Consider the following 69,788-nt stretch of genomic DNA (forward strand, 5'->3'; position numbering starts at 1 on the left):
ACACTGTCCTCAGTCAGTGTGCCTCATCGTGGTGCAGGGGTGAATTCAGGGCAATATGGAGTACGTCCACAATCCCTGAGGCTAATTGGTGCACGTGAAGCCCTTGGGCTAATCACCCATAGGTGGATTACAACTGATTATGAAAACCTCAACGAGAAAGTCTCCAACTGCCGGAGTAACCTGCAGAAAGAGACGTGTAAACCAAATAGATGACAACTCTGGAAGGGGACAGCCCATGACGTCCGAAAGACTGAATCTTCTGTCCCCCAAATACCGCACCAAGATTGCAATGTAGAATGTCAGAACCCTCTTTCAAACTGGAAAAATCCACCAAGTAGCAGCAGAAATGAAGAGATTAAAGATTGAAATAGTTGGATTTAGTGAAACAAGATGGCTTGGAAGCGGCAAAACTTCCCTGCAAAGTGGAGAAACCATCATATATTCAGGCTTCCCTGAGGAGCACCCAACACACGAGAGGGGAGTGGGAATCATCATGTCAAAGTCGAGCACACGCAGTCTGAATTTGCACACTTCAGTGCAAATTAATTAATACAATGAATTCCAGGGCGGCATGGTGGTGTAGTGGTTAGCCCTGTTGCCTCACAGCAAGAAGGTCCGGGTTCGAGCCCCATGGCCGGCGAGGGCCTTTCTGTGCGGAGTTTGCATGTTCTCCCTGTGTCCGCGTGGGTTTCCTCCGGGTGCTCCGGTTTCCCCCACAGTCCAAAGACATGCAGGTTAGGTTAACTGGTGACTCTAAATTGACCGTAGGTGTGAATGTGAGTGTGAATGGTTGTCTGTGTCTATGTGTCAGCCCTGCGATAACCTGGCGACTTGTCCAGGGTGTACCCCGCCTTTCGCCCATAGTCAGCTGGGATAGGCTCCAACTTGCCTGCGACCCTGTAGAACAGGATAAAGCAGCTAGAGATAATGAGATGAGATGAGACAATGAATTCCATAAAGCAAGAATGAAAACTGAGGTCAACAGATTTCAAATGTAGGCCTGTTTATTAACATTGAGTGCCTGAGGAACAAGTTATAATAACTTAAAATAAAAATAAAAAGAGAGCCATCTTTCTTAAGTAAACTTTTGCTTCTTTTACTTTTCCCATCTACAACATATCAGACATAAAAAAAAGGTTGATCAATGGCTCAGCAACATCAAAATATTGCACTTTTGTAAAAGAATGTACATAAGCATTATAAATTATAACTAGAGCCAACAATTCCCCTGTGGGAAATTGTGAGAGTGATGCAGTGGCTGTAGCAGTCGCTATTGCAGGAGCTGAGCTGTACTGTGTGAATGTGTGACTTGCCCTGAGGCTACAAGCCTGTCTCTCTTTGAGAGTGAGCAGGCCCTCCTTCCTGTGTGTGTGTGTGTGTGTGTGTGTGTGAGAGAGAGAGAGAGAGAGAGAGAGAGAGCAGCCCCTCCCCCACCCGCGCGCTGCGAGCACAGACAGAGTATCACACAGAAAGCGCACTTTTTCCTCAGAGTGCTCCCTCCAAACAACGGGCATTTACACAAAAACGGAAGGAGATATTCACAAAATTCTTTCACATTGAGCGCACAAAATTCTTTCACATGTAATTTTTTTTGTCTGTAGTGTACTTTGTCGGTACTTCAACAGAGAAAGGCTATCTGTCACAAAGAAAACAAAGGGACGTCTCTTCCTTTTGCAAAGGGGCGGCAGAAATTAAACGGGGGCGGGAATCACAGAAAGGGGGGCGGCCCGCACCTCTAAAACCCCTTGTGGAGAACCCTGTGTTACACTTCCAAGATACTGATTTAGAAATCAGATACCTACGCGGAGAGGTTGACAGGCTGACCACCAGCAACGCCGAGCTGGCAGCCGATATCAATGATTTATATAGGGAGTGTGGGCTCTTGAAAAACTCCCTTGATGATTGCGTCAAAAGGCTAGAGAAAGCCAAAAAGGCTGCCAAGAGGGCTGCCAAGGAGCAGACCCCCCAAGAAGGGCGCGAGGGGCGTGAAAGACCCCCAGCAATGCGCCGAAGCTCAGAGCGGGAAGAGGCATCTGAACCGGACACTGTGGATTACCTGGTCGAGAACCAGACATCCCACCAAACTCCATCAACTTGCTACACGACTCCTTTGTCGTTTAGCCAGGGTGGAGCCATACTGCGCTCATCCCAAGCCCAGGCCCATAGCACACCCAGGTCAGTGCACTACAGCATCCCTGATCCATCTTCGGATGAATCAGACTACGAATCTAGTGCGAAACGGGAGCAATACCAGAGTAGCTCAGATAGTGAGTACTCAGGAGAGCCAAGGAGGCTGCACAAGGACGTGCACCAAGCCCTTTGCATACAGCAAATTGACCTACTTGCCAAAGATGTTGAGCAATTCAATCCTGACAATAAAAGAACAAATGTAAATGATTATTTGCGAGAAATTGACCGATGCCTGATGGACCTGCCGAAAGCCACAACGCGAGAGAAACTTAAACTGATCTGGAAGACCTCCAGTAGCAGTGTTCGTGCCTTTTTAGAGACACTACCCCCAAACGTTTGCGATAGCTATTCGAAACTTCGCAATTACATGAGGGAAGAATATGCGCCATACACGGATGAAACCTCCGCGACATTGTGTGCAATACAAATTAAACAGAAACGGTCTGAGGCGCCTCGTGAATATTATAGACGGCTACGTACTGCCTATTTCCAGGGTAGTAGCGCACCAAGCTTGGAAGAAGATAGAGGTTTCAAATCCCTCTTCTTACATAACCTCCACCCAAGCGCACGGACTCAAGTCACACTGGCGTGTTGACAAGGTTTCTACTCGATGAGGGAAATTAGGCAACTAGCCCAAATGACCTGAGAGACCATTGTCAAAACCACAGACAGAAACGATGATGAACCCAGGGTCCTTAGTCTCCAGGTTGAAGACAGGCCCCCGCTAGCCTTAGAAGGAGGTGAAGCTCCAAAAGGGGGACCCACCTGGAGAAATCCCGGTCCGAACCGCCCCTTGCCGAGCCATCTCCAGGGTGAGTGGAAGAATCGGCAAGGGAAGGCCAGGAGAGACCGAGGGCAAGGCCACAGTGACCATGGCAACCGCTCATCATATGAATAGCGTCATAAGGAACAAGGCGGTTGGCAGCAAGATAGTCATCCCCGCTCTGGCCAGAGATGGCAGGAGCGCTCCGATCGTAGCTCTACACGTAGGGGTAGAGGTGACCGACACAGTGACTCAGACCAACCTGGTAAGTTCCGCTCAGAGCTGGATTCTTTGAAAGCCCAGTTGGCTGAGGTTAAAAGACTGTTACAGAAGAGGTCAGACCCCTCAACAGATAAAACAAAAGAGCCCAAGAAAGATGACAAAGGCCACCCACAGGCATGACTAGGCCAGGAACCACAAGTATATCTCATGAAATGGGGAGGAGATCCCTGTGAAACAGCAGGCGATGGTCTGGATGTAGGGCCCCCCCTGGTGGTGAAGGCAAACACACAAAACACACCTCTGATGCAGTTCTTAGGCGATCTAGTTAGAAAGGGCAATGCTAAGTGCATTTACACCCCTGTGGTGGTCGAGGGTACAATCACCCTCCAAGCCCTTCTAGATACTGGATCGGTGATCACGTTCATGTGTGCTAAAGTCTTCGCCACCATCTCTCAGACACGGCTCTCACAAGGTGACCCAATCCCAACCAAGCCCTGCAACATAAACTTGGTCAGCTTCACGCAAAACAAAGCCCCAGTAACACAAATGGCATGGTTGGAACTCACATTCCAAGGCATGTCAATCATACATCCCACTTACATCTGCACTGCGGGTACGGAAAAACTACTGATTGGCCAAGACCTACTCAACAGGTTGGCGCCACTCACTGATTGTCGTCACAGTCAATTGTGGGCCCAAATCATGACCCCACAGTCGTTGGATCCCACAAAGCATGCACAAGCCTGTTGCAATGAGACTAGTGCAGACACCGACCAACCAAGCGCCACGTAGACCAAATTTCCGACGAACTTCAGTTCATGTCTTTGCCCGCCGAGTCTGGTGTCGAAACACCCGACATCGCGAGTCCCCCTAGTGGCCACAATTCTTTGGAAAACCACGCCTCTTTCCTTTGTTCCTTGAGTAACTCAACCTCAGCTATGTACTGCCCTATCCTATCAGGTGAAGTGCGAGTCAATGGGACCACAGTCCTCAATGCTGCTATGACGCTCTGGTCTGAGAAGTCAGCCATCAGCCAGACTTTGACACGCTGTGTCAAAGCCATTCCTGCCCTGTATTCATGCAGAAAAGCCACCGACCTCTCTGCCGAACAACCTCAAACCTCTGTTAAGGCTGTTGGCGTCTGTGCCGTGACCATGACAATCGGAACAAGAGAGTTCCTCCATTTCTTGAGCGTGGTCCCTCAACTCTCCAATTCACTCTTCATTGGGGCAGACATTCTGGTCAGGCTAGGAGCTCAGATAGACATGGTAAACCAGGTAATCTGGACTCAAGCCAACATCAAAAACCACCCACTCCTTGCTGACCCCGAACGCATGCGCTCTGGACAAACCATCCCTCAGGCATGCCAGGTAGCTAGTGAGTTTGACGCTGTTATTACTGCTAGGACGGCCGGTTTTCCCCTTAAGTTGGTCATTCGAAGAGGTCAAGAGCTTCCAACTTCAGAGGCTTTCTTCCAACCTCTGCCTCTATTTCTGGAACTTAACCTAACAGTTTGTGGCACTCCTCTGCTTGAACTGAACCATCGTTCATCTTACATTCTGGGGCAAAACTTGACCAACACTCCTCTCACCGTGCCTGCTCGCTGCCCCCTAGGTCTGCTGATAGACAGATCATTCCATGACTTTGAACTAACAATTCCAGTCATAGGCTAACTGCCTCTTTCTTTGGTCGGACTAGAAGACAGTAGAAACACTTTCTTCACCATCCCCAATAACATGATTCGTATCAAGCAACACGACATGCTGTGCGATGACCGAGTCTTCATGGCCAAAGTTGACACAGCAGAGGACATGATGGTATATGCCCTCTCCGCCGGGTGAAAACACCCCTGTGTCAGATGCTGTAGATTCTTCATTAGGCGAACCATACCCAGGTTTCGAACTGGAGGTCCAACAACAGCTTACTAAGGCTGATAGCCTAACCTTGGACGCTCAGAAACAACAACTCCGCCAATTGTTTTATGATTTCAAAGACATTTGGACACGGGATTCTAATGACTGCGGAGTCACAGACCTCCACACCGTACGAATCCCCACTGACCCGGATGCACCACCAACGTTTGTGCGCCAGTACAAAATTCCTTTAGCAGCTTATGACTCTATCCAAGAGATCATAGACACCTTGCTGGAGAAGCAGATCATTCGAGAATGTAATTCCACATACAATTCTCCCTTGTGGCCCGTGCTGAAGCCTAACAGAAAATGGCGCCTCACCATTGACTACAGGCAGCTGAATAAGCAAGTCCCATTGTCAAGGTGGCCAATGATCCATTTAGACCAGGAGCTTGCCAAGGTGAGAGACGCTAAGTTTTTCTCCACCGCTGACGTGGCCAGTGGATTCTGGACGATGAAAGTCGATCCTAAAGACCAGTATAAACTAGCGTTCTCCTTTGCAAATCGGCAATTTACCTGGAACCGGTGCCCTTTTGGGTACTCCAACTCACCAGCTGAATTCAACATATTCTTACACAAGGCCATGAATGATGCTGCTGCTCGTGGAAACTTGATTTATGTTGATGACATCCTGATCAGATCGCAAACGTTCGAAGCTCATGTAATTGAAATTTGACATGTCCTTACTCAGCTTGCTAATGCTAGAGCCAAGCTCTCCATTACCAAGGGCCAGTGGTGTCGCACAAAAGTTGAATACGTTGGCCTGCTCGTGGGGCCTGATGGTATCAAACCCTAGTCAGGGAGAGTCCAAGCCATCCAAGACATTAAAGCCCCCACCAATGTGTCAGAGCTTAGGAGCTTTCTAGGCATCTGCAATTACTCTAGGCAGTTTATTGAGGACTACGCAGAAATTGAGAGACCACTCACAGAGCTTCTCCAAAAGGATAAAGAATTTCAGTGGGACAGTCCTCAAGAACATGAGGAGCTTAAATTCTCAAACTGCGAGAAAGCCCTGCTAACTACTGTTTGGGCCGTTGAACATTTCCGTAGCTACATTGGTGGTCAGAAAGTTGTGCTAGAAACATGTCACCAACCTGTCTCTTTCTTAAACAGTCAGAGGCTAAGAGAAGGAAGGGTGTCCAATAGTCGCATCGTGGCATGGATGATGGCATTACAGGCCTACGACACTGAGGTGAAGTACGCCCAGAACCATAAAATGGCATTGGGCCAAGGCTTAGCTGACTGCCAGCATTGCGATTGTGAGCAGGAGGCAGGAGAGAATCCTGCCCTCGTAACTACACCTTCCCTTCCGTCAGACCACCACTATTATGACGATAACTCTTGTAAAGACCTTCCCATGGTCTACGTAGATGGTTGTTACTTCCATCATGAGAATGAACTGTGAGCCGGCATTGGTATTGTTTGGACAACAGGCCCTCTGAAAGGACAATACCAGTACCAAATCGGAGCCAGGACAAGCCAATACACAGAGATAGCAGCAGTGCTCATCGCTTTACAACAAGCTAGCAAAGTGAGCATTGAGCAGCTAGTCATCTGCTCTGACTCCAATTATGCCCGTCACAGCTTCATTTCTCACTTCCCCACATGGAAAATGAATGACATAAAAAATGCTAGAGGAAAAGTAGTTAAACACTCTGAACTTTTCCTGGCATGTGACAAACTGGTGGCAGGCCAGGGAATGACCGTGTACTGGAAGAAGGTGAAAGGGCACTCCCAAGTCCCTGGACCTGATAAGGTTGGTAACGATGAGGCTGACCGCCTCGCCCAGGCAGGAGCTGTGGACGGCACCCCCTGGGAGTTCCAAGAGGGATGGCTCCCTGAGAAACCGTGTCATGTCGTGAACGCCATTACCTGCCGACAGGCTAGAGAAGGGCGTGAAGACCCTGGACCCTAGTCGTTGACTGTCCATTTAGGTAGACAACCAGACGACGCAGATCTGGTAACTATGCAGGATAGGGACCCAACTATCAGCCAGATTCGCAACTTTGTCACAGACCCAAGGGCATCCCCTATATCAGAAGAGGTGCTACAACAATCAAAGGACCTAAAACACCTCCATAACCAGCACTGCCTGAAGCTTGAGAAAGGGCTCCTGGTGTATGTGCCTTGTGGCCAAGGACCACCCCGCTGGGTTGTTCCTATGGACCATAGGGGAGTTATGCTGCAGTATGCTCATGACAGTCCATGTGGAGGCCATAGAAGCGCTAGGGTCACCTACAAGACCCTTCAGCCAATAGTCTATTGGCCTTTCATGATCAAAGACATAACCGAGTATGTCAAGGGATGCTTGGTCTGTTGTCAATTTCACCCATCCAAACCGCTGAATAGAGCTCCACTGCAAAGTCGAGGAATTACCTTCCCCTGGTCCAACCTCCAAATGGACTGGATCGGTCCAGTCCCAAAATCTTCCCGGGGTAACAAATACCTCCTTACCGTCACATTAGTATAGTTCACTAATCAGGGGTGGGTTTCCCAAAAGCCTCTTAACGTGAAGAGCATCTTAACTAGGAAAGAGACTGTTCATTGTGCTGCTTGCTCTACCATTTACAGATTATCTTTGTGCTGCAATGCTTTTGGAAAACTCAGGCCAGGTTTGTAATAGGTGGCAATATTAGTCAACTTTAGAGCTCCATTTCTGGTTAAAATGATGCCTCAGGCAATGCTGTGGAGCTCATACTGTGTTTCAGCAGATCACTTTACTTGGTTAGAATCAAAAAAATTTTGGGAAGACTTTATAAATTTAAGATATTGTGAAAGTGCAGTACATTTTGTTTAAAATATTAAATCTTTATTCATAGCAATTTTTGCTTTAGTTTTATACAGACAAAAATGAATTGTTCTGCATTGATTCAAAATTAAAATTGTCTTTTCAATCAATTTTTATATATTTTTTTCAAAATATACTGAATCACTTTGAATCAAATCATGAAGCAATATCGTGAATCAAAATGAATTGTGACTGGAGTTTATCGTTACACCCCTGATAACAACAACAACAATAATAATAATATTTCTTGACTTGGCAAATTCATGTGTTACATATAGACAGGTGTGCTATAATGCACTTGTGTTTCTTAAATACACGTGAATAATTGAAGCTCAGTCCACAATGTGAGCAGCAACATGGCTTTTCTCCACAACGAACGCAATGATGCCTTTGGAGATTAGTCTCTTGTGTAAAACTCATTCCACACTCGGTGCAGTCATAGGGGTTCTTCTTATGTGAATACGCTGATGTTGTACAAGATTTCCCCATACAGTAAAACTCTTCCCGCAGTCCGAACAGCAACATGGCTTCTCTCCTGTGTGAATGCGCTGATGTTTCATACAGGTTGCACTACTGATAAAACTCTTCCCGCACTTTGAGCAGTAATACGGTTTCTCTCCTGTGTGAATGCGCTGGTGTTTTACAAGATTTCCACTAACAGTAAAACTCTTCCCACAGTCTGAGCAGTGATATGGCTTGTCTCCTGTATGAATACGCTGGTGTGTCTTGAGGCTTCCTGTATCCCGAAAGCTTTTTCCACACTGTGAGCAGTGATACGGCTTCTCTCCTGTGTGAATGCGCTGGTGTGTTTTGAGAGCTCCTCTGTCCCTAAAGCTTTTTCCACACTGTGAGCAGAGATATGGCTTTTCTCCTGAATGAACACGCCAATGCCTTTGGAGATTATCGTCTCGCTGAAAACTCATTCCACACTCTGAGCAGTAATAGGGCTTCTCTCCTGTGTGGATGCGTTGGTGTTTCACAAATGTTCCGCTGTCAGTAAAACTCTTTCCACAGTCTGAACAGTAATAGGGCTTCTCTCCTGTGTGGATGCGCTGGTGTTTTACAAGATTTCCACTAACAGTAAAAGTCTTCCCGCAATCTGAGCAGTGATATGGCTTCTCTCCTGTATGAATACGCTGGTGTGTTTTGAGGCTTCCTGCATCCCGAAAGCTTTTTCCACACTGAGAGCAGTGATACGGCTTCTCTCCTGTGTGAATGCGCTGGTGTCTTTTAAGAGCTCCTTTAACCCTAAAGCTTCTTCCACACTGTGAGCAGTGATACAGCTTCTCTTCTGTGTGAATGCGCTGGTGTGCTTTAAGAGTTCGTCCATTCCTAAAGCTTATTCCACACTGTGAGCAGAGATACATCTTTTCTCCTGAATGAACACGCCAATGCCTTCGGAGATTCGCTTCCTGTGTAAAACTCATTTCGCACTCAGTGCAGTAATAGGGCTTCTCTCCTGTGTGAATACGCTGGTGTTTCACGAAGATTCCACTATCAGTAAAACTCTTCCCACAGTCTGAACAGTGATAGGGCTTCTCTCCTGTGTGGATGCGCTGGTGTTTTACAAGATTTCCTCTCTCAGCAAAACTCTTCCCACAGTCTGAGCAGTGATACGGCTTCTCTCCTGTATGAATACGCTGGTGTGTTTTGAGGCTTCCTGCATCCCTAAAGCTTTTTCCACACTGTGAGCAGTGATACGGCTTCTCTCCTGTGTGAATGCGCTGATGTATTTTGAGAGTTCGTCTTTCCCTAAAGCTTTTTCCACATTGTGAGCAGAGATACGGCTTTTCTCCTGAATGAACACGCTGATGTCTTTGGAGATTACCCTCTTGCGTAAAACTCATTCCACACTCTGTGCAGTAATAGGGCTTTTCTCCTGTGTGGATGCGCTGGTGTTTTACAAGCTTTCCACGATCAGTAAAACTCTTCCCGCAGTCTGAACAGCAATATGGCTTCTCTCCTGTGTGGATGCGCTGATGTGTTTTGAGGTTCCCTGTATCCCTAAAGCTTTTTCCACACTGTGAGCAGTGATGTGGCTTTTCTCCTGAATGAATACGCTGATGTCTTCGGCAATTAGCTTCGTGCGTAAATCTCATTCCACACTCTGTGCAGTAATAAGGCTTCTCTCCTGTGTGAATGCGCTGATGTATTTGGAGAGCACTTCTATGTTTACAACTTTTCCCACACTCTGAGCAGTGGTAAATTGTTTTTTGTCTTTGTTTGCAAGTGTAGGGAATACCAGATGAAGTTGGCTGACCACTGGAGCTTCTTGTAGGTATCGAATTCTCATGGTCAATCTCTTCTGAATTCATCATAGTGGGTTCTCTTGGCATGTTTGCAGAATTACAAACAGAAGATGACTTGCAATTAGACATTTATTCCTTGATCAGAAAAAAAGAAACAATTAGCTTGGTATGCTTTTCATATAAAATTAACTTCACATAAAATTTCATATAAAATTAACTTCACAAGAAAGATGACCATGCGAGACTTAATTTTCATCATAATTCTCTTCAAGAACTTGGTTAGTATAGTTGCATTGAGTTATCTGAACACTTCTTGTTTGCATGAAAATTAAACACAGTGACTTCAAACCGATGATCAGTTAGTCAAAGATTGGAGAGAACATTACTGTAAAACGTTTCATTATTTTTCCCTATTTAGAATATACTGACAGTACACCTCATATCCCTATGCTACCACTAATTATCTACAGTGGTGCTTGAAAGTTTGTGAAACCTTTAGCATTTTCTACATTTCTGCATAAATATGACCTAATAGGCCGTAAGGTGAACCTCAAAAAGTCCTTCCGAAAAGGGATCCCGCTCCGACCTCTCCGAACCGCACACGCTTCAGTTCATAAAAAAGAATGAATTGTGGTAAGATTACAACAAAAAGTTCGCATCACAGAATCGCGCTCATTTCTTAAATCGCAACATTTAATGAAGAACTAGTATCTCCAAAGCGTATGTACATATTCGGCAGGCGTAATAACACTTTGGCTCGCGAGAGGTGCCACGGTTGAAACGTCATCAGACTGGACGAATCGCGTAGCTGGTAGCTCCCAGCTGTGTTTGGTAAACAGAAGCAGCCACTGGAGTACCAGTGCTATCATCCAGCAGTACCGAAGAAGAAGAAAACTCGGCCGAAACTGTTGAAAAAACTAAATCTTTGACACGTAAGACTTGTTATATGCACATATCTTCTGTGAAGCATGAAAAAACAGAATTTCACCAGCATACGGTGGAATACTTACCGAAACAGCCTTCGGCAGTGGCTGGAGTTGAGGGGTGAGTGCAGAGACGTATCCGAAAATTACAAACACTGTCTTGACTTGGATTTTGATAAAATTCCCGAAGACGCGGCTTTCCATCCCACATGTTACCGGAGGTTCATTGACAAGCGCGAAATTGAAAGAGCAAAAAGCCATCTCGTGTGAGAGAAAGAGCGGGGAGATGAGACCCCCAGACCAGCGAGGCTATCCCTGCAACAGTGACTGGCACGACTCCGACAAGGAAACTTCGTTCCAGATCAAGCCTGCCCATCTCGAGCTCTGGCCCCGTCCTTCCTGCCATCTGTATAATATGCAAGAAAACCTGCAAATATGTCGTCAAGGCTGGCAGACGACAAAAAGAAGCTTTGTCAAAGACACAGACTTTAACCGCAGGTAAGCTAAAAGGCATCTCACCCTCATCCCCCACTACACAGTAGGTAGTCTATGCAAATGCATCCTATCCCCCATGCCCCAGCACACACAGAGAGAGAGAGAGAGAGAGTGTAGTTGAATGAGTATCTACACTGCTACTGACTGCACACAATCTCCTTGCATTTGTCTAATTTGAATGTAATGTGTGGATTTATACAGTACATTGATGTACAGATGTATGGATGGCTGTATGAATATGGAAAGATGTCTATTGGTTGTACTTTTGCTGGTGTGTGTGTGAACTATAATGTGTTGTGTATGTGTGTGGGTGTGAGTAAAATAATATTCCAATACATAACTTCCCCATGCCTATAATATTCCAATACCATAAATGACCAAAATGCAGTGTTTGAGTTAAGGACTGCCCCCCCCCCCCCCCCCCCTTCTGTCTTAATGCCTGTTGCAAAGATTTTTGACAAAGTACACTTTGACTTTAATAGGATAGTGTGTATGTTTGTATGGATGTCATAGTATGTCTGTGTGCTTTGATGTTAATATGCCACTGAATACCAGTCCACCAGAAAAAATGAAGTCTGACTGTTTATCTGCCTATCTATCCATCCTTTTTTCTTTTCTTTTGTACAAGGCAAGTTGCAGGAAGCTGCTGAAGTAAAGGATGACCATAGCATTCTCGTTCACGTCAAGGACAAAGACTGTGTGGCTCCGGAGGTGCAGTACCACAAAAGTTGCTACCGACAGTACACAAGGTTTTTGAGTGATCCTGACAGAGCATAGAAAGAACAGTAAGTCATATATTAACTTTACATAAATACACATACAGTACAATGTGTGTTCTATGTATGAGAACACAATCACAACACTTATATCTTCTTCTATATTATTTTCTAAGGATTGAGCCAACGTTTGATCTCAGCTATAAGTTGTTCTGTGAGAGGGTAATCCGTCAAAGGCTGCTGATCAACCAAGAGGTGCTGAGAATGAGCCAACTGAGGAAGACCTTTATTGACCTGGTGCAGTCAAGTGAAGGTGTTGATGCTTCAAGCTACAGGTAATTGCAAGGAAATTTATTATTTGTCACATCCAAGGCAAATTTCATACATGTGTGCGACCACTCAGCTTGCCATCTGCACAGACATGAATTATTTTGCAATAAGGAAGACAGCAGTCTTCTTGATAGTGTGATGCTAGTTATGTGCTTCTCTTGGGAATACTTGGTATTAAATCTGTTGCATAGCAAGTAAACTCCAGCCTGTAATATTTTATTCACTCTCTGTGTTGATTTGTGAAAGTGGCTATATCAGCCACAACATGAAGCCCCCCCTTTGCTGGTACTCATATGACTCTTTATTGTTGTTGATTTGTTGTGTTACAGACAGGATACATTGAAGAGGAGACTCACCTGTGATTTTCCTCAGCTTGTGTTCCAATAGCATGTCATGTGGTTTTTACCTCGATTCTATTCCATTGATATCATTATCATTCATTTTATTATGATGTTTATTTACATATGTATATAAGTTTATGCCAGTCAATGTATACTTGTTATGATTGTTTTTATGTGTTGTATATAGTTGTGAGTGAATAAATGAACAAATGAATACCTGAATGTTCCTTATCATTGATACTTAGAATTATTTCCATTTATTGATAAAAATGACAACATGAAAAGGTCTACCTTATCACCCACTTGCATCATTGTTCTTTGTGCTATAAATAAAGCACTGTTTGGAATCCATTTAGCCCACTTTAGAAATACATGAATGGTTATCACTGATAATTAAATTGTTTCCATTTATTGATCAAAATGACAACATGAAAGGTCACTTGCATCATTGTTCTTCATGCTATAAATAAAGCACTATTTAGAATTCATTTGGCCCACTTTAGAAATACAAGAATGATCATTGATAATTAGAATCATTTCCATTTATTGATCAAAATGACAACATGAAATGTCTACCTTTATCATCCACTTGCATCAATGTTCTTCGTGCTATAAATAAAGCACTGTTAAGAATCAATTTGGCCCACTTTAGAAGGATATTTTGGGAGATTCCTTTATGTTGGTTACATTTGACAGCAACAAGCAGGCTGTCATTTTTCCAGTTTGTTGTCATAAATTGGCTACGCAATTGGTTTAGCGCGGTCACGTGGTGTCTCGTGACGTCAAAATTGCATTCCGCTCTGAGGAAAAGTTCTTCAGAAAATGTCTCGATTTAAAAAACGAGCGCGATTCTGTGACGCGGAAATTTTGCTATAAGTGTAACATAACTTGGTCCTTTTTATCAGCTAAAGAGCATGTGGTTCAGAGACGTCGGAGCGACCTGAAACGAAAACGGGGTTCACCTTATGGTCTATAAACCTAACCAGATTATCATGCAAGTCCTAAAATTAGATAGAGAGACAATTAAACAAAATTATGTGAACTACTATGATCAGCAGTTAATTTGAATGTGAAATTAGTGTCAGGTGTTTTCAATCAATGGGATAACAAATCAGGTGCGAGTGGGCATTACAGTTTGAAAGTTTTGGCGCACACACACGCTCACACAATTCCAGAAAGTTTGGGCCACTGTCTCAAAACGTAAATAAAAACAATGTGATTTGGCAAATCATGGAAATCCTATATTTCATTGAAAACAGGACAAAGACAACATAAATGTTGAAATGAAGAAATTGTTTTCTGAAAAAATATTATATATTTTAAATTTGATGTCAGCAATGCGAAATTCCTCCAAATTCATCCGCTCTTGCCAGGTGTTCATTGGACCATCCTGTTTGTTTGATACAGAGCACCGTTTGCTAATGATGAATGTGAAATTTCCCAACACAAAGTGAGAGTTACGACACCAACTCAATAGGGCACCTACAGGTGAAGTAAAACCAACACCTGATGTCCAGGCCCTACGGGACAGCCCAGAAAGCCAAACAAGACTGAAGGAAAAATTGGATAGTGCATTTCAAGGATTAGAAAATCAATGAAGTGAATAAATTGGATGAACAGATAGTAACAACCATAAGGAGTTGTGTTGAAGTTTGCCCAAAGACCAACCCGATTAAGAAGAAAGAACCATGGGAAGATGTAATGTTGCAACAACAGATTGGAGACTTGCTTAGCTATAAAAACTAGCACTACCTCCTGAACTTGAGAACCCTGATGAATACCCACATCCGAGAGATGACATGGTATAGATCAACAAGGACTTCCCAGATGAACAAAAGGCAAAGAGGCCTCAAGAACTTTAAGAACAATAAAAGTGCCGGGACTGACGAGTGGAAAACTGAAGGGTTGAAGTACAATGAGAGGAAGGTCTTGTTTGGTGCAATCCTTACTCATTGACATTGATTTGGACATGTGTTGTGGTCCCAACCTCATGGCTTCATGCTAACATCACTTGTTTGTTCAAAAAGGGACTGAAGAACATAGATGCAAACTATTGCAGGAAAATCTATAGGAGCAAACACGAGTCAGATTCTTGCAAAAATTATCATTAATTGATTTAAAATTGCACATTAAGATCATATGAGTGAAGTACAGTATGGGTTCTGGCAAAATCGGTCGACATCAGACGGAATATTTATTGTAAAGACTGATCGAGAAATATGGAGGACCTCTAATAGCAGTCTATGTGGATCTGACTGTAGCGTATGGCCACATCCCATGAGATTTTCTTTAAAGAGCCTTAAAACATGAAAGCGTTTTTTTTTTAAAAAAACACTTTTTGTTCACTTTTTGTGGATTGGGCGGCAGTCGAAGGCAGGGGCCTCGACGACCTGATCCCCGGACACACCGGCTAGCTGTTGGGACATGGAATGTCACTTCGCTGGGGGGGAAAGAGCCTGAGCTTGTGCGGGAGGTTAAGAGGTACTGGCTAGAGATAGTTGGGCTCACCTCCACGCACAACTTGGGCTCTGGAACCCAGCTCCTTGAGAGGGGCTGGACTCTCCACTTCTCTGGAGTCGCCCATGGTGAGCAGCGGCGGGCTGGTGTGGGCTTGCTTATAGCTCCCCAGCTCAGCCGCCATGTGTTGGAGTTTACCCCAGTGAACGAGAGGGTCACCTCTCTGCGCCTTCGGATTGGGGAGAGGGCTCCTGCTGTTGTTTGTGCCTACGGGCCGAATAGCAGTATAGAGTATCCAGCCTTTTTGGAGTCCCTGGGAGAGGTACTGAGGGGTGCTCAGACTGGGGACTCCATTGTGCTACTGGGGGATTTCAATGCTCACGTGGGCGACGACAGTGACACCTGGAGGGGCGTGGTTGGGAGGAACGGCCTCCCCGATCTGAACCCGAGTGGTGTTTTGTTATTGGACTTCTGTGCTAGTCACGGTTTGTCCATAACAAACACCATGTTCGAGCATAGGGGTGTCCATAAGTGCACGTGGCACCAGGACACCTTAGGTCGGAGGTCGATGATAGACTTTGTTGTCATTTCATCTGATCTCCGGCCCTATGTCTTGGACACTCGGGTGAAGAGAGGGGCTGAGCTGTCAACTGATCACCACCTGGTGGCTAGTTGGATCCGCTGGCAGAGGAGGAAGCTGGACAGACCTGGCAGGCCCAAACATATGGTGAGGGTCTGCTGGGAACGTCTGGCAGAGCACTCTGTTGGGGGAGGGGTCTTTAACTCCCACCTCCAGGAGAGCTTTTCCCAGCTTCCGAGGGAGGCGGGGGACATTGAGTCTGAGTGGACCATGTTCTCTACCTCCATTGTGGACGCTGCTGTTCGGAGCTGTGGCCGCAAGGTCTCCGGTGCCTGTCGTGGCGGCAATCCCTGAACCCGGTGGTGGACGCCGGAAGTAAGGGATGCCGTCAAGCTGAAGAAGGAGTCCTATCGGGCCATGTTGACCTCCGGGACTCCTGAGGCAGCTGACGGGTATTGGCAGGCCAGGCGTGCCGCAGCTCGGGCAGTTGCAGAGGCAAAAACTTGGAACCGGGAAGAGTTCGGGGAGGCCATGGAGAAGGACTATCGGTCGGCCTCGAAGAAATTCTGGCAAACCGCCCGGCGCCTCAGGAGGGGGAAGCAGTACTCTGCCAACACTGTTTACAGTGCGGGTGGGGAGCTGTTGACCTCGACTGGGGACATTGTCGGGCGGTGGAAGGAATACTCTGAGGATCTCCTCAATCCCACCGTCATGTCTTCCATTGAGGAGACTGAGGCTGATGACTCAGAGGTGGACTCCTCCATTACCCAAGCTGAAGTCACTGAGGTGGTTTGCAAGCTCCTCGGTGGCAAGGCACTGGGGATGGATGAGATCCACCCTGAGTATCTCAAGTCTCTGGATGTTGTGGGGCTGTCTTGGTTGACATGCCTCTGCAATATCGTGTGGCGGTCGGGGACAGTGCCTCTGGAGTGGCAGACTGGGGTGGTGGTCCCTCTTTTTAAGAAAGAGGACCGGAGACTGTGCTCCAATTATAGGGGAATCACACTTCTCAGCCTCCCAGGGAAGGTTTACTCCAGGGTACTGGAGAGGAGAATTCGACCAATAGTTGAACCTCGGATCCAGGAGGAACAATGCGGTTTTCATCCTGGTCGCGGATCACTGGACCAGCTCTATACCCTTCATAGGGTGCTCGAGGGTTCATGGGAGTTTGCCCAACCAGTCCACATGTGCTTTGTGGATCTGGAGAAGGCATTCGACCATGTCCCTTGTGGTATTCTGTGGGGGGTGCTTCGGGAGTATGGGGTCCGGGGCTCTATGCTAAGGGCTGTCCGGTCCCTGTACGAACGGAGCAGGAGTCTGGTTCGCATTGCCGGAAGTAAGTCAGACTTGTTCCCAGTGCATGTTGGACTCCGGCAGGGCTGCCCTTTGTCACCGGTTCTGTTCATAATTTTTATGGACAGAATTTCTAGGCGCAGCCAGGGGCCGGAAGGAATCCTGTTGGGGAACCACAGGATTTCATCTCTGCTTTTTGCAGATGATGTTGTCCTGTTGGCTTCTTCAAACCAGGACCTTCAGCATGCACTGGGGCGGTTTGCAGTCGAGTGTGAAGCGGCTGGGATGAGAATCAGCACCTCCAAGTCCAAGGCCATGGTTCTCGACCAGAAAAGAGTGGCTTGCCCTCTCCAGGTTGGTGGAGAAGTCCTGCCTCAAGTGGAGGAGTTTAAGTATCTCGGGATCTTGTTCACGAGTGAGGGAAGGATGGAGCATGAGATCGACAGGCGGATCGGTGCAGCCTCCGCAGTGATGTGGTCGCTTTACTGGTCCGTCGTGGTGAAGAAGGAGCTGAGCCAAAAGGCGAATCTCTCAATTTACCGGTCGAGCTACGTTCCGACTCTCACCTATGGTCATGAGCTTTGGGTAATGACCAAAAGAACAAGATCGCAGATACAAGCGGCCAAAATGAGTTTCCTTCACAGGGTGGCTGGGCGCTCCCTTAGAGATAGGGTGAGAAGCACAGTCACTCGGAAGGAGCTTGGAGTAGAGCCACTGCTCCTCCACATCAAGAGGAATCAGCTGAGGTGGCTTGGGCATCTTTTTCAGATGCCTCCTGGACACCTCCCTGGGGAGGTGTTCCAGGCATGTCCCCCCGGGAGGAGGCCCCGGGGAAGACCCAGGACACGCTGGAGGGACTATGTCTCTCAGCTGGCCTGGGAATGCCTTGGTGTTCTTCCCGAGGAGCTGGCCGAGGTGTCTGGGGAAAGGGAAGTTTGGGCTTCCATGCTTAGACTGCTGCCTCCACGACCCGGCCCCAGATAAAGCGGAAGAAGACGAGACAAGACGAGACTTTGTTCACCAAATAATTCCATGGGTTATTTCATAGATTTGATGTCTTCTGTATTGATCTACAATGAAGAAAATATTCAAAATAAAGAAAAACCTATGAATGAGTAGGTGCCCAAACTTTTGACCTACAGTCAAAACATTTTTTTTTTTTTTTTTAAAAAGCAGTGATTTCAAAATTGACATTGACTTGTATTACATTGCAGACAGAATGAACCCAAGATATTTCAGGTTTTTTTTTTCTGGTCAACTTCATTTCATTTGTTAATATACATCCATTCCTGCATTTCAGGCCTGCATCAACATTCCAAAAAAAGATGGGATGGGGAAATTTAGGGTTAGTAATGAGGTAAGACAATTAAATAATTATGTGAAATGAAACAGGTGATGTCAACAAGTCACTGTAATCATGATATGATACAAAATCAGTATCCAGGACTGGCCTAGTCTTTGAGGAGCAAAGCTGGGCTGAGGATCTCCAGTTTGTCAACAAATGCATGAAAAAAAGTTATTGAAACATTTAAAAACAAAATGTTCCTCAAAGAAAGATCTGAAGGGATTTTGATATTTCACCCTCTATGGTGTGTAATATCATTAAATGATTCAAGGAATATGGGGAATTTTGATGCATAAAAAGCAAGGGCACAAGCCTAAGCTGAACACCCATGACACCCGATCCCTTGGAAGGCACTGCGTCAAGAAATGTCATTCATCTATAGTTAATATAACCAAACTGGCTCGGGATTCCTTTGGGAAACCTCTCAGCCAGTTTAAGCTCTCAAACTGTATCTGGTTTCATCGCAAATGGCTGCACCCAGGTAAGCCTATTTTTAGCAATATCATAACTTTTTAAATGGACAAATTGTGGTTAGAAATTTTTATTTTTCATTTAAATGTGCCGGGGCACATCAGGGCACTCGCCGTGGTTGACTCTCACAGCTTTTATTTTTTTGGGTTTGATTTGACTTTAAAAAAGACTTGATGTAGTACAAGCACATGCACTGTTGTAGTGGTGCTTTGAGTTCTACGTCCATTCTTGCATTGCTTGTAGAAATGGGGGGCCCTCGAAGAGTGGGACGTATTTAGCTTTCATTAAACTTTTGGAACAGAGAACCAGTGTTTGTGCCACCAGTACTATTGTCTGAATGCTATTAATTCAATAGAAAACAGAACATAAAGGAGTGCAATGTTTAAAACAGGCTAAAGACAATGTTTAAAATAGGCTAAAGATTTTAAGTTACTCAGTACTATCCCTGCTCAAGCTGGGCTTCAGTTCCTGAATGGCTCCTTCTTTTTGTAGATGTAGATTTCAATCCAGTTAATGGTATTCATGATAAAAATGCAGGCTTCTCTTATGAATCACCTTCAATCTGTTTGGAGTTCTGTTTTTCAGAATTATACAGATGGCTCTAACGATCCTCTGTCCAGTAAAACTAGCTTTTTTTTTTATCAGCTAGAGTTTTGATTTAGTAATAGATGGTCTCTCTGTGTTTACACTAGAAACAGTAGCCATTTAATGTGTACTTCAACAGGCAAAGGAGACAAGTCTTTAAAATATAGTTATATGCTCAGATTCTTCTTCAGTTCTGCATTAAACATTTAATGTGAGACCAGAGCTTATAACTGAGCTGTTTTTAAATTTGTATCATCTCAAATGCTTAGGATCTAAGGTTAATTTTTTATGGATCCCAACTCACAAAGGCATAATGGATAGTGAAGTAGTGGATAGGATTGCCAAAGAATCTTAAAAAAAAAAGCCTAAATTAGTGTTAGTTATGGCAGAACAGAGTTAAGAAGTAAGCTAATAGAGGGTATTTTACAATTGTGACAAACAGTGGGAAAGAGATTCTAAAGGTAGACATCTTTTTTCTATACAAACATCAGTTAAGACGACAAATATTCAATCCAGGAACAGATTTCAGCAAGCCATGTTGATTCATCTAAGATTGTAGGCTGAATCATTACCTTTATTGAAAAAGTAAACATCTAGACGTTTTAAGTGAGAAAAGTCGGTTCCCTGAAACTGTATATCATGTATTAATTAGTTGTAAGAATTATAATGAAGAAAGAAGTATACTCATGAATATTCAAAAGCTGGTGTTATCACTTTCTCACTGCCCTCTCTTTTATATTTAATGGATGCTGATGTGACACCCTGCCATCTTAAATTTTGAATATCTTCTGGCACGTATGCCAGAATATAAACAGAATCGGACCCACAAACTGAATGATTATATACTGTAGGTGGCAGTAATGCACCAAAAGGTGCCTAATCTGCCATTAAACCCAAATAAATAGTAGTCTGACTTTCCCAACACATATATTTACTTTAGTGATAAACATTGTATTAGTTTCCACTTATGTTGATGACACACAGTTGTACATTTCTGCAAAACCAGATGAGAGACACCAGCTTAATAGAACTGAGGAATGTGTGAAGGACATTAGACACTGGATGCTTATTAACTTCCTTCTGCTTAACTCTGACAAGACTGAAATACTTGTACTAGGACCACATGCAGCTAGAAGTGAGTTTTCTGATTACACAGTAACTCTGGATGGCCTTTCTGTTTCTTCACATGCAGCAGTAAAAGACCTTGGAGTGATTATTGACTCCAGTCTTTCATTCGAAACTCACATCGTTAACATTACCCGGATAGCTTTCTTTCATCTCAGAAATATTGATAAGATAAGAAATTTAATGTCACTACACGACGCAGAAATACTAGTTCATGCTTTCGTTACCTCCAGGTTGGATTACTGTAATGCCTTACTGTCTGGATGTTCCAATAACTGTATAAACAAGCTCCAGTTAGTTCAAAATGCAGCAGCAAGAGTCCTTACTAGAACTAGAAAATATGACCACATCACCCCTGTCTTATCCACACTGCATTGGCTCCCAATCAAATTCCGTATTGATTATAAAGTACTACTATTGACCTTTAAAGCACTGAATGGTTTCGCACCACAGTACCTGAGCGAACTTCTGGTCCTTTATGACCCACCACGCCTACTTAGATCAAAAGGTGCAGGCTATCTGCTGGTACCTCGTATAGTGAAGGCTACATCAGGGGGCAGAGCTTTTTCTTACAAAGCCCAACAGTTATGGAACAGCCTTCCAAGTAGTATTCGGGGATCACAGTCTCAGCATTTAAGTCTAGGCTGAAAACATATCTGTTTAGTCAAGCCTTTTGTTAATGGTGTTTATGAAGTAAAGGTGTAGATCTGGAGGGTCCTCAGACATACAGCGTTTTGGTAAACTGGGATGTATGGATGCTGTCAGTCCCCACTCGCTTGCTCACTCCAGTTTGTTGTCAGTGTAGTGGCTGGCTGCTTTATGTCCCGGGGCTCCCTCATGCCTGTGTTACCTTCTGGCTCTCTCCTTTTAGTTATGCTGTCATAGTTAGTTTTGCCGGAGTCCCTGCTTGTACTCAGCGCAAAATGTATACTGTACCTACTTATTCAGGTGACATTGGGTATACCTAACAACCTGTGTTTTCTCCCCCCAAATCTGTCCCTCTGAGTTACATGTCAATCCTGAGATCGAGATTCTGACCTCTTCTGCTCCTCGGACCTGCCTAACCCATCCTGATGCCCTACGTCTGGTTGGAGTCTCATCACATCGCTCCTGTGGAGGACGGTCCGATAGGGTCAGTTGAAAGTCACACTTGGACAACGCTCTGGACACTTACAGTAATACTTTTATGGCTGAGGACTACAGTTGCCTTGCTAACTTTAGGACTGCAGTTGTCATGAACAGTTGTGCACTCAAGTTTCCATCAATGAAGAGTTTATATCATCAACGAAACTGACTTCATGTTAAAACTGTTAATGTTATAGTCATGTTGTCTGTTGTTACCCAAATGAGGATGGGTTCCCTTTTGAGTCTGGTTCCTCTCGAGGTTTCTTCATGTTGTCTGAGGGAGTTTTTCCTTGCCACCATCGCCACAGGCTTGCTCATTGGGGATAGATTAGGGATAAAACTGGCTCATGTCTTCGGTCATTCAGATTCTGTAAAGCTGCTTTGGGACAATGTCTATTGTTAAAAGCGCTATACAAACAAACTTGACAAAATAGCTGTCAAAAAAACACTCATATTTAATAAAAGGAGATAAAAATAGAAGGGCAGCACAGTGGTGTAGTGGTTAGCGCTGTCGCCTCACAGCAAGAAGGTCCTGGGTTCGAGCCCAGCGGCTGATGAGGGCCTTTCTGTGTGGAGTTTGCATGTTCTCCCCATGTCTGCGTAGGTTTCCTCCGGGTGCTCCGGTTTCCCCCACAGTCCAAAGGCATGCAGGTTATGCTAATTGGTGGCTCAAAATTGACCGTAGGTGTGAATGGTTGTCTGTGTCTATGTGTCAGCCCTGCGATGACCTGGCGACTTGTCCAGGGTGTACCCTGCTTCTCGCCCATAGTCAGCTGAGATAGGCTCCAGCTTGTCTGCGACCCTGTAGGACAGGTTAAGCAGCAATAGATAATGGACGTGTCGATGGATAAATCGAATTTTGATTTAAAAAATTTGCTTTCAGTTCTCCTTTAATTTTGAGGGCGAGAAAACATCGGAAGTGATGTCATCAATAGCCTCACTTGTGAAGATATGGAAAAGATGTTCCTCAGTTCCCAGAGTAGTTCATATGAAAATTCCCAGTAAAACACTCATGTCTGTATAATAAGAAGCATTATGTTTCGTGTATCATCTCTATTTAATTAATCTGTTTTAGCGTTTTATAAGGATTCAATAATTTTTTCACACCATTTCATCTTCTTGTAATAATGCAGAAAATACATGGTATAAAGATACTAAACTAACAAACTTCACTAATGTTTTCTCTCAGAAAAATCAGCAGACAAGGACAATGCTATACTGCTAAATTAGCTACGGGTTGTTTTACAATCAGGGTACGCAAGCTAAAAATCACATTTAACACTTATTATCTTCAATATCAAAAGGCTTGACTAAATAAACTTGGTTGTTTATTGTAGCCCTGTGATAGCTCTATTTACCATGCAAAAAAAATGTGGTGATAACGTTATTATTGGTGAATGTATGGCAATATATGTCATATTTAGCAAAATTACTCGTGTCATTTAGAAAAAGTGCTTTTTTGACCACAGGTAGCTCCAAAAGGGATGCACTTAAATCATTCTTTATACCATAAAACAAATACTTGGTTCCATATTATTGGAAACATAGTTAAGTTTTAATGTTGAATGCCAGTAAGTTTTCAGACTATTTTGATCAAATTAGTATGTAATTGTGTCAAAAAAATGTCCTCTCCGAGACAGCTAATTTTTCAATATAAAATAACATATCTAAAATGATTTGTAGCTAACGCTTAATATTAGTATTTTTGTGTATTATTTGTTTCATATTTAATATTCAATGTTTGTTTTTGCTCATACTTATTTGCATACTTAATCTGAAAATTGTTCAATCAATCACGTCATGTGAGCACGTCATTTGGTCATGTGATGCTATGGGGAGAGGCGTGAGTTTCGTTTCTTCACATGTTCAGTGTGCTCGAGCGGTATGATGAAGATGTATGAGAGACTGTGCAATATGGAGACAAAGACTGCTAGCCACTCCTAAACTTCGGGTTGAAGGCGTACACGGTATGTTTATTGACATATTTGTGTCATATTTCCTGAAGGCATTAATATTATGGGTATTAAGTGAAACATTTCATGATGGTTTTACTGATGTGTATTTGCCACCGTGTATTTCTTTCAGTTTTCACGGTGGTTTCAGCGTTTGCTCGTTGTAATAAAACACTTGAATCATCAGTCGGAGCGTGGCACTTTTATCTAACCTGAAGAAAAAGGTTGGGAGTCAGCTATAGACCCTTTTCACATGACGTCACGACAAACGTGGCCGCCATTTTGGACATGTACTACCAGTAGTTTACCACAGCCAACATTGAGGAACGGCAGCAAAGAAAGTTTTTACTTTCAGCAAGACTTCCATCATGCCACTATATTGTTGTGCACCTGGATGTAGTAACCATCAACAAACAAGGCAAGGTTTATCATTTTATCGGATCCCGACAGAGAAGATGGATAGTGGCCATTAACAGGAAAGATTGGCAGCCCTCGGCATACCAACGCTTGTGTAGTGACCACTTTGTTGGAGGTAAGACGAATAAAATTAGCCAGAAAAGGCATTACATTGCTGTTAACATTCTGTGGCGGCGAGTGTGTAACCAAATAGGTTAAAATAACCCATTGTAACCTCTTTGCTCTTCTGTAGTAGCTATTGTTGACTAGCTAATGTCAACAACATAGTAGCTAGTATGTTACTGTAGCAATGTTTACGTTCAGTCATTTGGATGACTGTAAAAACCTTTCAGTCTCAAGTTTTTCCTTTACTGTATTTACTAGTTTACTGTAATTATGATCCGGCAGCTATTTACACCGGATCCAGTGTAAATAGCTGCCGGAGCCAACGTCCGAGGTTCCGGAGCGCGCTCCGGCTTGCTCCCCCTCAAATTAAGCCCTGAGCGCGCTCCGGAACCTCGGACGTTGGCTCCGGCAGCTATTTACGCTGGATCCGGTGTAAATAGCTGCCGGATCATAATAATTTCTTTTATGTTTTTTGTTTGTCGCCTTCCTCGCATTCAAACCGATTCGAGCCGAAGTCCACTACATGTCCAAAATGGCGGTCGCGTTTACGAAGGTCATGTGACTGAAGAGTCTATAGTGAAAACGTGGGAGCCTACAGCGAGGCCGGTGAAACGGTACACGTGCGCAGCGCAGCGAGGCCAGAGAGGGAACCCCGCGCCGAGCAGGACACGTGAATGCAAGCTCTGACTCGTCGCAGCCACAGGCCATGTTAAGATGGAAGAGACCCCCAGCGTCGCAGCTTGAAGACCTCGCACAATACCACCCACAACTACTTTGCTGCTCTGGTCGTCATTCAAGATGACGGTTTTGTCGGCTCCACTTGAAGAACAGCAAGGTCGGACTCACGCCATAACAGCGAGTGAGGACAGTGCTGCCGCTGTAGCAAGTCACCGCAAGAGAGCAACAGCGCGTCGTCTTCCGACAGTGTCGTGAGTGGATGCAAGCCGTCAGGTTTAATGTTGCATTTCTTTTATAAGAAATGAACACTTCTTACATTGCAAATAGATTGTAAATTCGTGTGAAATGGCCATTATGTACAGAATATTTGTGGCCTGTGTTTAGTAAGCATTGGAGATTGTTGTATCAATCATATTGTGGTGTGGATTCACTGTACGCTTAGGTTTAATATGTGTGTAATTTCTATTTGAAATTAATATTGTAACTTTCTTGTAGCTTAAGTTCTGTGTTCAAGATTTTTACTACTTTTTATAGTGTTGTTTTAAGGCCATCCTTAAAAAAAAATCCGTTTCCTGTCCACTGGGTGAGCAAAAAAATTTTCAGTCGGGAGGGAGGGATTTTTTTTTATTTTTATTATATATGGATGGATAAGAAATTGCAATGCTGTGTTTGCTTTTTATTTCAGTCCTTTTTTTATTACAAAAGCAGACACATTTAATAAAATATGACCGTTTAATCAACTGAAACTTGTACAAAAACTTTAAGTTAGCATTTTAAATGCTGACTGCAACATTTGCAAAACTTTTACAAAGGTACTTAAAATGTCCGACACACGGACTTTTTGTAGTTCTAAATCGACCGTTAGGCCTAGTTCGGATGAAATTACACTATTAAAATGATCACTGAATGATTTGCATAGCTGCCAACATTCCGAAATTGTAAATAGTAATACAAGGTTGGGTACTGAGTCTTGGTGGGGGGTCGGGGGGGCCACCCCCCCCGCCACCAAAGCTTTCTAGCAAAACTACCCTGAAAAATCACACCAAAACAAAATAGTTTGACAAAATTTATTCTACAAACTAAACTATCATCTTACATTAATTTGCAAAGTTCTTTTCAACAATGGAAACAAATTTACCTGGAACTAGAATACATACATCAAAGCAATTTGGCACAGATCAAACATAAAAGGAACCTCTTGTAATCAACACCAAACATAAAAATGTCTCAAAACATGCTTGGCACAAAGTGAAACAGCTCAAAAAAGTGTTAATTTCAACTTGCTTCTTCACATGACTACAAATCAAACAGAACAGAATCAACAACACACCCCGGGCATCAAATCGTGCCCGCCAATCACAACGCAAGGTTTTTGTTTGGATTCTTTGGGCGAGCTTTTGCAGGAGTGACGACAAGGCTGCGCGACGCTGGAGAAAGCGCTATTGAACAGCACTCGTTTGACTCCGCTTTGGAATCAGTTTTAGAAGAATTAGGAGTTTTCATTGAAACATGAGCAGGAAGAGGCTCTCCGCTCATTCCATGATCACTGAATCTTCACCAAAACACTCGACGCTCCAATGGTGTCCCTCTCCACATGCTATTTGTTTACCCCATAGACATATAAACATAGACGCCACATTGAGCTGGTGGCCCCGTTGCTGGGATACGTCAGAGTGTCCGCCATATTGGATGTGGCAAATCTTCCCCGTAAACCAATGCAAGTAAATGGACTGAACTTCATAAAGCCCCTTTCTACAATAATATTTAACTCGATGCCTTTTATTCACCCATTAAGACACACATGTATATATTTGGGAAACAAACAGACATCAAAACAACACACATAACTTTTAATGTGATTGTTATAAACAGTGTGCGAAATACCCTGTACACTGCAAACTAGCGACAGATACGCGATAGATAGCTCAGGTAAGCTAATCAGTCAGCATACCGTAGCAAGCTACCAAAACCTGAGGCCACAATAACCAATCTACAAGACTGAATATGATAAATGATGGAAATAGTGGAAAAACTAAAAATAGTGAATGAAAATAAAAATTTACTGTTTTAGTTATTAAGTCACCACACAGACCTACTCTCGTTGAATAAAGTGAGCTGAATGACCGCCAAACTGAGTTCGGCCAGGTTCTAACGTCATACCAAAACAAAATACATCACTGATTCCTTCACATTCAGAAAGGTTAAAAACATTCATCATACGTTCAAAAACGTTCATCATAGTGTGGCACTGTATTATCTAATTCTCATTGCTTATAACTATACACCTACCCGGTGTAGATGAGCTGGGAAACTGAAGACTGAAGGAACAGTATTGAAAAGTATTTTTTCAGTCTCACCTGTGAAAGGTAATCCCATGTGATCTCGTTTGGACGGTAAACCTGTTGGTACAGTTAAACGCAGCACATGAATGAGGCATCTTTATTCTTGGCTACTGTCTAGACGCTATACCAGAGACGGTTGAAGAATCTCCACTTTGCCACATCCAATATGGCGGCGAGGATGACGTATGATTCTACGCAGAATGCGGCGTCTATGTTTATATGTCTATGGTTTACCCTCCCCCACTGCTTTCTGTCGCTCTGACTACGTCACAGTCACTGTTGCGCTGATTGGTCAGAGCGTTGGCCTATACGCACAGAGACAGTTTGAAAGACAACGGATTCAAATACGAATCCCACCGGTGATAGACTTTAAAAATGACCCATGAAAATTGGCAAAATCGTATTTTATTGTAGTAAATTCGTATTTTTGTAATCAAAACGACAAATCGTAATAAATACGATTTATTCGTAGTAGTTGGCAGCTATGGATTTGTTTTTCTGAATCTTTACTATTTTGTTGTTCGCTAGAATACCATTTTGCGATTTCACACTTAAGCAAATGTTTGAAAACTCCGGATCTCCTTCCTTCATGGTGGCTGCCATTTTTTTGTGCCGCATGCGCAGAGCTGATTCGACAGGGCTTTCCACAAGCGCCGGCTGCGGCCACACAAATAAGTCCAGCCGGCTACTTTAATGACTATTTTTGTAGCCCACAGGCTCTAAATATTAATTTTCGATTTTAATAAAATTAAATGTTTATCTAACGGACTGACAATAATGTCAAACTGAACCGCACTCATTTAAGTTGTGATTCGTGGTGTTTGTACCAATAATAACCACAAATTCCCCGCCGACTTTGTTGATCAGGGGAGAGTAACTCATCCGTGGCCCCGACATGCGGTGTGTGCGCGCGCACTCGGCGGAGGCAGTAGTGTGTCGGGGCCGTCGGAGGGAACAGAAGCAGAGATAACACTTATTTTGTCTCCGGTAAACCAGTCTTCTCTCGTTCAATTACGTGCTGGCATCAAAAGACACCGTTGGTTGTAAATGAAACCAAACTGAGTCGTTGGAGTGTATTTTCATACACAAATGGAGAAATGGTCGCTGAGCGTTTAATTGTGTAGCCCCACTGCAGATCGTTGTCGTTGTTAATTCATAGCATGCTCAGCTGCGTGAATGTGTCATGCACCGAAAATAAGAGATTTACAAGCCAGGAACACCTCATGATGCAATACGCAAGAAAAGAAAGAAGATTTACTGCCATTTTAATTTGTATTTGAGTAAAGTGAATAAATAAATGGTCTGTGGAAAATACATTTAATCCTGGGAACTGCGTGCACAGGAGTTTTTGTGTTTACTCCCCCCCCCGGCTGGCTACTTATTTGTCATGGCTGGCTAGTATGAGCCTTAGTGGAAAGCCCTGGGAATGCGTAAATGTCAAGTTCGAGTTTAGATTTACGAACCCCCCAAAAATGTCGAAAAACCGGCATTAAAAAAAAAATTTCACCCGCACAAACGGCACTCACCCGGCCGGTGGACCGGAAACAGAAAATTTTTTAATAATGGCCTAAAGTAGTTAAGAAAATGGATCAAAGCAAGGGAGATACTCTTGTACTTGAGGGAGTAATTCAGGCTCTTGAAGAAGAACAAAGAGAATTACAAACTAAGTTAGAGACTGTAACAGATGCAACATTAACAGAACAAATGAAAGAACGCATAGCTGAAATTGATAAAATTCTGCAAGCACATAGTGTAGAGAGCCAGGAACCAGATTTTCAACCTGAACAATTGAGGCGCTCAGAAAGAGAATGAATACCAACAGAAAAGTGCTTTGACTATGTAAAGCAAGAGAGTGTAAAAAAGGAAAGAAAGTTTATGTTAATGTATGTAAACTTCAAAGCTGAGATTCAGTACATTAGGAGCAAACTTAAAGAAGAATGTGACGAGATACAACTAGACAGTATGGTGACTTCTTTGGAAGAATATGAGTCGCACTTAAAGCAAGAATATGAGAGCTTACGTGCAATGACTACGCCTTCTCAAGACATAAGAAGGAGAATGGATAGCTGTACCTCTGTAACTAAAGGAGTAATTACACTGCTAAATATGCGTCGCTCAGAAGTGGGCAAAGAGTCTGATGCTGCTGCAGTTAAGGAATCGCTCTTACAATTACTTCAGAGGGAAGATGCTAGATCAATTTATGGGTCCACTGTATCAAGGGCAGGTGTGGATAGTCTACCAGGTAGTCAGGTGTCAATAAAGAAAGCTGAAGTAGCAGCACGCTTGGCATCAAAACGGGCTGAAATTAACAGAGAAAGTGAAATAGCTGCACAAAGAAAAGAGGTGCTTGCCCAGCAAGACAAATTAAGAACGCTGGAAAACCAAAGGGATCTGGAAGCTATGCAGGCTGAATATGATGTGTATGCCGAGGAGGAAATAAAACTTAATGCTGAAATAGGAGAAAATAAAGAAATAACTCTGCCTCCAAGTCAGCCCCAAACTCAGCATACCAAAGCTCCACATGCTCAGATTCCCCATGGCGTATTAGTCCCTCCTCGTTCAGAAAGACAATCGGAGCAAAAATTGAATGAAGCATCACTAGTGCAAGCCTTTAAAGAATCTCTGATGGTGACCAGACTTCCTGCACCCGAGCCATCCTTGTTTACTGGTGATCCGCTAAAATTCACTGAATGGCGCACCAGCTTTAAAGCACTTAACGAAACGAGCTGCAGAGACCCAGCACATAGACTGTTTTATCTGAGAAAATACATAAGTGGGGATGCACTGTGTTGGACGGAACGTTTTACAGAAGCGATGAAGAAGCATATACACAGGCTTGGGATGCCCTGAACAAGCGCTATGGCCATCCTTTCATAGTGCAAAGAGCCTTTCGAGGTAAACTTAGTAGCTGGCCCAGGATAGGACCAAAAGACCCACTAAAATTAAGAGAGTTCAGTGACTTCCTGGTCTCATGTAAAAATGCCATGCCTCACGTACAAGGTCTGAAAGTGTTGGATGATTGTGAGGAGAATCAAAAATTGCTTCAAAAACTTCCTGACTGGGCAACAGCTCGATGGAATCGGCATATCACCAAGACATTGGATGACAACAAGCCATATCCAAGTTTTGAAGAATTCTCAGACTTTATAGCAGAGGAGGCCCGCATCGCATGCAATCCTGTTTCCTCTCTTTACGCTCTGAAACATACAGAGGAGAAAACAAGTACAGACACAAAACACATCAAAGCCAGAACTCTAGTGACATCAACAAAGGTTGCTCAAGGGAAAAGTCAAGCTTCTAAGAATTCAGGTGAATCAGCAGGCTCTGCAGTTAATCCATCTGCTGCTCAACCAAAGAAACCAATAAAATGCATATGCTGTCAGCAAAATCACTTCATTTACAAATGTGAACAATTTGCTGCTTTTCCCCTTGATGAAAAGAAAACATTCGTCAAGAACAACAATATGTGCTTTGCTTGCCTGAGAGTTGGTCATGTTGCAAAGGATTGTTGGAAAAGGGCTACTTGTAATATTTGTAGAAAGAGCCATCCAACTCCGCTTCATGACGAACGTGCTCAAGAAGAAAAGTCTGAAGCAAGTCAACAGAAAGACAATTCCTCTACTACCTTGTGCAGTGTGAACATGGATAACGCAGACAGCACCTCAACGATTGTCCCTGTGTGGCTCACTAGTGCTGTCAAGAACAGCCCTGAGATCTTGGTGTATGCGCTGTTGGATACACAAAGTAGCAATACATTCATTAATCAAGATGTGTGTGAAAAACTTCAAGCCCACATCGAACCAGTCAAGCTCAAGTTGTCAACAATGACTGACAGGTCAATAGTGAATTGTCACAGAGCCACTGGGTTAAAGGTGAGAGGATACGGTTCAGAAGAATGCATTGAGCTACCACCAACATACACTAGAGAATACATCCCGTTGGAGAAGACCAGTATTCCAACTCGGGAAATGGCCAAAGGATGGGCACACTTGCTTAGCATAGCTGAAGAGATGCCAGACTTGCTTGACTGTCCGGCTGGACTCCTGATAGGTTACGACTGCACAAGAGCTCTAAAACCAAAAGAGGTAATATCAGGAAATGAGCATGAGCCATACGCAGTAAAAACGGACTTGGGGTGGAGCATAGTTGGTGCCAAAACGCCAAAGGCAGGATTCTGTTATCGCATCTCTGTGAAAGAAATTCCACCTATTACACCTGCATGTGCAATTAAGGCATTAGAGGCAGACTTTCCGGATACAGACCCTACAGACAGGACAATTTCTCAAGAAGATATCCATTTCTTGCAAATTCTAAATGAGAAAATTCATCATAATGAAAATGGACATTTGGCGATGCTACTTCCATTTAGAGAGCGCCCCCAGCTGCCTAACAACAAACATCTAGCCACAGTCAGGGTGAAACATCTAAAGGGGAAGATGGAGAAAAATCCCAAATACAAGGAGGACTATGTTTTCAATGATGGTAATGCAGAGGAAGTATGTGCAACACCAAGGGACGGAAACACATGGTACATCCCACACCATGGGGTGTATCACCCAAGAAAGCCTGAAAAGATAAGGTTTGTTTTCGATTGTTCCGCCAAATACGAAGGCACCTCGTTGAATGACCACCTACTCACAAGGCCTGATTTAACAAATACATTGACTTATATAGTGAAAATTCATTATGTCTGATAATTATAACTATTCTTTTAAGTTCGTTTCTTAAGACACGTATTTTTAAGTATGTTACCTCGCTTGTTGACAGTTTCGGCGAACACTTCCGCCTTCTTCAAAACAGTCACCAGATGTCGAGTGGTGACGTGCCTTATCATCTGATTTTACTCTATGGAGGCATGAACGTCCCGCCCAATTTGACAGGTAGTCCACGCCTCCTGCTGTCAGGTCGCTGCCCCAGGACTGCGCTCCAGGTATGTGACAGCGCGTACGCTCCCTCATCCCGGTTCATGGTCCTCTGCGCCCGCTTACGTATCTCCACTGCCTCCAAAATCCAACGCTGATATCTATTCTCTTCAGCGCGAATGACTCTGGCCTCTTCCCAATTCATAATATGATTTTGTCGTTTGCAGTGGTCTGAAATGGCTGATTTTAAGTTTTCTTGGCTTGCTTTTTCTTTTTCGGATCTTGTGAGTCTTTTTGTTGTTTCTTTTTCACATTCTAATTGGTGTTCTTTCCTGCGAGTGTGGAAGCATCTGCCCGTTTCACCAATATAGACTTTATTGCATGACCGGCAAGGAATTTCATATATGATATTGCATTTATTGTCCAGTTGTATTTTATCTTTGGGGTGAACTAGCAGCTGTCGGAGGTTCTTGTATGGTTTGACCGGGGTGTTGATGTGGTATTTCCTCATGGATCGTTGGATGCGTTCTGTAACTCCTTTTATGTATGGTAATGTGACAAAGCCCCGGTTTGTTTTTTCTGTGTTTTTTCTTGTCTGTTTGTTTCTTTCCTTTTTTTGTGTCTTTTTGTGTCTGTGATTTTCCGTTCTGTCTGCTTTTAACCGGTTTTCTACTATGTTAAGAGTGTTTGTGACCGGTGTTTTTGTAAAGAGGGATATGACGTCATGTGATACAAAGATTTCATCCTTTTTTATCTTGATTTCCTTTAGTTCTTTCACCAGTTGTTTTGAGTTTTTGCAGTGGTATTCCGTGAGTCCGAGGAGTGGTTTAATTATGTCTGCCAGTGTCTTGGAAAGGTTGTAAGAAACACTCTTAACATAGTAGAAAACCGGTTAAAAGCAGACAGAACCCTGAAAAAACGTACAAAACTTACAGCACAGGACATAACAAAACTATTACATTTCATTTCCACGTCCACATATTTCCAATACAGAGGTACAATCTATAGACAAAAAGAGGGATTTGCAATGGGGGACCCGCTATCTGCCACTCTATGCAACTTTTTTATGGAGGATCTGGAAACCCGAGCCATAGAAACAGCACCGGATGACTGCAAACCTATCTTCTGGAAAAGATACGTTGATGACATTCTTGAAATAACCAAAACAGGCCACACACAACAACTCACGGATCATCTAAACTCCATAGACAAGACAGGCAACATCAAATTCACACACGAAGAGGAAACGGACAAGACAATAGCATTTCTGGACCTAAAAATACACCACACAGAAGAAGGGAACATCAGAATTACAACATACAGAAAACCTACACATACCGACCAATATCTTCTCTGGACATCTGAACATCCCATCGCACACAAAATGTCAGTAATCAGAACACTATACGACCGAACACAGAACATCACGGAGGAGAAAGACAGACAGGAGGAGGAACAACACATCCAACAGGCATTAAAAAACTGCCAATATCCACCGTGGGCAATTCGAAAAGGAAAATCACAGACACAAAAAAAGGAAAGAAACAAACAGACAAGAAAAAACACAGAAAAAACAAACCGGGGCTTTGTCACATTACCATACATAAAAGGAGTTACAGAACGCATCCAACGATCCATGAGGAAATACCACATCAACACCCCGGTCAAACCATACAAGAACCTCCGACAGCTGCTAGTTCACCCCAAAGATAAAATACAACTGGACAATAAATGCAATATCATATATGAAATTCCTTGCCGGTCATGCAATAAAGTCTATATTGGTGAAACGGGCAGATGCTTCCACACTCGCAGGAAAGAACACCAATTAGAATGTGAAAAAGAAACAACAAAAAGACTCACAAGATCCGAAAAAGAAAAAGCAAGCCAAGAAAACTTAAAATCAGCCATTTCAGACCACTGCAAACGACAAAATCATATTATGAATTGGGAAGAGGCCAGAGTCATTCGCGCTGAAGAGAATAGATATCAGCGTTGGATTTTGGAGGCAGTGGAGATACGTAAGCGGGCGCAGAGGACCATGAACCGGGATGAGGGAGCGTACGCGCTGTCACATACCTGGAGCGCAGTCCTGGGGCAGCGACCTGACAGCAGGAGGCGTGGACTACCTGTCAAATTGGGCGGGACGTTCACGCCTCCATAGAGTAAAATCAGCTGATAAGGCACGTCACCACTCGACATCTGGTGACTGTTTTGAAGAAGGCGGAAGTGTTCGCCGAAACTGTCAACAAGCGAGGTAACATACTTAAAAATACGTGTCTTAAGAAACGAACTTAAAAGAATAAATACATTGACTGGAGTGCTGTGCAGATTTCGCCAGTATCCCATTGCAATCAACTGTGACGTTGAGAAAATGTTCCACCGTTTCCATGTTACTCCAGACGATCGGGATTTCATGAGGTTTCTCTGGTGGGAGAATGGGAATACCAAGAGTGAGCCCAAAGAATACCACATGAGAGTGCACATATTTGGAGCAGCGTCATCACCAGGATGCGCCAATTACGGCATGAAATACCTCGCCACTAAGTATGAGAATGAGTACCCCCTAGCAGCAAGTTTCATCCGGAGAAATTTTTATGTGGATGATGGACTTGTCAGTCTGGATTCTGTTGAAAGAGCCAAACGACTAGTCCATGAAGCAAGAGAAGTCTGTAGTAAGGGACAACTGCGTCTGCACGAGTTTGTGTCTAATAACAGAGCTGTCTTGGAGACAATTCCAGAGAGTGAGCGTGCTGGTGCAGTGACAGATGTGGACCTAAACTATAGAGAGCTTCCAGTTCAGAGTGTGCTAGGTGTGAAGTGGAACATAGAGATGGATGTCTTCTCATTTAATGTGGTCCAACAGGAAAGAGCAGCCACTCGACAAGGCATCTTATCCACAGTCGCTAGCATATATGATCCACTAGGATTTATTGCCCCCTATATCTTGACTGGGAAAGGAGTGTTGCAAGAAATCTGCAAACGAGGTGTAGGATGGGATGAGCCCATCCCGCCAGAACTAAGGCCAAAGTGGGAGACATGGCTCCAAGACCTGAACAATCTTCAATCTATTCAAATACCACGGTGCTTTGTTCCCAACGATCTTGGCACGATCCAAAAAATTGAGCTGCATCATTTCTCAGATGCCAGTAATTATGGCTATGGGCAGTGCTCTTATATCAGGATCATAACTGATGAACAAGTACATTGCACATTAATAATGGCGAAAGCTAGGGTAGCACCCACGAGGATTGTCAGTATTCCACGTCTTGAGCTCACTGCAGCCACAGTCTCTGCAGCTGTAAGCAAGATTCTCAGGAAGGAGCTTGAGCTAAATATAGATCAGGAGTACTTGTGGACTGATTCAAAGGTGGTACTGGGATACATCAAGAACGAAGCCCGACGTTTTCATAGCGAATCGAATCCAGAAAATCAGAGATGCTACTGACCCTAATCAATGGTTTTACACTGAAACAAGTCAGAATCCGGCAGATCATGCCTCTAGAGGGCTTAAGGTGGCAGATCTGATGGCATCAAATTGGTTCAAAGGACCCAAGTTCTTATGGGAACAGGAAATTGTAACCAACCAAACATCCTCAGAGCTACTTATAGGCGACCCAGAGGTCAAAGTCCTGAAAACTGATGTTGTGAAAGAATATGACCTCCTGAATCGGTTGTCAAGATTTTCTGACTGGGTTACATGCCTCAGTGTCATTGCACACATTCAGAGGCTGGCTCGCAGGGACAGCTCTGGGCCCATTACTGTAGAGGAGCGAAAGAAAGCTGCTTTCGTGCTGATCAAGGCAGCCCAAAGAGAAGCATTTGGGGAAGAGCTTAAATGGCTTAGCCAAACATCACCAGGAAAACTCATAAGATGTATGAACTAGGGCTGTAACGATACACCCAACTCACGATTCGATTCGTATCGTGATTTTTGACCCACGATTCGATACGCCCACGATTTTTTTAAAAATGTTTTTTTAAAGTAGTAAATTTGACTTATAGTATTAACATTTACTTACTTACATTAACTATTTAATAAAAAATAATTCAGACCACTGCAGAGAATGAGTAATATGTATGCAAAAATGAACAAATGTATATCCAAAGATTGTTTTATTTCTCAAAATAATACTGTTGAGCCGGAAGCTCTGTTTTTTTCGGTTCTGAAAAAGTCATTTGTCCAAATTGTGTAAATCCGTTAAGATTTTTTTTTTGGGGGGGGGGTGGCTCTCTCACTGTCTCACTCTCATAGGGCCAATGATTTTCTGTGATCGCGGAAAACAGATGGAAATTACGGAATTTTTATGGTGAAACATTGCTCGCGTGTCAAAATGTAACTGCCGCAGAAGGCTTCCGCCCAAGCAGACATGCCTTCAGTGTTGCCAGATATTGCTAACGTTTTCCACCCCAAAATATGCTCAAAACCAGCCAAAAAGCACCTAAACCTGCCCAATCTGGCAACACTGCATGCCTTTCCGGTCAAGTGATTGTGATTGGCTTGTGGCACACCTAGCCAGCCAATGAGCTGCTTGTTTACAGATTCGCTCCCTGCGTCGCAACCAGAATGGCGACCGCTTAAAAGAAATGAATGCTCTGCCAGTGGCGAGTGTGGACGTTGCGTGACTCGCAGAAGATTGTCGCAGGTCGGCGAAAAAACGACTTACTAATAGATATTAAAAAAAATTAATTTAAGTAAGTTTAAAATGTAATTTAAATAAAAAGTAAAGTATTCATAAATTGAAGTTTGGAAGCGCCTCTGTTTTTGGGCTGAGGAGAAGTTTGAAAGGGTGTACCGCGATTCTGCCTTCTTGTATCGCGATACGGATCGTGGCTCTGTGTATCGCGATTTCGATTTCGATACGCATATCGTTACAGCCCTAGTATAAACTGGACCCATTTCTTGAGGATGGAGTGCTTAGGGTTGGTGGCAGGTTGAGAAGGTCGTCAGCTTCTCTGGAGTTCAAACATCCCGTGATACTCCCAAAAGAAGGCATTGTTACACAACTGATACTTGACCACTGCCATAAAAGAACACAGCACCAAGGTCGAGGACAAACACTGAATGAACTCAGAGCCAATAGATATTGGGTAATGGGTGCCAGTAAAGTTGTGGCCAAGTACATCAAGAGTTGCGTTACATGTTGAAGGGTGCATGGCCGAACTCAAGAACAGCGCATGGCTGACTTGCCTATTGATCGAATTGAGCCATCTCCTCCATTCTCATGCACAGGCATTGACTGTTTTGGCCCCTTCTACACAAAACAAGGTAGAAAAGAATACAAAAGGTATGGGCTGTTGTTAACGTGCCTAAGCTCCAGGGCCATCCATATTGAGATGCTGGAAGATCTCACAACTGATGCATTTCTGAATGCATTGAGATGCTTCATAGCAATAAGAGGAACAGTCAGACAAATTCGATCTGACCAAGGTATGAATTTCATAGGAGCAAAGAATGAGTTGGGAAAGTGCTTAATGGAACTGGATGAGGAAAGGATTTCAACCTATCTAGCGAGAAAGGAATGTCAAGTCAAGTCAACTTTATTGTCAAATATGCTATACATGCTCGACATACAGCACAGATGAAATATCAGTCCTCTCTGACCCACGGTGCAAACTGGCAATGCAATAAATAAAAATAGAATAATTGAAAAAAACAAACAATATAAACAGTATAAAGACTCTAGATAGGAACTAGACATAGACTAAACACCATGGGTGTTAGCAGACAGAAGTCATTTTGACTGAAAAAACTTACTGAAGCCGGAGGCTGAGGGTGCGCAGCAGCCGAACGAGCCGGCAATGCCGGCAAGGCGCGAAGCAGCGCCTTGGGCTTATAGCCCAAGGTGCGCGGAGTGCGGGGAGGGTGCGGGAGGGGGTATCCCCCTCCCACAAGGGGGGTCTGGGGGATACCCCCTCCCGCAAGGGGGGTCTGGGGGATCACCCCCAGAAAACTTTTGAAAATACAGTGCTCTGAGGTGCTTTCTGAGCCCATTTTGCAAGGTTATAAATGAAAAATAACTGAGTATTCAAGACATAATATGGTCTATATATATAAAATAATTTTAATGGTTGGACCACAATTTTAAATTCAAATACAGGTAAATATCACACTAGATAATAGCTAGCTATTGTACCACACAACAGCCTACATAGTGATGGGAGCAAATCAACTTTCTTCTTTACTATTTGCAGAAGAAATATTTCAAATATTCATAGAACACTATTTTAAGACTGTTCAGCAATGTTTAACTAGTTTATCGAATGCTGGAAATTTTCTTTTTACATGTGTGAATACCACTAAATGTAGGTAAACCATTGCCACATACTAGATCACCGTTTCCATTACTACATACAGTAAAAGAATTATTCCAAAATTCATAGAAGACTATTTTCAGTTTTATCAAATGCTGAAAACAAATTTTTTACATGTGTATACCACTAAATGTAGGTACATTTAGTGGTATACATATGTAAAAAAAATGTTCTGAATGTGTTCTGAAACACATTGAAAAGTGCAGTGTGCATCTTAGTCTCCTACTGCGCATGCGCGAAGCCTACTGCGCATGCGCAGAACACATGAATTAGCAAGTTCTCATACAGACCGGTTTATTATTCAAAACAAGGCATTACAAATTATTTGACTCGGCCAAAGACTCGACCAATACGCACAAAACATAAAAATCGGCAAATGCGTGAATACTCACCGATTTTCTATCAGCCCAGCTGATCGGTAGGACAAAACTACTGTTGAATTTTCCTATCCTCCTGGATTTCGCGCATGCGCAGTAGGCTTGGTAGGACAAATCCAAGAGGTAGGATAACTTTACAGAACACCGGCTCACTGTTTTTTTCTCCTTTCCTTTGGAATCCAAAGTCAGGGTTTTTTCTAGAAAAATTTAGTATGAGGGCGCTCACCATGGCGAGGGAGCGAAGCGGGGGGGGGGGGGGGGGGGGGGGATGGTGCCGGTTGTCCCCCCCCGCCGTGCAAAGCCTTTGAAAAATGCTCCAATGGGACATTCTGAGGCTATCTGAGAGGGAAATTGTAACAAATTGTCTGTCAACATTGAAAAAGAAAGGAGTAAGGCCAAAAAAAAAAAGTGTGTTTCCGGTAACATGAAATACTAAAATAAAGGTCGGTAGGTAGGAGAGGTTTTTTTTTCTTTTTTTTAATTTTGTTCGAAAAAATTAACACAAGTAAACATCTTACAAAATAGTATTTTGGCACAGAATCCTTTATACCACACATCATAATAAGTGTTTTAAATCTTTAAACGAATAAAAAAAAATATCGCGAGAGTTCGAGTTATGATCTACGGAAGCGATATTTCATGATATTTTCATGTAATAACGTGAAAACACCTTATCAAGAAATAACGTGAAAATAACGTCCTAGGCTAGGCTACTTCCATTAAAAGCAGACGGCCTAGCCTACTGTAGAACTTGGGTCGAGCAAAAACATGGCTGAATCCTGAATGACTCCTATTTGTATAAATAGGGGACTACATAGGCGGCAAAATGTAGTGTTTTTCCCTGCCATGGAAGTGCACTTGTATACTGAAAAGGAAGCAATTTGCATTACAGCCTTGAATGAGGATTCAAAATGGCGGCTCAGCTCAGTTTATGGAGGAGGGCTGATAGAAGTGGCGAAACATTTTACTTTTTATCGTTTCTTTCACAACTTGAATGCGTTGAAACAAAAAAATTATGACAAACTAATGCCGCTTACACTAAAATATCGAGGGAAATTTGTAATAAAAACTTTACGGTCGGCAATTTCGACGCGGAAATTCTCAATCGGTCGGGTTACCGGAAACACACTTTTTTTTTTTTAATCTTCTTCTGCCCCGGACAGTCTTTGGCTTTCTTCTGCTTCGTGCCGCGGGATGACATCTTTAAATGACCAAGTGTCAACAAAAACAACTCGCGAACTACTTCTGTCAAAAGCTCCCACGCCGGTGGGTGAAAGGTCATTCAGTCTCGAAAAATCTCGCTCTACAAGTCAGCTGACCGTGTATGTAACCCATGTCAAATCTCGCGAGAGCAGCCGCGACAAGTAAACAACTAAACAATATGGCGCCTCAGTCTGGAAAACGCCAATTCGGATTGTTTTTGCACCGTCTGGCGGTGTATCTACTATGATTGGAATATTTTTGGAGCAATTATAACGTATTTGATGATCAGACACATTGTCACGTAGTGTTGCTGGGATGTTTTCATGGAGTCGGTAAGGGGGCGCAGGCCGAGAGTAAGAGGGCACAGCGCCCCTGTTCCCCCGTTTAGACGAAAGCCTGCAAAGTGCCTCCAAACATCTGCCTTAAAGTTCGGCGGCGTCTCTAGGTTTACGTTAACAGCCATGCTTGCTTGTTTTTTTTCCTCACTGCAACCGCCGGGGAAAAAAGAGAAGACGAAGAGTGCCTTGCAGTGAGGGAGCGGCACAGCGACACCTCGCGGAGCGGAGGTGCGGAAGTTGTACTGGATTTACAACCCGTCTGAAACATGATTTATTATTTGAAAAAATATCAATATTCAAATTTTGAGTATCGATATTGAATCAGAAGACAAAGTATCACGATATATCGCCGTATCGATATTTTTGCACACCATAGTACAGTGGTAGTACAGTGGTAATGCTCACTGACTATGACGCGGGAGATCGGGGTTCGAATCCCGGTCAGGGCAAAACATCATCCAGTAAGGGTCCTTAGGCAAGACCCCTCATGATATATCAGCCTACCTCAGGAATGAGTGAAGACATAACTGATAGAGTCATACCGGCTCAGACGTCGCCCGGGTCAACAAGGTCTGCGTCAGTTGCTAGGGAACCAGGGCAAACTGATGAGAAATGGGCTACTGGAACAAGACATCGATGGACGAGGACAGAAAATACGGATTTGCTGGAATGCTACTATACAAGCAATCCCAGAGAGAGGGGATACATGCAGCGAATGTGGGACCAGTGGATACTTTGAAACCCACAATCAAGGCTAACAAAGAAACAGCTATTAGCCCAGTGTTCCAACATCCGTAATCGAAATCTACTATCACAACTAGAGATTAATGAAATACAACAACGATGCTACGGCAAGGGGGAGCCAGGAAGACAGGTCAGCGGGGAGATATCATCATCATCATCATCCCCACAACCAGAGATTGGGTACCAAGCCCCAACAGCTAACAGCCTCAACACAAGAGCTGCTGACCTGAGAAGGAAGATCGTGACCCAACTGGAAACCTGGAGCCCCCGACGAATACCGAAGCTGAGTTGCCAAGTACCTTCAGAAGATCTACTAGTAGATGTGAATGCTGCTCTGAAGACAATCTCCACAAGAACCATCACTGAGACCAACAAGCTGATACACAGTACAGCAACAGTAATCATGGAGATGCTTGGACACAAGGTGGGCTCGGGACATAACAAACAGTATCCACCATGGAAGAGATGATTAGAGGCCAAGATAAAGGCAGCACGGAGGGAAGTTAGCCAGCTAGCTGAACTACAGAAAGGGAACATGGTGAATAAAGGGGCACCCAGGAAATACAACTCACTCTCCATACCAGAGGCACTCGAAACTGCCAAACAGCGACTAACAGCTCCGGCCACCCGGTTGAAGAGATACACCAAGGAGGGAGAGGCCAGGAGAATAAACAAGCTGTTCTCCACTGAACCAGCTGTACTCTCAGTGGCAGGGGAACAACAACCAGTCAGACCCACCAAGAGCTGAGGTGGAAAAATATGGGAAAGAAAGGCATCACACAACACCGATGCCCAATGGTTAGTGGACCTAAGATCAAAAGATGAAGAGCTGGACAGCACCAGGCCCCGATATGATCCATACGTACTGGCTGAAGAAGCTAACTGCACTCCATGAACGACTAGCAGCACAGATGAACCAGCTGCTGAGGGATGGGACCCACCCAGAATGGCTAACCCAAGGCAGGACAGTCCTAATCATGAAGGACCCCCAGAAGGGACCCATCCCATCCAACTACCGGCCAATTACCTGTCTCTGCACAACATGGAAGGCCCTGTCAGGCATCATTGCGGCAAAAATGAGTAAGCATGTGGCTCAATACATGAGCGAGGCACAGAAAGGAATTGGCAGTAACACCAGAGGAGCCAAGCACCAGCTACTGGTCGATAGAACAGTCGCCCGAGACTGTCAGAAGAGACAGACCAACCTGTGCACTGCCTGGATTGACTACAAGAAAGCCTACGACTCAATGCCACACACATGGATACTGGAATGTCTGGAACTGTATAAGATCAACAGGAACCTAAGGACCTTCATCCAGAACTCAATGGAAATGTGGAAGACAACCCTAGATGCCAACTCAAAACCCATTGCCCAAGTCAACATCAAGTGCAGCATATACCAAGGAGATGCGCTATCACCACTGCTGTTCTGCATAGGCCTGAACCCCCTCAGTCGGATCATCACGAAGAGCGGCTACAGGTACCGATTCCGTAGTGGGGCAACAATCAGCCACCTGCTCTACATGGATGACATCAAGCTGTATGCCAGGAATGAGCGAGAAATAGACTCGCTGATCCACACCACCCAGATCTACAGCGATGACATAGGGATGTCATTCGGATTGGACAAGTGTGGCCGGATGGTCTCAAAGAGAGGCAAGATGATCCGGACTGAGGGGATTGGCCTACCAGAGGGCAACATAGGTGATATCCAAGACAGCTACAAGTACCTTGGCATCCCACAGGCTAATGGAAACCATGAAGAGGCCACAAGGAAGTCAACCACAGCCAAATACCTCCAGAGAGTAAGGCAGGTCCTGAAAAGTCAGCTGAATGGTAAGAACAAGGTCCGAGCCATCAACATGTACGCACTACCAGTCATCAGATACCCCGCTGGTATCATAAACTGGCCAAAGGAGGAGATAGAAGCCACAGATATCAAGACTAGAAAGCTCCTCACCATGCATGGAGGGTTCCACCCCAAGTCCAGCACCCTGAGACTATACACTAAGCAGAAAGAGGGAGGCCAAGGGCTAGTGAGCATCAAGACCACGGTCCAGGATGAAACATCGAAAATCCGAGAATACATCAGAAAGATGGCCCCAAAGGATGAACTGCTAAGTGAATGTCTCAGGCAGCAGAACCCTGATGAGAGAGCAGAGGAGGAGGAGGAACAGACAACCTGGAGGGACAAACCCCTACATGGCATGTACCACCGTCAGTTAGAGGAAGTGGCTGATATCAAGAAATCCTACCAGTGGCTGGATAATGCAGGACTGACAAACAGCACAGAGGCACTAATCATGGCAGCACAAGAACAACAGGCCATAAGCACAAGAGCCATAGAGGCCAGGATCTACCAGAGTAGATCAGACCCAAGATGCAGACTGTGCAAAGAAGCCCCTGAAACAGTCCAGCACATAGTAGCAGGGTGTAAGATGCTAGCTGGATCAGCGTACATGGAGAGGCACAACCAAGTGGCTGGGATAGTATACAGGAACATCTGCAACCAGTATGGAATAGAAGTACCCAAGTCCCAATGGGCCATACCACAGAAGGTGGCTGAGAACAACAGGGCCAAGGTTCTGTGGGACTTCAGTTTCCAGACTGACAAACAGATCCTGGCTAACCAACCGGACATAGTGGTGGTGGACAAAGAGCAGAAGAGGGTGGTGGTGATAGATGTGGCGATCCCAGCTGACGCCAACATCAGGAAGAAGGAACATGAGAAACTTGAGAAGTATCAAGGGTTGAAAGAGCAGCTGGAACGGATGTGGAAGGTCAAGGGTTGCGTGGTCCCCGTGGTAGTGGGGGCACTTGGGGCAGTAACCCCCAAACTGGGAGAGTGGCTCCAGAAAATCCCAGGAACAACATCTGAAGCCTCAGTCCAGAAGAGCGCAGTCCTAGGAACATCGAAGATACTGCGCAGAACCCTCAAACTCCCAGGCCTCTGGTAGAGGACCTGAGCTTGAGGATGACATGGATACCACCCCCCCGCCGGGGGTGAGAAGGAGATTATATATATATATATATATATATATATATATATATATATATATATATATACATACACACACACATATATAAATTGGTACAAATAACCAAACAGTCAAGGGCACTTGAGGTATAGCAGGTAAACATGAAATAAGCAGTATAAACAAACTAGCAGCTGTTAAGGTGAGGTAGTGCGGAATAGTGCAAATGAGCGAGGTAAAGTGAGATGTGCGGTCCCTGAGTTCAGTGTGTTAATGAACAATGTAAAGTGAGATGTGCGGTCCCTGAGTTCAGTGTGTTAATGAACGATGTAAAGTGAGATGTGCGGTCCCTGAGTTCAGTGTGTTAATGAACGATGAGATGTATGTATGTATGAATGTGACTTCCTTATGAATATTCCTGAGGCCAGTCATATGGGAGGCATTTGGGAACGTCAGATACGGACAATCAGGAGCGTGATGAGTTCTGTCCTTGCTCAAGCTAAAGGAAGACTGGATGACTCCTCATTAAGAACATTCTTCTGCGAGGCCATGTCCATAGTGAACAGTCGCCCGCTCACAACAAACACAATCTGTGATCCCAAAAGTGTTGAACCCTTGACACCCAATCATTTACTAACTTTGAAGCCTACTATGCCCCTTCCACCTCCTGGAAAATTTGTTCAAGAAGATTTATATGCCAGAAAAAGGTGGTGCAGAGTACAGTATCTCTCTGAACAATTCTGGAGCAGGTGGCGACGAGAATACTTGACCAACATCAGCCTTAGACAGCAGTGGCATGTGACAAGAAGGAATGTACAGGTTGGAGATGCAGTGATTCTTAAGGATGAGAATACTCCTAGAAATGAGTGGCCACTAGCTAAGGTTGTTGAAGCAAACGAAGATGATGATGGTCTTGTCCAAAAGGTCAAAATTCAAGTAGATCAGAGAAATTTAGGACCACAAGGTAAACGCTTAACACAACCTTCATATCTTGGGCGCCCAGTTCACAAATTAGTGGTGTTTGTTGAACATAATTCAAAATAGAATAACATTGAAATAAAATGGCACAATTCAGTTAACTACTTTAACATACTACTGATAAAAATTGAGTGTAAAAGTTGGGTTTGAAGTTGATATAAAATTACAAGTTTTATTCACATTTTGGGCGGCACGGTGGTGTAGTGGTTAGTGCTGTCGCCTCACAGCAAGAAGGTCCGGGTTCGAGCCCCGTGGCCGGCGAGGGCCTTTCTGTGCGGAGTTTGCATGTTCTCCCCGTGTCCGCGTGGGTTTCCTCCGGGTGCTCCGGTTTCCCCCACAGTTCAAAGACATGCAGGTTAGTTTAACTGGTGACTCTAAATTGACCGTAGGTGTGAATGTGAGTGTGAATGGTTGTCTGTGTCTATGTGTCAGCCCTGTGATGACCTGGCGACTTGTCCAGGGTGTACCCTGCCTTTCGCCCGTAGTCAGCTGGGATAGGCTCCAGCTTGCCTGCGACCCTGTAGAAGGATAAAGCAGCTAGAGATAATGAGATGAGATGAGATTCACATTTTGTCTAAATATGGTGAACATAAACCTTTGTAATTTTGGTGGCAGTGTAGCTAACGCTGTAATATTAGTATTTTTGTGTATTATTTGTTTCATATTTAATATTCAATGTTTGTTTTTGCTCATACTTATTTGCATACTTAATCTGAAAATTGTTCAATTAATCATGTCATGTGAGCACGTCATTTGGTCATGTGATGCTATGGAGAGAAACGTGAGTTTCGTTTCTTCACATGTTCAGTGTGCTGAGCGATATGATGATGTATGAGAGACTGTGCAATATGGAGACAAAAACTGCTAGCCACTCCTAACCTTCGGGTTGAAGGCGTACACGGTATGTTTATTGACATATTTGTGTCATATTTCCTGAAGGCATTAATATTATGGGTATTAAGTGAAACATTTCATGATGGTTTTACTGATGTGTATTTGCCACCATGTATTTCTTTCAGTTTTCACAGTGGTTTCAGCGTTTGCTCATTGTAATAAAACACTTGAATCATCAGTCGGAGCGTGGCACTTTTATCTAACCTGAAGAAAAAGGTTGGGAGTCAGCTATATGATTATTTTCATCCTAAAATGTGGTCAAGATATTGGGACATAAATATTAGAGACAACTAACACAAAGCTTACAGCCTTATATTTAAAAGCACTATGGAAGTAGTGGATTCTGAATTGTCCAAAAAAAAAAAAAAAGTCCTCTCCGAGAATCACTTCATTTGTTTCTCCCATCTTATAGCAGATTACACAAAACTACCATACACATATGTCAAAAAATTACCTGAAATCTGTTCTTTAACTTGTCCTTCACTTAAAAACTGGTACAAGAACCAGTTTGAATCAATTTGAATTTTGGACCCCTGTGACACAAAATTTGTACCCTGATTGTAAAACAACCCCTACAATAATTTTGCTAATAACTGCTAGCAATCCACTGAACCTATCAGGCAAAACTCAAATATATTAGAATTTAAAAGAAATTAACTATAGTTTAACTAATAGTGCTAATAGTCAGTTAATGGACTGTAACTGGATACAAAATGGAGTGCTATTGGCTAAATAATACACTACATACAACACATATACTACTAAATCATACCCTATGTAGTGCACTTAGACAATAAGTATAAAGGTATTTGGAAGTCAACCACTAGCTCAGCTAAGGAAGCATTAGGATAACGTTGCTTAAAGCTGGCTTGAAAGCTGAATGTAGTTAACCATCTCAGATACAGACATAAAAACAATCTTTTTTTTTTTTTTACCTTGACTAGACTTAATTATGCGTTTATGATTCTGTAAAGAAAGAAAAGAAAGCAAGCTTACGAGTCTATTCTGCAAAATTGCAACTCTTCTTCTTGAACTTAGTAGTTTAGTTTTTGAAAGCATTACTGCCCCCTACCGGGAGACAGTGTGTATTTCACCAGAGACCTGTTCAGCTCATCATCTTCTTTTGAGTAATGGCAGATCACAATGTACTTGTATACCGCCACCTACTGCACAGGAGTGTGTGAAATGATCATGTCAAATCCATTTGGGCGAGGAAAAAAATATATAAAAATAAATAAATTCCTAAATTCTTTCTATGAGCTTTGTATCATTAAGGTATGACATAAGGGCTTTAATTCTTCCTACTTGTATACCTTCTTCCTTAAGAATGGTATTAATGTCTCCATCTTCACCCTCTTTTTCTGTCCATGTTTCTCTCTGGACATTGTACTTCCTACAGTGGAAAAGAACATGCTCCACATCTTCCTTTACTTGGCACTCTACACAGAGCTCATCAGTTTTCCCTAATACATGTAATGTGGCATTGAGACCAGTGTGTCCCATCCTTAATCTTGTGTATGTCACTTCTTCTCTTCTGCCAAGTCCTATATATGTAATTCTTTTACCCCCAACCTGACGCTGTACATTGAAGTATTGTCTACCCTTTGTTCCTGTCTCCCATTCTTCTTGCCATCTCTTCATGATCTCTGTTTTTATAATGGATTTAGCTTCCCCTCTTCCTAAAGGAATATAAATATCAGTGCACACACGATCTGAAGCTTTCTTAGCAGTTTTATCTGCTATCTCATTGCCCTTAAGGCCAATGTGAGCTGGGACCCAGCAGAAGCTGACAGCAAGTCCAAGGTTTCTCAAATGAGCTAGAAGGTGTTTCATCTCAATGATTAAATCATCTTTAGCTGAGTTATCTGAGGAAAAGCTTTGTAATACAGATAATGAGTCGGTACATATGACTGATTTGAGGGGTTTGACTTCCTCGATCCATCTTAAGGCAGTAATTATTCCAGTTAGTTCAATAGTGTAGATTGATAAAAAGCTACTCAATTTATATCCATAAGTCTTATTCAGTTCTGGTATGTAAAGTCCTATACTACATTGGCCATCCTGAATGTTTTTAGAGCCATCAGTAAATATTTGCAGATGTTCCTGGAAGGAAGAAGACAGATAGTTTTTGCAATATACTGCAAAAGTGTGATCATTTGGGTGTTCTTTCTTTTCTGTAAGAAGTGCAATACTGACATCAGGTGTAGGGAGGATCCATGGAGGGACACTACTAATAGCCATTGCAGCACTAAACCCCAAGCTGTTTAGCCCACATAGTCTTACAGCCTGTTTAATATTCCATCCAAACCCCTTATATTCTTTACAATACTCCCAACAATCATTGAGCACTGTCACAGCTGGATTGTCAGCACTACCCTGCAATCTGATCCAGTATGTCAAGGCAAGTTTCTTAAAGCTGTTCAGCTCAGAGTATGTGGTGCTTTTTTAACAACCGCCGCTAAATGGTGCTGCTAATGAGCAAAAGGCCGAAGCCATTTGTTAAAGTCTCATCTCATCTCATTATCTCTAGCCGCTTTATCCTGTTCTACAGGGTCACAGGCAAGCTGGAGCCTATCCCAGCTGACTACGGGCGAAAGGCGGGGTACACCCTGGACAAGTCGCCAGGTCATCACAGGGCTGACACATAGACACAGACAACCATTCACACTCACACCTACGGTCAATTTAGAGTCACCAGTTAACCTAACCTGCATGTCTTTGAACTGTGGGGGAAACCGGAGCACCTGGAGGAAACCCATGCGGACAACATGCAAACTCTGCACAGAAAAGCCCTCGCTGGCCATGGGGCTCGAACCCGGACCTTCTTGCTGTGAGGCGACAGCGCTAACCACTACACCACCATGCCGCCCTTAGGCAAGGATATGTAGAGATGAAATTATGAGAGACTTAATTCAGCATTTAGCAGACGCTCTTATCCAGAGTGATGTACAAGTGTCAGGTACAACAAGTGCTGAACTTCCAGACAAGAAAGTTCTGGTACCAACTGAACAAGTGAGAGAATAACCCTATGTGTAATATTCTGTTGAAATACCAACAATCAGCAACCAGCCAGGGAAAACAAAACAATTCAACCATACAAATGAGCTGATAAAGTACAACAAAATAAACAAAAATAAAACTCCAACGGGGTGGCAAGGTGGTGTAGTGGTTAGCACCAGGGCCGCTGACAGCTTTGGCTGGGCCCAGGACAAAATGCTCTGAATGGGCCCCCCCTAACAACCCCCCCCCCCCCCCCCCCCCCGGCCAGCCCACACACACACCCACCTCTCTTATCCCAGTCTCTACTCACTCCAACCCTTAAATGACAGGTACTCAAAAACTATTCAACCGGTCAACAACCATTTCATTTTAGCTTCAATCAGATATATGAAACACAATGTTATTAAGCTGTTGTGGTTATGAAATGATTCAATGCCCGTTTGATATGGTGTTCAGTGTGACTTGCTCTCCCCTCGTTTGTAACATGAATTGCGTGCCGCGCGTGCCTTGGTTGGGGTTACTTTACGGGGCTGGAAAAAGTTGGCTGTGTCTTACCTGGCTCAGCTGTCCCACTGCCTTTGCTAGTACCTGCTGCATCATCCGAATTTTTTTTTAAATATTTATGCAGTAAGCCCCTGAGTCTCTTGGTTTCTTCCTCTCTTTTTCTCTTTTCTTTTCTGTGCTCCTGACTTGTGCATGTTGGCAAATGGCACGCACGCTGATTGTCGAAGCGCTATGATCAAACAATGTCGTTTTTTTCCCCTTAATCAAAGACTCAGACCAAACCATTTTTGCATTAGGGGTGGTAGGGGGTTCTTGATGCCTTTTTCAAAGACAATAAAGGCAAAAGATCTAGAAATCATTTATTGAATGCAAATATAGCCAGGGCTGTGAAATTGTAAATAAGAAATCTGAGGAAAAGTGGGGGGTCTGGGGGGCACATAAGCTGGGGGTCTGGGGCCCTGCAGGCCCCAGACACCAAGCCATTTTATGTGTTATATGGTGTATTCTGAGCATTTCCTGCAAGTAAAAAATTGATCTCAACAAGTAAATACTTGACTAGTCTTGGTCTTCATTTTGCCATATAAAATACCAATCAACAGTTTTCTCTTTTAAAATGAAAGATCCATGTAAAATACCTTGAAATATCTAATAAGTGCCTATGTATTTTATCTCTTAATCAAAATAAAAGTAAAAAAAATGTGTAAATAACAATTTAAAGAAATGTTAATAAAAGAAAACTTTGATGGGCCTTTCAAAATGACTTTGTGAAAAATCATGCTCAATATTTAAGTGAGAGATACCTGTTGTCTTCCAAATTACACTTAATTCTTGTATTATGTCCTGGCTTTTTCCAAGAATCTGTCACAATGTCTCTTGTCTACAGAGCAAAAGTTTAAAAAAACTAATGTTTCTTATCTAATATATTCTTTACATATCTTCTTTTACTTCTGGCTCCTTCTATTCCTCTTTGCATCACTCCCAGCTATTTCTTTCAATTCATCTTTCAGTAAGGCTATTAGATATTAGTTCTATAGTATTTGCATTCCTCTATTAAAGCTATTTACAAAATGTTCATAGTCTGTCAAACAGCATCTAATGAAAGTCTTTTAATTTTCTTTTCTTTAACACCATCTCTTTCAGTTTTGCAAACTTGTTCTTTTTCATCTTTTCCTTCAGTCTGTCTGTGTGTTCTTTTCTAGCCCTCTTTGCATCTCTCTCAAACACCTCCTTAGCTTTCCTTTTTGATGGCATCTTAACTATGTCTGATCTTACACCCTGTAAGTACAAAATTCACATACGTGGTGCCAGGTCACGCAATAGCTATTTTTAGCTCTGTCATGCACTCCTGAGCAGTGTTGCCAGATACTGCTGACGTTTTCCAGCCCAAAATATGTTCAAAACCCACCAAAATGCACTTGAAACTGCCCAATTTGGCAACACTGCTCCTGAGTCGCAGTCAAGACGTGTTCCACGCTCAGCTGGCATAAAACTCCGCGAGTCCGGCTGTATTGAGCCGCCGGTCTCGTGCAAGGCGATTAAAACCGACTAGACCCCCCCCCCCCCCCCCCATGATTTTTAATGCAAAAATAGATGTTTTGTGAAGATGATATTTTTTGCGACAGAATCCGCGGAAATTTCACAGCCCTGTATAGCACATTTCTCCCCCAAATCAACACATTTTGAAATGAAATAATCGCAACTTCATGAGAGCCCAGTTCTGGGCCCTCCCTATTCCTGGGCCCGGGACAACATACCCGTTTGTCCCCCCCTGTCGGCGGGCCAGGTTAGCACTGTTGCCTCACAGCAAGAAGGTCCTGGGTTTGAGCCCAGCAGTTGATGAGGGCCTTTCTGTGTAGAGTTTGCATGCTCTCCCCATGTCCGCATGGGTTTCCTCCAGGTGCTCCGGTTTCCCCCAAAGGCATGCAGGTTAGGCTAATTGATGGCTCTAAATTGACCATGAATGGTTGTTTGTCTCTATATGTCAGCCCTGTGATGGCCTGGTCAAGGTTTTTTTTATTTGCCATTTGTGCATAAACCAACAGTTCAGACAAATTGGAATTTTTGTGCAGGGCTCTCTCAGTCAACAGATTAGAAAATAAAAATATAAAATATAGAAACACTATACAGTATGTTGGGGGGGAGGGGGGAAAGTTATATGCTCAAAATTTTAAATACAAGTATTAAACAGAAGGAGAGGGCAAATGTTAAATAACATTAATAAAATAAAAGGCTAGTCCTGAGTGCTGTTCCTGGATTATTAAAAGAGGGGAAAGTTATATGGAAATATTGCACATTTTGGGAGGGGAATGAAAGTTATGTGGGGATATTGCACAGTTAAAATATTGCACATTTATCAAAGGGTATATGACACATAATCCTGTTTCACAGATGTCCAGGGTGTACCCCATCTCTCGCCCATAGTCAGCTGGGATAGGCTCCAGCTTGCCTGCGACCCTGTAGGACAGGATAAACAGCTACAGATAATGGATGGATGGATGGATGGATGGATGGATGGATGGATGGATGGATGGATGGATGGATGGATGGATGGAAAACTCCAGTGGCTAACCCCAAGCTAGACAGTACACAGCCTGGATTGGTCAAGACCAATATGCAGTTACAAAGTGGGCAGGGAAGCAGGGAAGAGGTGCAGCTAGAAGAGGTGAGTCTTCAGTCTGCGCTTGAAGGTGGTCAGGGAGTCAGCAATTCTGACCTAAATGGGAAGATCATTTCACCAGTGGCGAGCCAGGACAAACAGCAGTCTTGAACGGGCCTGGGCATGAGCAGAGGGGGGCAGGCAACTAGGAGCAGTGGAATTAGTAGTAGTTAATTATGATAAAGGGAAAGTACAGGGTGTTTCAAAAAATTTGATATTATGTCAGTCAATTCTTGTTCAGTTGACCTCAAATTTTAACAGTGTGGAAACAGGTCAAAATTTTATGCTTAATGTTTTTTGTTTTTATCTTTTTAGGTATTGAAATGCCATTCACTGTAAAAGAAAAGGCATTTTGTGCGTTACACTTGAATACAGCTGAACAAGACTGAGAAGAGAAGAGAATTCTCAAAAAATGCACCACCTGCAATGCAGATTTGGACACGGCGCAAAAAGTTCAAAGAGGAAAGCTGTCTGTGTCTCAGGCGGTGCACATATTGAAAATTTGTGAAATCGTTCATGGAATCCACATACCTTTGAATTTCTTATTCAAATTTTGAGGAATAAATCTTATATTGCTCAACATTAAGCCTGTTCAGCTTCATTTGCCTAGACTGCATATTTTTTGGGATATTTACATCTCAAACATATTTTTTTTTATTTGAAACATCCTGTATTCTAACCAAATTACGTTCGTTTGTGTGAATGAAGGCCTCATCTCATCTCATTATCTCTAGCCGCTTTATCCTGTTCTACAGGGTCGCAGGCAAGCTGGAGCCTATCCCAGCTGACTACGGGCAAGAGGCGGGGTACACCCTGGACAAGTCGCCAGGTCATCACAGGGCTGACACATAGACACAGACAACCATTCACACTCACATTCACACCTACAGTCAATTTAGAGTCACCAGTTAACCTAACCTGCATGTCTTTGGACTGTGGGGGAAACCGGAGCACCCGGAGGAAACCCACGCAGACACGGGGAGAACATGCAAACTCTGCACAGAAAGGCCCTCGCCGGCCACGGGGCTCGAACCTGGACCTTCTTGCTGTGAGGCGACAGCGCTAACCACTACACCACCATGCCGCCCGTAGGCACCGTGCCACCCCTGAATGAAGGCCTACAGAACATAAATGTAGGCTTCTGGTTTTATATGGAACACTGTTTTTAGACATTTTAAGTAGGTTTATTAGGAGTAGCTGAGCTTCCATTAGTAGTAGTGGCATATTAAGGATATATATATATATATATATATATATATATATATATATATATATATATATATATATATATATATATATATATATATAAACAAACTCAGTGCATACGTGTTTATGTACGTTTTCATAAACTAGTTATAAAGCCTATTTATTTATTTATTTATTTATTGCATGTGTGACTACAGGTATAAACATGCAATGTTCCACAATAGTTTATATGGTCCAAATATAGGCTAGTGACAGCTCAAAACAGTGTGAATATATAGTGGAGCAGAGCACGGGACAACAAAATTTGTATTTTTATTTACATAAGATAGATGGGGTTTTAATCCAGTGCTTATTTTTAATTTGCTTTTTAAAAAATAACATGGGAGTAATTACAAACACACTTTACACTCCTTGGGAGCTCCGCTTTTAGGCAGTGCATATGCATATCAGCTTTGAATGTCTATACTATTCAAGCTAATCAGCTTGTCTGGCCTGAATCCCTTTTCTGTGGATGGTGTTGGAATACTGTTGGCACAGCATCGAGTTAGAGTCTAACACAACCTACAGTGGTGCTTGAAAATTTGTGAAGCCTTTAGAATTTTCGATATTTCTGGATAAATATGACCTAAAACATCATCAGATTTTCACACAAGTCCTAAAAGTAGATAAAGAGAACCCAGTTAAACAAATGAGACAAAAATATTATACTTGGTCATTTATTTATTGAGGAAAATGATCCAATATTACATATCTGTGAGTGGCAAAAGTATGTGAACCTCTAGGATTAGCAATTAATTTGAAGGTGAAATTAGAGTCAGTTGTTTTCAATCAAGGGAATGACAATCAGGTGTGAGTGGGCACCCTGTTTTATTTAAAGAACAGGGATCTATCAAAGTCTGATCTTCACAACACGTTTGTGGAAGTGTATCATGACACGAACAAAGGAGATTTCTGAGGACTTCAGAAAAAGCGTTATTGATGCTCATGAGGCTGGAAAAGGTTACAATCTCTAAAGAGTTTGGACTCCACCAATCCACAGTCAGACAGATTGTGTACAAATGGAAGAAATTCAAGACCATTGTTACCCTCCCCAGGAGTGGTCGACCAACAAAGATCACTCCAAGAGCAAGGTGTGTAATAGTCGGCGAGGTCACAAAGGACCCCAGGGTAACTTCTAAGCAACTTTAGGCCTCTCTCCCATTGGCTAATGTTAATGTTCATGAGTCCACCATCAGGAGAACACTGAACAACAATGGTGTGCATGGCAGGGTTGCAAGGAGAAAGCCACTGTTCTCCAAAAAGAACATTGCTACTCATTTGCAGTTTGCTAAAGATCACGTGGACAAGCCAGAAGGCTATTGGAAAAATGTTTTGTGGATGGATGAGACCAAAATAGAACATTTTGGTTTAAATGAGAAGCGTTATGTTTGGAGAAAGGAAAACACTGCATTCCAACATAAGAACCTTATCCCATCTGTGAAACATGGTGGTGGTAGTATCATGGTTTGGGCCTGTTTTGCTGCATCTGGGCCAGGACGGCTTGCCATCATTAATGGAACAATTAATTCTGAATTATACCTGTGTAGGTGCAATAGGCTTGTCAAATCAGTCTCATGTAAAAAGGGATCAGTCTCATAAATTCATTAATCATTAATTCAAGTGTCTAATAGTTTATAGCTAAATGATTAAAATCAATGGAATAACTTAGTGGTGATGTTGCTATGGTTTTAGTGAGTATTGTAGCTCTAATGTAATACGTTTACTCTAGATCAAAACATTCATTTAATAACCCAATGGGCGAAGGCAATTAGAATACTTGTTTGACAGAGGTTGGCACTCAGTGAATGCTGTAGCAATAGACAGGACATAGTTTACTCCAAAGGTGCCATTTATTGAAATAGCTGACACGAATTAGCTAACTAATAGTGATCAGATATAGCAACAATAGTAGCCAAGGAATAATTTAATATAAATGGTGATACAATGTATACAAATAATAATCAGTTGTGTATAAAGCAATAGTCAGTAGTAAGTAGAATAATAACCAGCAGTAAACAGGATGAGAAATCAGCAGTGAATATGATAACTAAGGCACTAATGGTGATCAGAAGTAATGGGCTATATGCAAGTGTTACAGTGTAGGGGCGAGTGAATGTTAAAATGTGAGAGGGAAATCACGTGTTTGTGTGTCTGTGTGAGAGTGTGTGTGAGAGTGTAGGCGAGTGCGTGCGTGTGCGCAGCTGCGCACTAACAAGATGAGGAGGAGCTAGGGAGAGACAGCATGCGCAGGCGCACGACAAGGAGGAGGGGAGTGAGGGAGCGAGGCAGCGTGCACGGCGTGTGGGTGAGAGATAGGTGTGGTATGTAAAATGTAGTGTGCGAGCCTTTGTGCTAGGCTCCGCCTAAAAGGGGATGGGCAACAAGGAGAGCGCATGAGAGAGAAAGTCAAAGGATCTGTAGCTTAAAAACTAGTCCCAGCTAGGCCTTAAGCCCAAACATCTACTCAACCGTTAGCTACTGAAATCCCAATGTTGAGGGGTGTAGTGCGACGGAGGGAGTTAAAGAGAGAGAGAGAGAGAGAGAATGCATGATCTAACTATGAATAGTAAACAAAGCAAATCAAACAAGACCAGCTTTCATGTGAATCAAAATGCGTACTATGCGTACTAATTCAAACTATGAATGAATTCAAATAAACAACACTCTTCGCATTAACTAGCCACAAGTAAGACTAGCAATTGCCCAGATACCAGCCTTACTTGAGATCGCTCTTGCTTGGCGACTGAAAGTGAGCCGTCTGTTATCTGAAGACAGCGTGGAGCGCAGGTCCAGGGAGAAAACAGTTCTGTTCCTTTTGCTTTTACAACTCATCAGCTGAAGATCTTCGGTGTCCCATCGGTCGTCCAATGATCTGGAAGGAATCTTGCTTGTAGTTCGTCGATGTTGCGAAAGGGAAAAGGGATCCGGTCGCCTTTTCTCTTTAAAATACTGTGTGGGCTGCAGTAACTAACCGGTTCAGTTATTATTGCAACTATGTGAAGATCAAATACATTGAACTTTGGCTAAAGGTCCGGTATCAATAGCTCATTCTTTGTCCTTTGTTCTTCTGTAGCACAGATGCAACGACGTCTCTTTCACGCGTAGGGATCCACCGCCAGAGAGAGAGAATTTCGATTCCGCTCCGGGCTTTAAAGCACAGTCATGACATCACCATATTTGGTATCCAATATCATCTTTGTATCTAATACCATTACATGGAGTCAGAAAAATGGGCAGAGATAGAACATGACATCGAGTACAGGGATTGTTGTGTTCAATGCTGTAACAGTGGAAGGGGAGAAGATGGGCCATAAAGTGAAGCAGGGAATTGTGGGTACTATGGCTACGGCATGGCAGCCCCCCTACACCAGTGAATTCTAAAAGAAAATGTCAGGACATCTGTCCATGAACTGAATCTCAAGAGAAGGTGGGTCATGCAGCAAGACAATGACCCTAAGCACACAAGTTGTTCTACCAAATAATGGTTAAAGAAGAATAAAGTTAATGTTTTGGAATGGCCAAGTCAAAGTCCTGACCTTAATCCAATCAAAATGTTGTGGAAGGACCTGAAGTGAGCAGTTCATGTGAGGAAACCCACCAACATCCCAGAGTTGAAGCTGTTCTGTATGGAGGAATGGGCTAAAATCCCTCCAAGCCAGTGTGCAGGACTGATCAACAGTTACCAGAAACGTTTAGTTGCAGTTATTGCTGCACAAGGGGGTCACACCAGATACTGAAAGCAAAGGTTCACATACTTTTGTCACTCACAGATATGTAATATTGGATCATTTTCCTCAATAAATAAATGACCAAGTATAATATTTTTGTATCATTTGTTTAACTGGGTTCTCTTTATCTACTTCCAGGATTTGTGTGAAAATCTGATGATGTTTTAGGTAATTTATGCAGAAATATAAAAAATTCTAAAGGGTTCACAAACTTTCAAGCACCACTGTACGTAGCCCAAGAGCTCTTTGACAGTGGCAACATGGTTGCACCCTTGAGTGAGCAGGAATACAAAAAAATTTTAAAGCACTGCCTTTTTGCAACACAGTGTGACAATACAATGTAGTCAAAATGCATTTGTGCAAAATGTGTAAACCAAAAACGAGTACATATGGTTGGGATGAGAATTCCATTCTTTCAGTTCATGGCTTTCTCCATCATTTTGAGGACGTAAAATTCAAGTTCCTCTTAAATGTATTTCCCCCCAGTATTGTTGCCCCACACAGATGTTTTGCAAACTAAGGCTGTGGACATGGCTGTGTTACAGAGATGGAGAATGTAAGGGAGCTTCTAGCTTCTGGCCCACGTCACTGCTCTCAGAGATGCCCTGGTATTCTCCCATCAAAACCGTCAGAATATGGAATCAATTTTGTGCCAAAATGTTCATACAATACTTTTGAAATATTAAACAAAAACGACAAATCAAAATACAAAAAAACAAAAAAAAGGTCAATTTTTTTAGACTGGCAAACAAATTATTCGTGTCATCGTGCAAAATATCAGTCTATTACTCTTCAGAAACCTTTTATTTTTGTTCCGCATCTTTCTCAGCTTTGTTTGACGTAATTTATTTTGGTTGCGATTCCAGTTTTCTCGTTTGCGGTCCCTGACTTTTTGCTTGCAGTTTTGGCACAAACTTCACGTGTGGGTGGGCTGTCCAGGAATGCATTCCCATTGGCTAACTTGTGTTTGACTGACAGCTACGCTCAGCCATTCCCTACTCGGATTCTGGCAGACTGTTTGACGAGTGACCGATCCATTGACGGTAAACAAGGATCGAGTGGACTTCAGTGGCGACTATGATATTGAATTAATTCAACAAAGTGTAAATTCAATATCATAGTCGCCACTGAAGTCCACTCGATCCTTGTTTACCGTCAATGGATCTGTCACTCGTCAAACAGTCCGCCAGAATCCAAGTAGAGAATGGCCACAACAGCCTCCGGGGAATGGCTGAGCGTAGCTGTCAGTCAAACACAAGTTACCCAATGGGAATGCATTCCTGGACAGCCCACCCACACGTGAAGTTTGTGCCAAAACTGCAAGCAAAAAGTCAGGGAGCGCAAACGAGAAAGCTGGAATCGCAACCAAAATAAATTACGTCAAACAAAACTGAGAAAGACGCAGAACAAAAATAAAAGGTTTCTGAAGAGTAACAGACTGATATTTTGCATGATTACATGAATAATTTGTTTGCCAGTCTAAAGAAATTGACTTTTTTTCTTTTTTTTGTATTTTGATTTGTCGTTTTTGTTTGATATTTCAAAAGTATTGTATGAACATTTTGGCACAAAATTGATTCCACATCAGAAGCCCTAGCCTTCAGATGTCTCGTCAAACATTCCTTGGTCCAACTTTCTATGGTCAGGTGCTCCATCTTGCCTCCCTGCTGGTATGTGTAGTCATTTATTTGAATAAGGTGAAGATTTTTTTCCCCCCAATTTACAAATTCATAAATTTTTCAAAACATTTCAGTCTGCTTTTTCATTTTTGCCTATTTTAAAGATTAACCCCAGTCTCTTGGTCAGGCAGTGTGCAGGGTTTATCAGTCACTCTAAGAGACACAATATGTGCAGAAAGGACAGTCCAGGGTCCTCCATCAAATAGCTGGCATTTTGAAGATTACCACAAAAGTTCTATTGCATATGTAAGGTTTTCATGTAACAGTTTTTAAGCAAGCTTCTCCAGATAAAGTTTTTTTTCCTCCAAAAATATTGTGGGAAAATTTAATCATGAACCCAATATAGTGAATCAAACTGAAACATGAACTAAGTGAATCGTTACATGCCCAATGAAAGGTATAGTTCACTAATCAGGGGTGGGTTTCCCAAAAGCCTCTTAACGCAAAGAGCATCTTAACTAGGAAAGAGACTGTTCATTGTGCTGCTTGCTCTACCATTTACAGATTATCTTTGTGCTGCAATGCTTTTGGAAAACTCAGGCCAGGTTTGTAACAGGTGGCAATATTAGTCAACTTTAGAGCTCCATTTCTGGTGAAAATGATGCCTCAGGCAATGCTGTGGAGCTCATACTGTGTTTCAGTAGATCACTTTACTTGGTTAGAATCAAAAAAATTTTGGGGAGACTTTATAAATTTAAGATATTGTGAAAGTGCAGTACATTTTGTTTAAAATATTAAATCTTTATTCATAGCAATTTTTGCTTTAGTTTTATACAGACAAAAATGAATTTTTCTGCATTGATTCAAAATTAAAATTACTTTGAATCAATTTTTAAAAATTTTTTTTCAAAATATACTGAATCAATTTGAATCAAATCATGAAGCAATATCGTGAATCAAAATGAATTGTGACTGGAGTTTATCATTACACCCCTGATAACAACAACAACGTTTCTTGACTTGGCAAATTCATGTGTTACATATGGACAGGTCTGCTATAATGCACTTGTGTTTCATAAATACACTTGAATAATTGAAGCTCAGTCCACAACGTGAGCAGCAACATGTTTTTTCTCCGCAACGAACACACCGATACCTTTGGAGATTAGCCTCTTGTGTAAAACTCATTCCACACTCGGTGCAGTCATAGGGGTTCTTCTTGTGTGGATACGCTGATGATGTACAAGATTTCCCCATACAGTAAAACTCTTCCCGCAGTCCAAACAACAACATGGCTTCTCTCCTGTGTGAATGCGCTGATGTTTCATACAGGTTGCACTATTGATAAAACTCTTCCCGCATTTTGAGCAGTAATACGGTTTCTCTCCTGTGTGAATGCGCTGGTGTTTTACAAGATTTCCACCAACAGTAAAACTCTTCCTGCAATCTGAGCAGTGATACGGCTTGTCTCCTGTATAAATACGCTGGTGTGTCTTGAGGCTTCCTGTATCCCGAAAGCTTTTTCCACACTGTGAGCAGTGATACGGCTTCTCTCCTGTGTGAATGCGCTGGTGTGTTTTGAGAGCTCCTCTGTCCCTAAAGCTTTTTCCACACTGTGAGCAGTGATACGGCTTCTCTCCTGTGTGAATGCACTTGTTAGGGTTCACCCAGTCGGAAACGGTCAACTTACTTCTCGGGACCCCCGCCCTCGTACCACCTGCAGAATTCTGGGACGGAACACCGCAAAAAAACAGAGAACCAGAGATCGGTTTCACTGCTGTTTATTCACAGTTTTCTTGCCAAAGATGAAATATTACAAACACCTTTTATAACAAATTATAATCTCTCTAAACGGCTATTGTGTCTGTTGAATGTGTGTGTGTGTTTGTATGCGACCTCAGAGAGGGGTGTGTGTGTGTGTCTCTATGGGAGGGTGTGAGTAAGTGACATCATTTTGATATCTGTGTCTATTTGTGTGTGTTTGACTTGCGTGCAAGTGAGCAGCTTGATCTTGGGGCAGGTCAAATAATCTCCATCAGTGTGTGTGTAAATCATAACATAATGACATATTTCTGATCATATGACATGATAGCAAGGTACAGACAGATTTTAAAGGTCATTGCTTACATACACCCCTTCAGGTCAGATACAACATAGGGCAATATGTACTTAAGATGGTGATGGAATTTTTAAACACAGATAATATGTCTAGTCTACAAAGTCTATTCAAAGAAGGTCAAATACATCAGAAATTAATGCCAAGTTAAAGAATCTAAAAGCTAAACGATGAAAAAGCTAAAATATTAAAATCATAATTCTTAACACATGAATGTGTGTCTTGTGCCAAGTCAGCAAATTACATCTTGATTCAGCAATATGTAGTAAACAAAAATAAGAACAAACTTAACTGGCAAAACAAAGAAATGCTACTTCACCAGAGAAAGGTCAAACAGGATTCAACATTAAAGAAACTGGTCAACTCTAACAATCTTAAATCACAATCCTAGCTATAAGCTAACTTAAATCATGGCATTAAATCTAACTTTTAATTCCCAATACACGTTGGCTATGCAGCTGTGGTTGTGTGTGATATCACCGCAGACCCTGTCGCCATCTAGACACATCTCTGATCAACAATACACATTTCATATCAAAACAAGCAAAATGTTCCCAAACAATGTCCAGCCGAGACAGAAGGTCATTTTAACTGAACAGAAATTAATCCTTAATTTTGTCACCATTTTAATAAATTACTGCCTTCTTGTAATTATTTATCCTTACATAATAATAAACCCTAACAATCCCCCCCTTTGATAATAGTATCACTATTATCAAATCCTAGGACCATATATTATCACCTCATTTTCATATGTGTGATTACATCGAGAATTAATCTTGAGTTAATCTTTGCCCTTCTTGACGTATATTGGTGCTCAGAGGGCGGGCATGCCCGATCAGCCCTCGTCCCACCTCACCGGAGCTTAGAGAAACTCAAAACCTCTTAATTCATCCCAAATACACGCTACTTCCTTCAGAGTAATTTGTTCTAAAACAGTGAGGGAAAATGAAATTAGAAGGCATATCGACCTATAGTGAGAACAGAGTCCTGTAAGAATACAGAGTTTCAGAGCATAGAGATGTGTAATAATAGTAGAAAACGGCATCAGATGACAGACATAACACATTCGTGTGGTGTGCGCTTGTGCAGTCCAGTTAGCAAATTGCCAGATGTTGTTGTCCAGCTCGAGCGGGTAACCCTGCTCCGAGCAATGAAGTGGTCCAGAAGGCTCGGGCGGGTAGCCCTGCCCCGAGCAAAGATGAAGCAGTTACGAAGGCTCGGGCGGGTAGCCCTGCCCCGAGCAACAATGAAGTCACGAAACCCGTGATGAGGACTGTCATGGTTGTAGTGAGGATGATTGGTTTAGTCCGGGAGCCAAAGGCCCAAATTTGGCTGAACCTGGCTTCGTCGGTTAAAGTTTTTTTTTTGCTGTTTGTTGTTGTCCAAGGTCTACTCATTAAGATAAGAGAGGGTGCCCGGTGATGTCCCTTGGGCAATTCCAGATATTGGCCCTTTATTGTTGGATGTGCTGCAGTCATAGCCTAAATTCTGACATTTTGACATTCTTCACTTTATGTTCACCAAAGTCTATATATCATACTTATTTTTGTGTTTGTTAACATAATAGGATGAGTTTAAGGCCTGGGGGTGGGGTTCCAGCCATGGTTGGGGGTGTGGCCATGCAATTGGGGGCGGGGCTTATACCAAAAAGCCCTTTATTACTCTATTACTTTGGTTGTTAATGCGAGCCTTAAATTATTAGGCATACACTCCATTGTCATCCTTGTGTTTACTTCTGCAGGGGCATATGAGGGACACACTTAGCTAATTCAAGCCAACTTGTGTAGCTATCTTGCTAACTCTGTCAATCACACTGCCCCCAAAAGATCACAGCACGCATAAGCTAAGCAGAGAAACTATTTGACTGTAATCATGAAAGAGCAGTGACATGTACTCACTGCTCACCAGTGAACTAGACCCATAGTTTCACAACACTGGCTAGCACACCCAACTCTCACCTAGTAAATGCTAGTCACTGATTTTTTTAAGCTAATACATTAAGCTAATAGATTGCTTATTTTAACGATATTGACTGTTGAAATAGTAATGTCCCTGGTTCCCTAGTAAAATTCAGGGCATTGTCCCCGATTATCATCTCAAAAGTCTGTTAACCTTACCCTCACCCCCACTCCAAACCACACTGCTTGTGGACTGAGAGTCATGTGCACTAGCCAGTCCACTGACTAGCACGACTTTTAAAACGTTGGGCAGTAAGGTTTCCTTAAGCTAATACATTAAGCTAATAGATTGCTTATTTTTACGATATTGACTGTTGAAATAGTAATGTTCCTGGTTCCCTAGTAAAATTCAGGGCATTGTCCCCAATTCACCCCCACTCCAAACCACACTGCTCTTCCACTGACTAGCACGACTTTTAAAACGTTGGGGAGTAAGGTTTACTTAACATTCTCCTCTGTACTAGCTGGCATCCAGTACATAAGCATATTTTTACAGACACTAAGCAATGGCAAAGGGTTTAGAGGGTTTTTTTTTTCATCTGAACTCTTAGTTCTTTCCTTAAATAGTTTTTGTGTTTTGTGTGTGTGTTTGCATACTGTATGTAATTATTTTACATAATTATTGCTCATTAGTGTGTGTGCATGTGTATGTGTGTGCGTGTGCATGCATGCATGCACGTACATGCTTTATGTACTATAGTTCTTGTATCAAAATTGTTAATTTTGCAAATTTATGAAAGGGTCAATTACACGTTTGACTAATTTGAATGACAGTAAAGCGTGAATACTGTACAGCCAATTTGGTTAATTGAAAATCAGTATCTTTTGCTATTCTTGTGTGTGCACATGCTGTATATGCCATTTTGCATGCTTGATATATTGCATACTGTAGTTTTACATAGTGGATCACTGGTGTGAGTGTATATGCATGCTGTATATAGTTATATTGCATGCTGTATATAGTTCTTTTACATAGTGGATCACTGGTGTGAATGTATATGCATGCTGTATATATTTCTATTTCATGCTGTATATACAGTAGTTCTTTTACATAGTGGATCACTGGTGTGAGTGTATACATGCTGTATATAGTTCGTTTACATAGTGGATCATTGGTGTGAGTGTATGCATGCTGTATATAGTTCTTTTACATAGTTATTGGTCATTAGTGTGTGTGTGTGTGTGTGTGTGTGTGCATGCTGTATATAGTTCTTTTGCATGCTGTATAGTTCTTACATAGATATTGATCATTATTTTGTATTAACTGTAGAGTTTATGTAATACTTGTATAAAAATCGCTAATTTGGAAAAGTTATGAAAGGGTTAATTAATCCACATTTGATGTATTTGAATGACAAATATAGAGAAAAATGTGAATACCTATCAGATACAGCCAACTTGGTGCATTTAATATCAGTATTTACACTGATATTATTTTTTTTGTATTTTCTTCCATTATTTGGGCATATAGGGCATTAAAGGGTTAATATATTAAATTGCCCAAGGGATATCACCGGGCACCCTCTTAAATCTTGAAGAGCTACCTCAAATCTATAAGATAAAGCAAAAAAAAAAAAAACTTTAACCAAAAATTCCGGGTCCGACCCCATGGCACCCGGACTAGTTCCAAACGGGGCGCAAGATCTCGTCCCCTCTTTGTTCACAACGTCTTGAGGATTCTCAGTCGAATCTGTGTAGAGCTCAGAAATAGAGAGACAGAGAGAAAGAACAGAGACTGGATAGGGACACAGAAAAAAATGTTAGTAGCAAACTTGTCATTGTAACACAACTTTGTTATGGAGCCTTCTTCAATCGCGTGGCATGGATCCACTGTGGAAAAAGATCAGTTAAAACAGCAGTAAAAGTAATGGTGACTATGTCTGCAGGCCCACTATATCTAGGTTTTCCCAATTGTCCAAATCGTTCAAAAAGTCACACCAGCACTTGTCTCCCACATGAAAGGGGTGTGTGGTGGAGATAATATTGTATTATTGACCTTGGTACAAATTTTATGCAACTTATCTATAAGGGCTGCAGAATACTCATCCATATGCATTTTCAAATCAGAGGTACCCGGAGCCGGAGTTCCCTTCTTCCAGGGGAGAGGGAAAGGTCTTCCAAAAATAATTTCTTGGTGTCACACGAATTTCAGCCAGAATGACTTATGGATTACAGAGCCAAACCTGTGTCCTGCATGACCTTAATTAATTTGTCTTTCAATGTTCGATTAGTACGTTCTACGATACCAGAGGATTGAGGAATGTGAAAACACCAGTTTAGTTTAGAGATACTTACAAAGGTTTTGTGTGACTTTTGAGGCGAGTCTATGGCGTCTGGAACCCTATAACTATAACAATAATTATTATTATTATTGATTTCTTATTATTTTTATTGTTATTTTATTGTTATGCTTTTATTGTTTGTTTTTTTTTTTACTGTCCAGTGTCCTTAGGTACCTTGAAAGGCACTTATAAATAAAATGTATTATTATTATTATTATAACTAGGTACTATTTCTTTTGCCAGAGTACGAGTAACTACCTTCGTGTTCTCTCGAAAACAGGGAAAAAAAACTTCTACCCATTTAGAGAATTTGTCCACAATCAAGATGACAAAAATCAAATGAGAAAGGAAGAGTGTATGTCTCATGCAGAATATCAGGCAGTGAACACACAGAGTAACCACAGAGGTATGATAAATATTATAAATTATAAATATTATACACCGTCTGAGGGTTTAGAACAAAAACCACCAACAAAGATCCCTAGAGGGCTGGAGGAAAGAGATCAGACCTGATAGACAGCCAATATCAATGTCATCCCAAGTGTCATCCTGAGAATTAAGGAGGCGTGCGAGAGCGTGACCTACATTATCAAAAGAGGATGTGACACGAATTTCGAGATTGTTATTAGAACAGAGAATAAACAGTCATATGTTAATTTAATTATCTATTAAATTACTGATAAATTACTTTAATGGGTCTGTAAATTTTGCAACACCTGTTTAACTTGATGTGATGAGTGCAAGATCAGTGGGTGAGACAAAACCAATTTTTCCGCATCTAAAACCATCAAAGCACATGCGGAGACAGCCCCCAGACACGCAGGTAAGCCTTGAGCAACAATGTCTAATGTTTTGGATAAAAACGCACAATGCTGCAGTCCCCCCCCCATGCTCCCGGCCAACAGCTGTTCACAGGCATAGAGGTGGAAGGGCTTGAAGTGATCAGGTAACCCCAGGGGTGGAACAAAGGGTGCTTCTGAGGGAGTGATAAGCGACCACCATAGCGTCAGTCCAGGTCAAAGGATGTTGCAGTGGATCGTGATGAGAGATTGCGGAACGGAGAAGCTTGTCATATAAAGAGCAGTCAGGGATCCATTTTCTGACCCAGAAAAGACATCAGTGCATGTTTAGTTGCAGGGCGTTTTGTGTCTAGAATGACAGCCTTGAGAAAGTTCAAAACTTCAAAAGTTCAAATACTTAAGTGTCCATGCAATATTGCAGCTTGGTTCTGGAAACCTTAAAGCCCTTATGCGCCAGATGTTGGAGCAGGCACAAGTGTCAGTGTCTTGGCAGATTTCTGGTGACTCAGCAGATACCAGAACACACAGACCACAGAGTCCTGAGGGAGGGAGAAGGTCACAGAGCGCGTTATGAATTTGAATTACAGCTGAAACAAAACAGCAGGAGAGTCAATGAAACCTTGAGTCCAAACGCTATCTCCTCATGTGCGTGAAAAAAAAAAGGCAGAACAGAGGCAAGGCAAGTTTATTTATATAGCACATTTCATACACAATGGCAGTTCAATGTGCTTTACAGAAGCAAAAAACAAAAACAGTAAACAATAGAGAAATAAAATTACATAAAATAATTTTATTTTTAATCTAAAACAATTAATTAAAAGAATTAAAAGAAAATAATAAGAATTAAACAATAGTAGAAATAAAATAATAAAATGCCAAAAAGAAAAAAGGAGAAAAAGAAAAAGAAACCAGCGGAATAAAATAGAATAAAATTAAAGTAAATTTAAAACATGCAGAGAAAGTAAAGATTATAAAAAATGTAAAAATATTAATTATTTAACAGAAAGCATCTGAGAACAGCTTGGTCTTTAACCTAGATTTGAAGCTGCCAACAGCAGGAGCATTTTTAATGTCCTCTGGCAGTTGGTTCCATAGATGTACTGCATAGTAGCTAAAAGCTGCTTCACCACACTTTGTTTTAACAACTGGTTTTAATAGTAAATTTTTCTGTTGCGATCTGGTAGATCTGATTGGGTTAGGCTGCTGCAACATATCAGAGAGGTAATTGGGCCCTGTACCATTTAGAGATTTATACACCAGCAGCAATACTTTAAAGTCAATTCTGTAGCTTACTGGAAGCCAGTGAAGGGACCTTAGAATTGGGGTAATGTGCTCTGTTCTTTTTGTTCGTGTGAGAACCCTCGCCGCTGCATTTTGAACCAGCTGAAGTCGTTTGATGGTCTTTTTTGGCAAGCCTGTGAAAAGGCCATTGCAGTAATCAACCCTACTAGAGATGAAGGCATGTATTAGTTTTTCCAGATCATTTTTTGACATAAGTCCTCTTAGTTTGGAAATGTTTTTTAGGTGATAAAATGCCATTTTAGTGATTGCTTTCATGTGACTGTCAAAGTTTAGCTCGCTGTCAATGAAAACACCAAGATTTTTAACCATTTCTTTAGTTTTAATCCCTTTTGTGTCAAGAATAGTGGTAATCCTGAGTCTTTCATCTTTTTTTCCAAATAGAATTACTTCTGTTTTATCTGTGTTCAACTGCAGAAAATTTTGTGACATCCAGCTATTGATTTGATCGATGAGAACAGAGATTATTAATGGAAAAACAGCAATGATGAGCAGGAACCTGTGACATTACAGAAGAAACAATCAATTCATTAATCTTACGTAAATCTTGTGTAAAACGCCAGGTACCATCAGGTTTAGGTACTGGATTGACAGGTGTATTGTACAAGCTGGTGCACGATCTCACCACGCCTTGCTCGAGAAGAGACTGTAGGATGACATCGATCCAGAGAGAGAGGTACCGCTTAACATAAACAGGATGCACATGAATATTGAATCATATTTTGTGTAGTTTCATGTCAATTTAAGTTCCAGGTTGCAGTGCAACAAAATGCGGAAAGGTTCAAGGACACTGAGTACTTATGCAAGCCAATGTATCATAATCATGATAATTTATGAAGTTTTTTTTCTTAATGGTTAAATAAAGATAAACCCAAGTCTCCGATTTATAAACACCACTGGAAGGAAAAAAAATTCTCTTTTTTTTTTATTTCAACATTCTTCAAGTAAACGTTTGTTAACTCTGTTTCTTGCTGAAAAAATTATGGTTAACTAAATACATTAAAAGCCTATCCATTCCATATCCTCTGTGGTTTTTAAAGGCAAAAGTATGGAGGTTTAAAACTCAGCAAACAATTAATCAGAGCATTTCATATCAATAGTTCGAAATTAGGAGAAACATGTTTAAGCTTAGCCTCATAAGGAGCAATAAGTTTAAAGGAAGAAAAGGAGATAAAAAAACAGGGCAAATTGAAATGACAAACAATTTCACCGAATGTAATTTGAATAAAATTGAATAGCTGATAAGCACTTTTTGTTGGATTCGATATGTGACAGAGACTCAAAATACATTTTTAATTCAATTAACAGTATTAATGAGAATGAGAATTGGTTGTCTTGGACATTTCGACTTTATGTATATGGAATTTACCTAGTAATATAAAGAGATTACTTATTAAATTTATTATTGTGTGAGAAAGGGCCAAAAATAATGATTTTCTCTGCTCATTGCAAATATCTGTGGCTGTCCTTGCCTGCTGTTCTTGCATGAGTTGTTTATATTATAGCTATCTGTAAGAGTCTGGGAGCCCTTATCTCCCAGAAAGAGACAGAGAGACTATAGAGACGGAACAATTATTCAAAATATTATATTTATAATAGGACGACAATTATTCAAAAAATGTCAAAAATGAAGTAAAAAGCGGGTTAGCTCGCTGTTGAACTAATTCAACTAACTAAACTAAACAAGTCCGCGTCTCGCTAAAACGCGTCAGAAACAGGAGTATATAGGATATTTAAAGGTTAGAATTACATATGATTAATAAAAATACCACTACACGATCAGTTTTAAACTGTTTTAGATCAACATTAGGTCGTTGTTAAACTTTTCGGCATTTCCATTTCCTGCTTCTCTCCCATCTAGTGCGCATGCCTAGCTCACAAGCATTATGGGAACTGGAGTTCTAATGTTATTAACATAATCATCACAATTTGCCGTCACTTAGTTTTAACTACTTCGTATTCATCATTTATAAGATCTAGACATGAAACTGCATTAATAGCTGCACTATTAATTATTAAAACACATTAATAGTCTTGTAGACTGCTCAGGGACCTGTTCAGAGATCACCTCGCGGACCACTCGTGACTTTCCAGTTACAAGTTTCGGACTATCGACACACAATGAATATAAAATAAAATACAGATGATCTACTCACCAAACGCTGAAACTAATTGATTAAGAAGCAGATTTTTCCTCTGATGATTCCATTCTGTGTTAAGGGAAGAGGATCTCTAACAGTGATGAGATTCACAAACGATTCGGATCTTTTTCGGGATGAAACATAAAAATGACTCGATCGAGCGAATCGATACAGATGCATGGACTGCATTTGTTGAGTTCATGCACACGTAATGGTTTGAGGAAAGTTCATACTTTTAATTTCATGCAGCATGAAAGTGTGATTATTGTTTACAATTTGAAAACAGGAATACAAATAAGGTTTCCGTAGTTTCTGAGTCAAGAGTGAAGAGTGAATTGATTCACAC

At 42.3% G+C, this 69,788-nt stretch overlaps 1 protein-coding gene and 1 long non-coding RNA gene across 2 annotated transcripts; one reads left to right on the forward strand and one right to left on the reverse strand.

Moving 5' to 3' along the window:
• Positions 1-8,101: 8,101 nt before the first annotated feature.
• LOC132885407 (zinc finger protein 850-like) lies at positions 8,102-47,143 on the reverse strand. Its single transcript, XM_060920059.1, has 2 exons — positions 47,088-47,143; positions 8,102-10,260 (listed from the first exon to the last, which is right to left on the reverse strand). Exon 2 carries the CDS (start codon positions 10,252-10,254, stop codon positions 8,293-8,295), a length of 1,962 nt encoding a protein of 653 aa, XP_060776042.1. The 5' UTR covers positions 10,255-10,260; positions 47,088-47,143; the 3' UTR covers positions 8,102-8,292.
• On the forward strand, positions 10,779-13,000 carry LOC132885425 (uncharacterized). Its single transcript, XR_009654592.1, has 4 exons — positions 10,779-11,546; positions 12,172-12,328; positions 12,436-12,594; positions 12,919-13,000. It is a non-coding gene; the product is annotated as an uncharacterized LOC132885425 (long non-coding RNA).
• Positions 47,144-69,788: the final 22,645 nt, after the last annotated feature.

This window comes from Neoarius graeffei, chromosome 4 (assembly GCF_027579695.1).
Source record: "Neoarius graeffei isolate fNeoGra1 chromosome 4, fNeoGra1.pri, whole genome shotgun sequence".
In the NCBI taxonomy this organism is placed as follows: domain Eukaryota; kingdom Metazoa; phylum Chordata; class Actinopteri; order Siluriformes; family Ariidae; genus Neoarius; species Neoarius graeffei.

Excerpts from the sequence above, each read along its gene's own strand:
- LOC132885407 (XM_060920059.1), bottom strand. The coding sequence starts at position 10,254 with ATGTCTAATTGCAAGTCATCTTCTGTTTGTAATTCTGCAAACATGCCA.